The sequence below is a fragment of the Miniopterus schreibersii genome (assembly GCF_964146895.1).
Source record: "Miniopterus schreibersii genome assembly, chromosome: 10".
In the NCBI taxonomy this organism is placed as follows: Eukaryota; Metazoa; Chordata; class Mammalia; order Chiroptera; family Miniopteridae; genus Miniopterus; species Miniopterus schreibersii.
The window spans coordinates 46623357-46695445 of NC_138110.1; the positions used below are offsets into that span (position 1 = coordinate 46623357).

General features: G+C 43.9%; 1 long non-coding RNA gene and 1 pseudogene across 2 annotated transcripts; one reads left to right on the forward strand and one right to left on the reverse strand.

Moving 5' to 3' along the window:
• Nucleotides 1-12789: 12789 nt before the first annotated feature.
• On the reverse strand, nt 12790-18336 carry LOC308563042. Its single transcript, XR_013999733.1, has 3 exons — nt 18205-18336; nt 16375-16529; nt 12790-15295 (listed from the first exon to the last, which is right to left on the reverse strand). It is a non-coding gene; the product is annotated as an uncharacterized lncRNA (long non-coding RNA).
• Nucleotides 18337-23357: 5021 nt separating this feature from the next.
• LOC308562304 (mitotic spindle assembly checkpoint protein MAD2A pseudogene) lies at nt 23358-23997 on the forward strand (annotated as a pseudogene). The gene has a single exon. The product of its transcript is annotated as a mitotic spindle assembly checkpoint protein MAD2A pseudogene (transcript).
• The last annotated feature ends 48092 nt before the right edge of the window (nt 23998-72089 follow it).

Here is a 72089-nt window from a genome sequence, read left to right on the forward strand (position 1 = left end):
ATGAAGACCTGGAGGCTCATGGGGGAAACAGAGGTAGGAGGGCCAGATTTGGAGTAAACATATGAAAATGTTAATAAGTATTTTTTGAAAACAGTGAAATTAGGTAATATAGACAGCATGTTCATTCTCATCTATTCAGGCACACTATCCAAATAGTCATTCTTTATACCTCTGTATCTACAAAAAAGCAAAATGATTCCACCTGAAACCCTGAAGAAGAAAATCAGGCCCTCAGGAGCATTCTTGAAGTACGTATGGGGTGTCCCCTGCCTCCCCCACCAGGCAGTAGTCTCAACAGGCAAAAGCAAAGGTACAAGGGCCCGCTTCCTGACCTTGAGAAACTCTCAACTAGAAGAAGCCCAGGACCCTGGCAAGGAGTGCAGGGCACACATGTGAGACAGCAGAGGCAGGCATGATGTGTTCTACCAGGAGGTGATGGTTTGTAAACGAGGTGACTTCTAAAGTTTGTAAACGAGGTGACTTCTAAAGGTTGGTAAGCAAACTTAAACTGCCAATACCTGTTATCACCCCTTGAAGCTAAACATATTCCCTCCTCCAGAGAAAGTTTTTATCTCATTGTTTCTCTGTTGATCATTCAGATAGCTCATACTCTGATCTCCAGAACCTACTTCTTTTACAGGTTCTATCATATTTAATAGGATGACTTCAATATCTATTTCCTCTCCTAAACTGTGGAGGCCAAGGCCATGTATTTATCATCTGTTCCTAGCACTAAGTAGGCACCAGATACTTAGCAGGTGCTCAATAAATGTCTGATGCATACCAACTGACTAGATGTGGTAACATGTCGGTTATAGCCTTTAAAGGTTTCTAGTGTCAGTTTTTGTAGTCTCACATTAAGAGAAGATGACTTTGATGAGGTAACTTTATGGGATATTCTTATCAAGTACAGTGATCCAGGAATCCCAGAAGACACCTGATTGGGAAGAGAAATCTTACTAGCTATTCCAGGCACCACATGGAGAGTAGTGTGGAAAGAAGTTCCTCCCTTTCAGTGTCCCAGCAAAGGAACCAGAAAATAAATCATAGGAATTACCCTGGGGATGACAAGTTTCACCGGGAAAAGGAAATATTTAAGGGCATCATACTAGCGATTTTCAGATGTTTGAATGGCAACCATGTAAGCGAGAGGGTAGGTTTGTTCTAGGTTGCTCCATCTTGCAGAACAAGGACCAATGGTGATGAAGATGTGGGTGTAATGTGAGGAATAACTATTGGAAAGCTCCTCTAACAGGGAAGGAGGTTGCCTCTAACGCACACCATTCTCCCCATGACCAGGAGGGGCCTTGCCCATGTCAGGGGGCCATTTTTCAGGACGTTGGAGTGGTCACTCCACTTACAGAGCCGGGTAGATCAGACGTGTTCTCTCCTCTTCTAGCTCTGGGATTTTTGGTTCGACAATTTGGGAGAAGTGAAATACTGAGCAAAGACAATCAATGTAAGAAAATTATCTTTGGGAATTTTGCTATCCACAAATGATATTAAATCTCCACCCTCCAATTTTAAACTGTGCTTTGTTGCTCAAGACAGAACCAATCTGTGAATAAGACTTTTTCACAAAATGAGCTTTCTACTTCCTAAGCCTATTTGAGCTCTGACCCCCAATCCAGGAGATGGCTTGTCATTGTAGCTCTTATTATTATTTTGGTGGAGGGGTCAGAATTAGTAATAGGAGAGTATCCCTTTTGGGCCCATTTTCAATTATCTGAAGATTTAACAGGCTTTTGGAAGGAGGACCCTGCTCGTCTTTGCTGCCCTGCGACCTCCTGAGTTAGTCTCTTTTATCTTTCTGGATGTCCCACATCCCAGCATGCCACACTGCACTGGCTAAATAAACCCCTAAATCTAGCTTTTGTGTCTTGCTAATCCTTTTATTTCCTAAATCTTATTTAATCCGAAAGGCTTTCTTTCATCTCTTTAACTGTCCACTGGGTCACCCTCCCATCCTATCAGTAGTCCTTGCAAACCCTGGATAGAGCAGAAAAGCTTCCCAGAGTCTCCCTGATTCTCATTAGATTCCAGAGGACCAAGCGACACCTGCTAAGTGGCACATTGGAGAAAAGCCCCGCCCCGTGGGGCCTGCCACAGTCAGTGGAAGTCCTGTGCATGGCCCAGGCTGCCCACGAAACAGCCACTCTCCTCTGAGACGGTCCAGGGTTACCGAGGGAGAAAGAAGGGCAACGCTTCTGACCTTGGAAGCATGGGACCACGGGCCACGGACAAAATTAAAGTGGGCTCAAAGGAACACAAAATGGCCAATTCATGCTAAATGAATGTTGTATTTGTCTAACTTAAATAAAGATGAGCTTTGGGTTTGAGGCAAAAAAATACCAATTAATGTTAAAGGGAGCCAACAGGCAAATCCATATATATTCATATAAAACGAACATTTCCATTTCCGCTCCTTCTAGATGCTCATTTGGAAAAGAGATATAATAGAATTATTAAAACACTAATCATCACATTTATAATTTTTATTACCAAAGTTCTTTTGCTGACCTTTGTTTGATAGTCTTACTCCCTTTTGTATGGCCCAGCTTTCCCAGTTCTGACCTCCTGTACTCTCTTCTGTTAGAGATTAGCACTCACCGGTCTGCTCTTGGATCAATTAACTGCTTTCATGAGAGTAGCTGAACATCTGGGAACTCAAAGTTGGGAGTGTTGAGAGTCTCACCCAACTTTAACTTAGGCTTGTACCACCTGTCTGGCCTTACACTATGCCATGGCAGCTCCCAGTGCTTCAATTTTCTCCCATGTAAACTGGGAAATTATATTGACATTGCAGGATGGGGCAAGGGTTAGACGAGATAAAAAGCGTAAAGCAGCTGAAGAGAGTGACACACAGGTGGTGAAAAACAAATGTTGGTTTCCACTGTCTACAAAGTTTTGCGAGGATTCATGAGCTAACCCCTGTGGAAGAGAGCAGCACTCCCTACAGACAGAAGCAAGACAGGTGACGTTTGCATATGCATTGTTCACTCAACTGGGTTGCAAACTATGGAATTACAAGGGTGTTAGTAAGGTGTCCCCTACCCCTGCCTTAAAATTATATATATATATATTAATGTGTAAGTGGAGGAAAAGAATATCTCCAGGGCCATGTCATTAGCAGCTGGATTTTAGTTTAATTACCAACGTATGGACCGATCTAAGGAAAGACTCTTGCACCAGATGAGCCAATAGGATGGAGAAAATGGGAAAGATGGAGAGGCAGGTTGGCACAAGTGGCCCAGCTCTGCAGGAAGGGAGACGCAGCCTCTGGAAGATGTATGCTCTCCAGTCAGCTGCAGCAGAGTTTCATCTGGCCCCACCATTACCTGGTCACAACATGCTTCAAGGCAACCCACTTCTTTCTTAAACCCACTATCAACAAGCAACCTTCCGACCACCCATTCTCTCTCCCAGGCACCTTGGAAAGTGCACCCTGGATGACAGTCCAGTCCATGGGGAGTTCTTCTTCATAGTAAATTAATACTTTGCTGGTCCAGGCCATCTATTAGTCCCGCTTGAGGTGGATCAGTGTGAGTCCACTATGGAGTCTGAACTTTGCTGGGGGTGCTGGTTCTATGCCTGCCAGGCAGAGGGCCAGAACCAGATGACTGTAGTTCACCACAGTGATGCCACAGGTGGAGCCCTTCAAGTAATGCCATACCTCTGTCTGTAAGGCGTGTTCTTTGGTCTTTAGTCAAAGCACTTCGGAAATGGAGAGTTTGTTTAGGTTTCTTTGTATTTCCTATAAAGGGTGCAACACAGTGCTTGACATAAACAAGGAGATAAAAAGTTCATGATATAGAATGACTGGCATAGAGATGCAGGGGAGTTGCAGCTTTCTAGTGTTTTCATCCTGGATGGTCTTGCCCTCTGAAGTCTGATGTCAGCTGAAAAATTCTTTTTTTAATTTAATTTAATTATTTATTTAATTTAATTTATTTATTTTTACTTTATCTTTATTGTTGAGGCCATTAAAGATGTCCCCCGTTGAACCCTACTGATCCCCTCCATCCCATATCCATCCCACCCCCAGGCCCTCCCCACACCAATGTCCACATCCATGGGCCATGTCCATAAACATACAAGTTCCCTGATTAATCTCTCCCCACACCCTGTGTGCTGGCCCTGTGCCCAAAGGACCCACCCAGTGCTTTCTTTCTGGGCACACACCACATCAAGTGTGCACATCACATGCCCAGAGGGTGAGAATGCAGAGAGGGCCAGAAACTTAGCAAGGCTCCCCAGCCCAAACTCCAAGGGAGAGTCATTATGTAAGTGTCCTCAAAATACCAAAAATAGGCCCGAGACTTTAAGGGCAAAGCACTTCCATTGCCAGCACTATCCAGTCTTGCGAACTAGCCTGGTGCTTAAATGTGAATGACCCTCTTTGAAGAGAAAAACACTGCTTTGCCTCTTTACAGTTGGCTTAAACCTACTTTGTTAACTTTTACAGTGTGACTTAAATATCTACAGAGACCAAATTATGTAGAGTCCTTACACTCTTAATCCTAAAGTCTGGAGGTGATAAGATTAAGGTTTCTAATACTACGCAAAATGAGGGCTCAAAATAAAAGTGAAGTATAATTATAGAGACATAAGACTGCATTTTTTGTACTTGAGTTTATATGATTCTGAAAAACAAACCCAAATGGTACCTTCAAATATATATATAGCTTTCAAAATTCTAAACCATTTCAGGTACCAACCATAGTAGTATGAGTGTCATTTGTTAGGAAACGCTGATTTGATGAAAATAAAAGCAGTTTTTGTCCACAGAAAAAACAAAAACACCCCTGGTGGAAAAAAACACATTTACCTAAACTCTCTGGGTTTCTTAAGCTATGAAAATATTCTCGGGCACCATATTTCTCTTCCGTGAAGTTTTTAAGAGTCTATTTTCATTTCAGTGTTAATCCAGAAAAATCACTTGTATTAGAGATTTTTTTTGCTGGTTTAATCTTAAGTCTCTACATGATAAGGGAGGGACAAAGCCTTCCAGGAGGGGCGGGTGGGGAGAGTTCTGAACCATCTCAGTCGACCTGGGAGAGGAGCCACCAGGCTGAACGCTCCGCCCTCTGCCAGGCCTGCTGGTGCCCCCTGGGAAGATGCCCACCACAGGCTTGCAGAGAACCCTGCTCTGGGCCTACAGGGCTCTGACCGCCTGAGGGGAACCTCGGGAAAGGCACAGCTGCCTCCAGGCTCATCTCCATCCGTCCATGGAAACCTGTGTTTTACTGAAATCATCAACAGATAAATTATAAGCACATTTTTCCTAGGGCTAGTTCTTACCATTAATATCTGGCCCCAAACTTGCACAACATAGCACCACAAATATATCAGAGTTCAAGTCCTTTGTGACTGTCAGCCACTCAGGAGAGTCTTGTTTCCTTCTCTCATTGCCCCTCCATCCCCCACAGTCTTTCCCAGCTGACGATCCTAACAGTAGTGGTGGGAAATGGAGAGGTAGTGGAAGGCAGGGCTTCTCTATTGATAAGGTCCCAGGGTTTCCTGGGGTTTCTGCTGGTTAGTCCTCAAAAAAGCAACATGAGCATTTAGGAAATCACAAACTCTGAGATGGAGCAGGGTCCAAATCCTGGCTTCATCTCTTGGACAAAATACTATTTCTCTCCTACCTCTGTCTCCATCTCTGTGAAGTGGAGGTAAGGGGACTTTTGAGGCAGTGAGAAAGTGCCCACATGTTCCTTGGCAGGCAGTCGGCTCTAGGTAAATGTCATTTTCAATTCCCAGAATTAATTTATTTCTGTTTAATGATTACAGCTGCTCAGGCCTCTCACAGGATGTTTAGAACAAGTTTTATTCCATACCCTGTCTCCTAGCCCTTGCCACCTAAGTGCAGACAGCATTGTCACACCTCATGTGCCAGGAAGTAGGAAGAATATTGATGGGACAAGATCAACCGGAGCCAGAGCGAGGCCCCCAAATTGTTAATACTGGAACAAGTGGGCACACCAGGGTGGGGGCCCACAAGGGAAGGCCAGGCGGCGAGGAGCAGGTTGAGAGGGAAGGTGTGCAGACGAGCAAGAAGAACGAACGTGCGGGAAAGGCTTCTGTTGACCCAAATGTCTGCCTTCCCACTTGAATGTCCGCATCCTCACATTTTATGGGGCGTTTGGAATCTGACTGTGATGACAGATGTCCGAGAAAATAAAGTGTATTTGGCACATATTAAAGGCCAAGCACTTTGCATACATCACTGCTGGCCCTCCCCACACCCCCGAAAGGTGTTCTCAGATGCGGATACTCAAGTTCAGTCTTGTGTGAAGGGCATGCCAGGAGGTGGCACATGGGGAATTTGAAATCAGGGCTGGGGACAGCAGAGACGCTGCTCACACCGTGGCACCATGCTGTCTCTTGGCACGAGAGACAGTCTCATCTCTCTTCCCTATTTCAAGTTTCTTGGTCTTCACTGAATTCCTATTCCGTGTCCCACATCTCCCGGGAGGCTCTTGAGAGACCAGTTAAGATGTAAAGTAAGCAGCCAGAGGGGCCATTTCCAAGGTGAACTTTTTAGGAACTGTTCACACCCATGGGAGTTCATACCAGAGGATTCCTGCTCTGTGACATCCTGCTCAAGACTTGGGACCATGTTGGGGCAGAACCAGCCCCCCACAGCTGGAGGGTCCTTGCCACACCCTCATGTTATACGTAATGAAGCTGAGGTCCCCGTTTGGAAAAGGTTTTCCTTTCAGCCCAGCTTTCCGAGGAGCTGGCCATTTGTTCAGTGCCTGGAGTTTAACTCCTTCTTCCCTTTCTTAGGCTGTGCAGGAGGTGGTGGCCTGGGTGACCTGGTGACCGAGGACAGGGCCCCGCCTGTGCTTATGAGGAAGCCCAGCACAATTCCCAGCCTTCTGAAGGAAACAAGGAAGAAGAATAATACAGAAAATGCCAAGAAAACCAGCCCTGTAAGCCAGGGAGCCTGGGGCCATTGCTCATCCCCACAGGTCACGTCAGTGCCAGGTAGTTAGAAAGACCCTTGTGGCAGTTGCCGTGGCTCTGGGAAGGCCCAGAGAGGCAGGGCGCAGGGCCAAGAAGTTGCCAAAAGCTGCTTTCATGCCGTGGCGTTTCTCAGGATCACATCTGTCTGTATCTTGGGGACATGAAGACAAACGATGACACAGCTGGTTGATGATGTCTGGGGACAAGGGAGCTCTTGGTACAGGAGCTCAGCGCTGCTGAGGACTACTCTTCACACCTGCCCGGTAACAGGGGAAGGGCCTGGTCCATGCCAGCTCTGCGATAACACACGTTACCAGTGATCCCCGACCTTCCTCACTAACATGGGGGGACATCCGGACAGATGAAATGTACAAGAGTCACCCCAACCAGATGGACCTGGACAGGGGCTGCAGAGGGAGCCCGGGTACAAGCCACAAAGGAGATGCTTCAGTGCCCACCCAGTCTGGTCCTATCTGCTGTCCTTAAATCTTCTCTCCCTTCTCTGCACTCCAGGCTGCCGCCTCCAGGCAGCCCCTCTTCCTTCTCAGGTCCCACTTTGTCAATTCCACACCCTCCACTGTCCCGCCTATCCTTGCTCGAACTCCCATTGCCCACCTACCCTGGCACCCAGGGTGTCCCCATTCCCCCTGTGGCACCCATGCAATTCCCTGCCGTGAGCTGCCATTTATAAGTTCAAAGTCCTAAACTCTGCCCACCAACTCAGCATGTGCGCATAGGAAACGATCTCCTCCCACACCCCCTCCTCCGTGTTTTCTGTCCAAGCAAATGCCCCACCCCACACTCAGTCATTTCAGCAAGAGCCTGAGGGCTGTGCTTTCTCATGCCCCCCCCCCCCCCACATCCAGCAAGTGGCCCAGCCCCCTGGGTTTCTCTCTCTGAGCCTCTCTTGAGGAGCTGGGCTTCCTCTCCATTCCCGCTCTCACCTCCCCTGCCTGAACTGCTCCAGTGGCATGCTTCAGGGGACAGTGGTGTGCTTCAGGGGACAATGCCATTGCCTCTGCTGAATGGCCTTCCTCCTCTCCTCCGGGCACAGGATCCTTCCCCCTTCATCTCTGTGTCCTTGGAGAAGGCTGACTTACATCTCCAAACCCCACGCTGGCCTCCTGTGTCCCTTCTGGACTAGACCTGGACACCTCGGGCCGTGAAGATCTGCTTACACTGCTGTCTCCCATGAACTAGGGTCTTCCCGAGAGCAGTCACACCCAGCTGCCCTAGCCGAGCAGACGTGTCCGTGTGCTCACTCCGTTTGGATGGAAGAGCGGGTGATGGGGGAAGGGGTGTCTTTTGCTGGAATAGGACAGGGCATGAAAGTGAACATGACAGCTCACACACCAAAGTCATTTCTATAATTAGGAGTTTTGTAATTTCCTGTTCATCTGGGAACATTCTGAGCACATGGTTCCCGCCAGATGCTCTTCCAGGCCCTGCTGGAGACATATCCTGCCCTCGTGGAACTTAGACTTTAGTGACAAATAATTAAGTTAAACTATGTCAAAAAATGACAAGCCAAGAGGGCTGCGCACCGGGGGGAGAGGGGAGATGGGCTGTCGCTGGGGTGGCCTGGGAAGGGGCTGCTGAGCAGTGTCTGAAGGACGTCAGGACCGCAGGCCCATCTTCAGGGGCTCCTCCAGGTAAGGAGCACATGTGAGATGCTGGTGCTTGTGTGCCTGCGGAGTTCCTAGAGCAGCAAGTTACAGAAAAAGGGCCACTTGTCATTGAAGCTGTGAGGGGGAAAATGGAAGCAAAAATGAACCATTCAACCTGCTTCTCGGAAAAATAAAATGTTTGGAAGGGGGAGGGAACGGCGAGGAGAAGACAAGGGAGACACTAACTCTCGGGGTGACCACTGGGGAGCTGCAATTCCCCTTCCTCTTACCCTCATTACTGGGCAGCTGGCATCCCGGGCTCAGGTGACCACATCACTAGGGATTTCGCTGGAGCCCGGCCTCGTCTTCCGCCCGCGCTGCCCGGCGGGCAGCTGCTCAATCGCTGTCTGTGTGCATCCGCAGGGGCCTGGACAAGGGGCCTCAGAGAAGGACTTGGCCACTAGCCCCGCTGTGGCAAAAAGAATTCGAAGCGGGGGGGAGGGGGAATTATTTCCAGTAAGGGAAGAAAGTGGCTAAAATAGTGAGCGTGCAGAGGGAGGCTGCCCTCCTGGAAGCAGCTGAGGCGGGGCGCGCGTGCGGGGCCTGGGCCGCTCACCTCTTGCCCTCGGGGAACGCCGTGTGCAGCCAGCCTCCGAGGCGAGAGCACTGAGAGCTGCTTGTCCCGCTGCACAGGCTCAGCGAGCCGCGTGGCCGGGGCCAGGCCCCAGGCTTCCTCTGCGTGTGTGGCTGGTGCAGGATGCACAGGCTGGGAAACAGGCTGGGCCGGCGGGCAGAGATGACAGGGACCCAGCCGTGCCGGCACCGGAGATGACCACCCTCTCACCCCTGCCCAGCCGCTTTTATTGCCCCTGCTCACTCTCTGCTCCTGGATGCTCACCCACGTCTTTTTTTAAACATTCAGGATGAAACTCCCCAAGCCTATCTGTCCCCCACAATTTAATGTAAGTGCATTTAATCAGATTCTTTCCTCGGGGCTCCCCACCACTGAGACACTGGGGATTTTTACAGCATGGAGGAGAAAGAAAGGGACATTTTCAAGCTAGGGAGGGGAGGGGGCCCTAAGTGAAATGCTTGCAGGGGGGATGTGTGCTTCCCAGGGGTGCTCAAGGCCAGGCTGAGAACCCAGCCCTACAAGTTAGGGTCCATGACTTCCCCAGACCCCGGCAGCAGTGCAGGCTTTGGGGGGGTACTGCCGGCTCCCAGCCCCACCCCACCCCATGAGGAATGAGGCATCTCCGGTAGCCTCCATTTTTTGATCTGTAAATGGAAGTGCCAGGAGTACCTTTCTCAAAGGGCTACTTTAAGACTCAAAGAAATGATCCCTGAAAAACGCTGATGCTGGGCCCTAGGGAAGCCCTGGGGAGGATCGGGGCAGCACAGCAATAAGAGGGGGCCTGTCTCAACTGCCTGCAAGGTGGCTAGGGGACCCCAGCCCTGGAGGTGGGCCCAGGTGGCAGGCTGGACCTCTGCCCTCTGGGAACCTGAGAATATGCACAGTGAGGTTGCTGGTGATGCCCTCCTCCTGCGGCATCAGCAAGCAAGGGCTTCCTCATGGCACCCCCTCAGCTGCCTGCCTGACCTCCGCTTTGGTCATGGGTCCTTCTGACCGGGAGCAGAGAAGTCTCGCTTCCAAAAGAGCAAGGACTCCTTTTGAAACACATACGTGCAATTTCGAAACGTTAAGCTTTAAATAAATGAATGTGGGGTTACTTCATCGAAGCTAAGATGCTGTCATCTCCCGTGGGCATGAAAGACATACCCATATACTATGTTTTGAAAAGAGTGGAAATATGCTGCTAATTAAATTGTAACATGCGATTCATAGGTAGTTGCACCCTGAATTCAAGGATGTCAGAATATTGGGGAGGGAGTGTATATGAGTTAGAAAGCATGCTGTATCATGTCGGCTAAGTTAGAGTGTCCATCTTACGTTACCAGTAATAGTATAGACAGTCAAAAAATTTTGAAAATGTATAAATCACTTAAATTAAAAACTTTTCCTCCAGTAAATTCTTCTGTGGATATGAGAACTTCTCCACCTATCAGGTTTTATCAGTAGCGGTGGGAGTAGCACAATTGCACGGAAACATGCGGCATTTCTTCCCGGAAAGAACAGTCTGGGCGGCAGGGATGACCGTGTTCTTTAGTCTCAGGCTGGAGGCTTGGCAACTGGCCGTGACAGTGAAGTCAAGACCTTCAGAGGTGAGTTGAGGCCTGGAGCTCCAGAGGGCTCTGCCAGTCTGGCCACCTATCAGCACCAGCTGTCGTAGGCTGGGCAGGGGGACCCCATTTGCAGTCACTGGGCAGGTGACTGAACGCCAGTCCATTTCTTTCAACCCCTTAGCTGGCAGCATGGATCAGCAACTTAGGTAGATGGAAGGCTGACTAAACCTAAGCATGATTAGAGTCAGTGACCAGAAGGTGGAAGACCCCAGAATCCTTTGTGTTTTCCAGACCTTATGAATTTTAGGATATTTACAGAACATACACACACCACACAAACTCACACATTCATATTTGCACAAATATTTACACACTCTTGCACATATATTTAACACCTCCATATATACAAATCAGACACACACAAGTCACAGTCACACTCAAGTGCCTGCCTTTACAACCCCATGATGTCTGAAGATAGGAGCCTGTCAGCATAGGAATCATCCTGAAGCCTCTTAGTTTTCAATACCTCAAGGAGAATAAATTGTATCTGCTTTACAGGAAACTTATTTTCTATTGAAAAAGAAGGAAATCCTTGCTGATGGTCTAAGTTGTTGATGGGCTGTGGAAACTATGGGAGCTGGAAAGAATCTTTGGAATTGCAATCCCCCCCCCCCCACCCCGCACACACACACCTCACTCACGAATTTGCAATCTGAGACTGCCTTTAGATTTCTTTCTCTTGATAAAGAAGCAATTGTTTTTTTCCTGGGTGCACAAGCCTAAAAGCAGGGTAGAAGTTACCAAATTATCAATTCCAGTTCAAGTTATTTCCCCCTTTAACCATAATGTTACAAGAAACTGACACTGAAATATAAATCATATTTTAAGGAATGTCCAAGTTCACAGTTTTCCCTTTAACAAGCAACTTATGTTTACCTGTTTTCTGCATTTGCACCTGGGAATAAAATATTTCTCTCCAAGACCAAGCCTGAGACAAGTTAAGCCCTTGAAGCTGTGTTCCTGGTGAGAAAGGCCCCAGAATGACCCAGGGTAGAGCCAGGCTGGAGCTCAGGGAGGCCATCCTGGAAAAGTAAACCTCGGGTAGAAAGCGGATCCGGCCTCAGCACAGCCAAGGGTAGGAAAAGCACGATAAAGTAGGTTTGCGGTCTCATGGTGAGGCCACTAGGTTTTTACACATGTTTGTGTTTATCCATGTTGATAAAATCTCAGTCCCTGGGGCCCCCCAAATCTTTGGGGTCTGAGCTTGTGGTGGGGGCAGGAGGGAAGGCAGGATTATAGGGCGGAGTTCTGGCTAAGGGACAGGCAGCTTTTCCTGACAGCGATCTAGAAACTCAAGATTGCCAAACTGCAGCCACTTGGTCAACCTGTGCCTTCTCCAGAAAAGGAGGGTCCTGTGGGGAAGTGGCCTGTGGCCATGTGTCTCTCCGTCTGTAGTGCCCCTGGCCTCTCACCTCTGCTCTTCTGTGCACACTAGAAGCACCTGGGGGGAAGAGCTCAAGATAAACTCCCAGAGGTTGCCTCTTGAACTTTTGATTCAGTTCATCTCACATTTTTAATAAATGCTATGCATACTTCTGATATCATTTGTCTAGTTCCTAAGTTTGAAATATTTCCTGACTTGTAAGGGACTCCTCAAGGGAACAAAAAAAGAAGGCAGAGACTCTAAAACAGTCAGTGTTTCTCTTTGTAAGTAAATCTGAACAGGCAAGCTGATGTATCTAACCACAGGTCTCAGTTCCTAATGATCTCCCTCTCCACCCACCGCTAGCTAATGCATCTGTATTACAGTCATTGATCTTTTATATTACTTACCTATATGTTTAAAGTGGGTTTCGTTCAAGAAAAGATTTTACAGCCTTTTACAAACTGTATCATATATAAGCTGAAATAAAATTATTAATAAAGGATTGGAAAAAAAAGTACGACAAAGGCAAAGCTGCTAAACTTGAAAAAAGAAATGTTCTTTATTAAGTAGAAACATTTCAACCTAAGGCTAATACTTCATTACTTCAAAAAAGGGAGATTAGATGTACTCTTTATAATCATTTCTTGGCATCATCAATATGATCTAAATGTTCTAAAAACTTAAAACAAAACAAGTTTTGATAGAGAACTAACATGTTAGTGCAGAAAGTTGGAAAATAATGATAAGTTTAAATGCTTGAAGACAGTCGACTTTAATATTTAGGTGTGCTTCTTTCACTTTGGAGACATATATGAACATGCATATGCATATCCGTAACGATAAATTGAATATGTCATAGTTGGGGTTATGCTACAATACGTTTTTTTCTACTTTATGTAAAATGTCCAGAATAGGCAAATTTATAGGGGAAAAAAGTAGATTAGTGGTTGCCTAGGACTGGGGAGTGGGCAGGCGAGGTGAGAGTGGCTGGGAAGGGACTGTTAATAGGTAGAAAGTCTCTTGTTAGGGTGATAAAAATGTTCTAAAATTATTGTGATGATTGAGCAACTCCGTAAATTTATTAAAAACCATTGAATTGTGCACTTTAATTGGGTGGACTTTATGGTGTGTGAATTATATATCAATAAAACTGTTAAAAATATTTCAGTTAGCTACATATAAAGATTTCACAAAATACATTCCCTATTTTCTTCCATCGCTTTATATTAAAATGAATATCAATTTGTGTTAGTTTGTATGTAAATTGTGAGCTTATAAAGGTGATCCCTTTGTTCTAGTTTGAAAGCTTTACAAAGTATTTAAACAAAACGATATATGTACTTCCAGAAAAAAAGCCATATTCTGAATGAACAGACATAGTAACAACAGGTAAGGACTCAATCATTCATTCAGTAACCTTTGGGTGTCTGCCATTTGCCACCCCCTGTCGCTGCTGAGCATCCAGCCCCGAGCGGGAAAGCCTGAGGCCCGGCTGCCACCCGAGGATCATTGTCTCAGGGGCCATAGCGAGTGGCCGTTTGTCCCTCCAGCTTCTCTTCTACCAACCGCTAAAGTAATTTGTTAGATAAACTACAAAAGGTACATTTGAAAAGAAATGCTAGGGGCAGGTATAGATTCATAGCATTTCCAAACGTTAGAGGTCCATAGCAGTTTTTATAAGTTGATCATTTTAAGGACATGGGAATTGACCCACAGGAGTTCAGGGATCTGATCGAGGAAGTGAGTATGCAGCGAAATGAAACTTCTAAAACCACAAACTCATGGATACAACACAGAAACAAAAATCATTTTTCTCTCTTGAGGCATATTTATAAGGCAGATTTTCTGGGAAAGTCCCAATTATAGGTGCTTTTATTCTTTTCCAAAGGCCGCTTTGTATGTATAAGTATATAGATTTATTTTTATTCCTTTGTTAAGGCTTATAAAAAATAAATTCCTAAGTCAAAAGTGGTGTTTTTTTTTAAAGCATGTTTTTGATTCCTTTGTCAGGCCGTGTTTTGGGTTTATAAAAAACAGTCACCATAGCCATAGTCGTCTCAAAGAGAGTGGGTAGCTGCGGCTTTGGGGTTCCCTGTCCTCTGCACTTGCCAATATCATTAACTTGCTAAACCTGAACTTCTGCTTTACTCAGAAGCTTTAATTACTCCCTGCTTCTCTCAACCCCTTCATTATTACAAGCAATTAAACTGCAGAAGTAACGTCATCTTCTTGACATCTGGAAGATATTACTACTCGTCTCCTTTCTCTCAACCAAACTCCAGTCTGAGGCTGAGCGGGACCTCCAGCACTAATGTCTGGAAGGGGGAGGGGGCGTCCAGCCAGAGTCACCAGGCCACTCCGTCCGTGACTGAGTGGTCACTCAACCTTGGGGCCTCGGTCTCTCACCTGTGAAATGAGCGATTCTGCTATGCCTGTATTTCTCACTCTCAGATACTCAAGCTCAGGGACAGGTGAAGACACAAAAGGCTATGTCTTTTTATTTTTCCTGAAAAGTCATTATTTAGTAGAAACAGAACTATTGTTTCACTAAAGCAATCAGATTTATAAAAAATGGAATATCAAATTTACAAATTATTAAAGCTAAGATAAAAGTTTTTTTTTTTTTAAGTCCTACATTCAGTAAAAACTTCTGGTTAAACACAGAGCCTCCTGGGGGGCAGGGCCCTTGGGCGGGGCACTATGAGAGCACTGTGAGGCTAGCTTGCTTTGAAGTTCTAAAGCCTTAAGAGTCTACAGAAAAGGAGAGGCCTTAAAGAAGGCCTTCATTTCATTAAAGAACAAGCGCCCCCAGAGAGCCTAAAGGCACTAGTGCCCTTTTATTAAACTGAGATCTGAGTTTCCTTCCAAGGAAGAAGCCTCTCCCAGCTGCGGGTGAACAGCTCCTCCGCTCCAGGCTCATTCTCTGCAGCCCAGGCTCTGGGACACCAAGGGGTCTCTGCTTCCAGCTGCTCCCCTGCAACCTCAGGCAGACTGCTCTGCGATGCTGCAGTTGGGAATCCTCCTTTCTGGGCAGCATCCCTCACCATCCTGTGGTCCTTGACTTCTCTGGTCAGGCTGCAGGATGCGGGCTGGAAAGATGAGAGAGGACCTGGAAGGAGGCGGGGAAATAAGGAAAGGTGAAGATAGCAGGCCCAGCCCTACCGACCCAGGACAGACCCCACTGGGAAGAGCATGAAAAGGACCCCACATCCGTCAGCATGCCATCCCCCAAGTCGGTCTCCAAAGGGAGGTGTCCACACCAGCTCTGCTCTGGATGTTTGCCTGGTGCTGTAAATCCTGGAGGTGACTTGAAGGTTACACTCCAAGTTCTTCATTTGTGTTGTCTTTTCTTTCATTTTGCACTTCAGTCTCTGCATGGCTTGTTTGCTCCTACACATTGCTGTGATGATAGTACATATTATTTTCCCCCTATTTTTCATAAGGCTTTTTTCTTGTATTGATGGCAAATGTTTGTGAATATTATTTTTAGTCACCGTGTCATATCCCATCATATGTTGTGCTGTGTTTTGTTTTGTTTTTTTCAAAGATGTTCACAATAATTTCTCCCACTCTCCTTTGCAATGAGACTGACACTTCTCTCTTCAAGAAGGGGTAGCTATTTTCCTATTTCCCTCCGATTTGGACTGTCTTGTTACTGGCCCTGGTCAGCAGAATGTGGCAGAAGTGATGCCATGAGACTCGCCCTACACTTCTGTCTCCCCTTTGGCATGCACTGAGAGGGCCATGTGAGGAAGCCTGAGGATGACAGCTAAGACACCTCAGCCTGCGGCCAGCACTGACTACCAGACACCTGAGTGAGGTCACCTTGGACCTTTCAGCTCATCCAACCCTCCAGCTGAACAGAGACACATGAGTGAATCCAGGTGACACAAGGCTGAGAAGCCACCCAGGCAACCCACAGAATTGTGAGAAATAGTAAATAGCTGTTATTTTAAGCCACTTCATTTTGGGGGTGCTTTTTAGTACAGTAAAGGCTAACTGAAACTAATGGGAATTGTGACTTTGACAAATTTGCAATCCCACCCTAGGAATGCACCCTAGGAAGATTTTGCCACTAGCAGTCAACTGAGCACAGGGATTTACCTGAGAGTGGCAAATTGGGCAAAGAGTCTTAACAATAGGAAGAGAAGGTTATGAGACACGAGCTCTCGTGGTAGAGTTACTTACAAATGATTGTCTCACCACAGAATGAGAAGGCCCAAAGCTTGCAGACGTTAAACAATACAGGTAGTGTTCAAGGAGTTGTCACTAGACAGACATGAATCTGACTCCTGTCTCTGGCACAGTTCGTGATTGATCTCTTAATCTCGCAATCTGCTTATCTATAAGATAAAGACAACAATATCAAACTGTAGTATTGTTGTGAGGGTTAAATGAGAGAGTATATATAAAATACCTAGCCTAGTTCCTGGAAAGGGCACTCACTCTATAAATGATAGCTACTAAGCACCTTACCAGGGTCACATGGGGAGAAGAATTGGCATTGTCCCTTTCCTTGTTTGACTCCAAAGTTCATGCTTTTTCTACTATATTTCTCCTTTTAGCTCTAATACTCAGCCTGGAAAACAGTAAAGAACACGTTTTATTTCATGTGTCTGCTCGTATTCATTTATTTAAGAAATTTTAGTTGAGTACCTACCAAGAATCAGGTATCAACCTTTACTCCAGGATAATGTGACTAGGCAACAGGAGAGGAAGGTCTGTCGGAGGAGACATGTTAATAGCACAGATGACTCTAATTGGAAACCATAACCAGGACTGGGGAGAGTAGACCATGTCCCAGGAAGGCGAGGAGTAGGCGCAGTTGACCTAGACTAGGCACAGAACTGATCAAGGGAAGGTTCCTGAGGAAGTGGCATCTGAGCTGATATTTCAAGGATAAATAGGAGATAACTAGGTAAAGAGAGTATGTTGGGACCATCAGGGACTATTCTAGTCAGAGGGACAGCAAGTTCAAAGATCTTAAAGCCAAAGGGACTATGGGACTTTGGGGGAGCTGGAAGAAAGATAATGTTGTCAGGGGACAGAGAGTAAAGATGAGTCTGGTCTAAGGAGAGACTGGAGAGAAAACGGGGTCAGATCCCATAGGGCTTTGGGAACCATTTTAAAGACTTCGATCTTCATCTTACAAAGAGGGGAGCCACTGAAGAATTTTAAGTGAGAGAGTGATGTAAACAAACTGAAGGGGTGATCTTGGTTCTTCAAGAAACAGCAGAATGATTATTAGTGTTGTTGGCCACGATCTTAGGAGATGGGAAGTACCAGAGACTCATACCAAGGCTAGTTCACTCTGTTCTGATATGTAACAGGCACAGAATAAGAATTTGTTGAACAAATAAATGAATAAGTAGCTTATTCTTCAGTGGTAAGCTTCCAAGCACCTTGATGGGCAAGCCAGGAAGGGATCTGGAAGGTGTGGGAGCTCTGAGCCTGACTTCTCAAATTATATCAATAAGGGCAATTTATGCAGCCAGTGGTTAGAGAAGAACCTGGCATGTCAGAGGCAGTAAGAGAAATGGGGGTACCTGGAGGCCAGAGTCCCCAAAACTCTACTAAAAAGGAAGCAGCGAGCTTTCCTTTGCTTGAATTTCTGCTTTCCTCTAGTCTCTTTACTGTAAATCGTCAGTGAAGTCTTCTTTGAACATGTTTATAAAGTGCTTGTAGATTCTGAGATGAAAGTCATCATGAAGACACAGGAAGTGGCTGCTTCTCCTCGAGGTTTGAGGTGCTCCTTTGATTCTCTCTCCAGCCCTTTCCCAATCTTCTTTAGGGGGGAAGTATCTCGTTTTGGTGCCAATTCTCCTAAACACAGGTTCCTGCCGGGAAATAAACACAGCTCATCCTACTACATATTTTTATAGATTCAGCTGTGTAATTCAAGATCAGTCATTTAGAAGCAGCCCCACTCGGTGCCACATAGCTTTAAACCCAGCCAGTGTGAAATGAGTCACCCTATAAGAGCAGGTTGGACTGAAGGCTAAGTCAGAAGGCACTTACATTCCTCTCAGAAATCTATTCTTTCGATAATGAAAGGGATGCAAAGTTTCAAGTCGCCAGCTATGATGTTCTGAAATGTATTCTTGAAATAGAAAAGACTCTGGGAAAATGCACCCAGGGGTTCAAAGATGTAAGTGTAGGGCCAGGAGGACTATGAAATCGCCTCTTCTGGGATGAGAAGGGGCCAAGTTGCATTCTCCTTTACTTGGTAACTTAGCCTAAAAGAAAAAGAAAAAAAAAGGGGGGGGGTATTTCAGCATCAGGCATATGGTTGGCATTCACCAAGTGTTTATTAATAATAATGACTTATGTATGCCAAACCCCCTTTAGAGCAAATTGTTCCAGATCCAAATTCCACAATGAGCCAAGGATTTCAATGCCCTGGCAGGGAGCTCGAAGGATTTGGAACAATTCACACACAGTGCAACTCCTGCTCACACCACAGTGCGTTCTCTTCCACCCACTCAGCCCCACCTCCACCCATCCCCACATCTAGCGGGGTGGCCCACTGGAGCCCTCCACCACATCTCTTTAGTTAGAAAAGGGGTGTCACTTTTTTCACCTATACCAGGCTGTCCCCATTTCCTTCACAAGATAAACTAGGTCCTGAGTTCTTCCTCCTGAGAGCGTAAACAAAGATGGCCTTCATGACAGGAAAAACAATGCAGCAGCTCCCCGGCAGCAAGGTGGTGGTGGGAAGGCTGGGCTGGTTCGTGTCTGTTCTTCTCTGCTCAGGGCCTTGGGGCCATCCCCTGATTATCTTGGTGAGTGTCCAGGACTTGAAATAACATACACCCAACACAGTGTTCCAAGTGTGCAGATGAGCAAACCGAGGCCACAGGTCTCTCCACCTTTATGTCTTTCAAAGATAAACACAAGATGACGCGCTTCGAGAGGAGGAGCCGCATTCACCACGGATAAAACTCTGGACTCAGCACAGAACTGGGGCTCCAACTGCCCCCTACTCCTGCCTTGAACTGTATGATTCACCTTTTAGCCCAAGAGGAGTGGGATAAGATCTTTATTGTCACTTGGCTTGCCAGACAATAGTGGATTTGCCAGGTTTAGTGCATATCTTCCCCCCAATTGCATTTGCCTTTGCAAACACACACAGCTCTTCACACATCCTTACTCTAAGCCATTTTCATTGCCAACATTTGCCAGAGTGCGAGGAGCCACGGCAGATTTGTCCACAGGTACAATAGAGAGTTTGTTTTGTTTTTCTAATTGTTATTTGAATTTACTTTCAATAACAGTAATTTTACTGAGCTCTGTTGTGTATTAACATACATGGGAGAAATATATTAGTAACAGCCAAGGAAAAAGGAATTTCATTTTTTACAGATGTGGCTCAGTTTCTTGCCAGTTAGAGCATGGCTCCTTCTCCTCAATATCAGTCAACAAATTTCAACAAATTAGTCCCCTCGTGTGGATTGGACACTCTGATATAACCCTGAAGACAATAGAGATGCAGTCATAGAGCTTACCATCAGTTTCAGAGCAGATACAGCCAAATAAAATATAAATACAGTGCAATGGCATTTTTCTGTTTCTTGATCTGATGTTGGATACATAAGTGTGTCCAATCAGTAAATATTCAATAACCTGTACACTTATTTCTCTGTATATGTGTGCATACACACATATGTTTATATATACACACTCCTATATCTTCATCAAAAAGCTAACAACACTTTTCAAATCTAATAACTAACTGTAACACATTATTGTATACCAGGGAAATAGACATTTTCCTAGGTTCTGCAGATAATTCCCCTAAAACAACCTGCCACGGGGCAGGGCATTCTGAACAAACACAGAAAGCAGAAAATGGACAAGACGAAGAACTTTATATGCAGCTAAAATGACCATCTATTATACTGGTGAATGTAAAAAAAAATAAAAGGCACGGATTCTCTAAGTAATGTTTCGGGGTGTTTCAGAGATTCTAGTGGATCGAATGGTCTTAAAGGGACTGCCTGAAATACAGAATGGGGAGGGCGTGTCTGATGCTGGGCAGAGAGCTCTGCTCACCAAGACGAGGGGTTGGGGGTGCTGGCCTTTAACAAAGAGACAGAGATTTCTCCAGTAAGACTGGGTTTATTAGGGAACAACAAAGAATTGCAGTTTTGGATCTGCAGCCTAATGGTGAACCACTTGCAAGTCCCAGAAACAAAAAAGAGGAGAGGGAGCTGGGAGCTATTACCAAGCTCTTCCTCTTGGGCCCCGTGATCAACAGCGGGTGCGAGAGCTCCCTTCCTGGCCTCCCCACTTCATTCTGATTGAGGTTTCTGTTTGTTAAATTGTGCCTCGAGCATCTTATCTCACACAGACGCCGGCCTAGGAGATGACCTAGCAAAGCACTGGGCGCCCTGCCACGGTCCGGGGCAAGCGCAGGGCCCGGGACTCAGGCACGGCCCCGAGCAGAGCGGTGGGGTGTCAGGGGGGCTGGTGAAGGCTCCCGTGCTGCCTGCGGGAGCTCTTCTCTCCTTAAGACGGGAGCCCCGCCAGAGATTTCGGAGTAAGGCGTGTCCGGCTGCCATGTGCCGGCGACAAAGACAAGTGGAGGGGTTGCCAAGGTTGAAGTCTAGGAGCTGAGGAAGTGGGGGAGATGATGGAGGCAAACCAAACGGAGATTACGGGGTGGTGGCCAACCCCAAGTTCACCCCGGGAGGCTCAGGCTGCTGCGTCCAGCCAAGGTGGAGTAGCAGCGCTGGAGCTTACACTCCCACCAAAACAAACAAACAACCCAAAACCTAACACTGAGCAAAGCATTTGAAATGGCAGTTTTCAAACAGTGCCCAAGAGGCAGCACTAGGAGTGAGACTGACTACACAATCAGACCACGGCCAGGCTACACATAAAAATCGAACTCTGACCCACAACCTGCAGCCACCGGCCCAGGCCAACCTACTATGTGCAGTAACCAGCCCCCAGGAAGTGAGACCACCAGCCAAGGAGGTCAACCTACTATGTGCAGTAACCAGCCCCCGGGAAGTGAGACCTCTATTGTTTGGCAAACTGTCCAGGAAGCCAAACAATAACCCCTGTAACTATCAGCCCCAAATGGCCAAGACTGGAGTAATAAATGACAGCTTCCCTGATTTTTGTCCCCACCTCCAACTTAAAACCAACCAGAGAAAGCCAAATTGTATACCCCTAACCAATGCCCCAATTCTGGTTAGCCTTTCTTCAGTTTCTCTGCACCAACAGCCTCCAGGCAGGGGATTGCTTGTTCTCGTTTGGGGGGTCTTTATTTATTTTCAAATAGGGGAATGATGGGGTGAGTCCCGTGGCCACCCCAGCTTACTGCCTGTGGAGAATTTTCAGGCCACAGCACAGGGAGGGCACTGGAGTGGCACAGAAAGAGCATGAGTCTGGGGAGTACAGGCTGGCTGGTGCTGATGAAGCAAAATCTTGGAGAGGGGAGAGCTATACAGAGAGAGAACATTCGGGGTTCAGGATCAGCCCTTTAGCACTGCAGGCAGCTGGAGCTAAGTGCCTGGGGAAATCGGAAAGGCTGGATGGAGGATGCCTCCGTTACCCTGGCCAGAGGAATCTGGAGTTTTTATCAACCCTTCCCGCACCAGGGCTGAAGGCTGCTTCTTAAACATCAACTCTCCAGTGTTTGTGACTTGCTCTCCTCCCAGGATAGAAAATGGGCTGAGAGCGTCGCAGCTGGAATATGGATAAGGCGCTGATAATAACTGAGTTACTTCTCCAATTCTAATTTGCTAAGAGTTACTTTTTTTCATGAACTGGCAATGAACTTTATTAAAAGTCTTTTATACATCTATTGATATGATCATGTTTTCTTTTCACTTTTATTCTACTGAAGTAGTGTTTCATTTTCAAAGGTTAAGTCATCCCTGCTTCCTAAAATAAACCCAACTTGTTTCTGATAGGTTATACTTTTTATATATTGCTGATCGTCACTATGTACTTCAAAATATACTATACCTCATAAAGTATATATGATTTAAAGTATTTGCTCACATTTTATGTAGGGCTTTTGCATCTTTACTTATGAGGGTAACTGACCTGAAATTTTCTTTCTAGTGTTTTTGTTAGATTTTGTTATTAGTTATTCTGGACTTACAAAATGAGCTAGGAGGTAGGCCAATATTTTCTATTTTTTGGAAAAGTGTATGTGAAATGGTAAGAAGAATCTGCCAGTAAATCCTTCTGGTTCTGGAGATTTGGGGAATGTGTTTAATTACAAATTTGAGTTTTTTCCTAAAAATAGTACTATTCTGGTTTTCTATTTCTTCTAGCATCTGCTTTTGGCAAGTTGTATTTATCTAAATCAAAAAATATGTGTAGAGTGCAGGTTGGAAAAATATCAAAGATAGCCAAATTTAATTATTATTGCATATATCTGAGTGACATGTTGATGGGCTAGTAATGTTTGGGAGAGTAAAATAATAAAGACCCATGTAATTAATAAACTATTATATATTTATTTCATAAAATTTATTTTCTTGGCTTTCTTTCAATGGAGTCACTAGTTATGCTTCCATAATTAAAATTTTTACATAATTTGTGTTCTGTTGCCACTAATGCCAAATGAAGCAAACTTTCTTTAGTCATTGTAGTTATTGCATTGCCTTTAATTAGTCCCAATTTGGAGAAACTACTCTGCCAAAAGAATAGCAACCGGAATGTCAGTAAGAATATTAAAGATATTTTTATATTCAGTAATGAACCATAAAATTGACATATTATGATGCATACATCTTAATGGGTTGGGATAAATTGTCTTTATCACAGAAAATCTTATGAAATATTTTATCTTATATAAATTAATATCATTTATATTGTGATTTTTCACCATTTATATCTACACAGTATTTCAGCTTTTCTTCTTCCAAATTTAAAATTTTGGGATTATTATGAAGAAAGTTGAAAATAGTAGGTATATATCTCAATTGATTTAAACCTCTTTAATTAAGATTATTCTGTAGCTTGACGTTTAATGGACAGAATATAGTCTCTATAGAAACTGGGGTGGGGATTCTCTGTATCTGAATCTTTTCCTTTTTAGTTATGTGAACATTTTCATTTAAAAAATTCTTTTATGAGGCGACGGCGTGCCACGTGTTACTCTTGAAAGCAGTGGCTGCGGAGGTCTGTGGCTGCCGTGTGCGGTGGGCATGTGCCACGTCTGTGGGCCTGGCCTGGCGCCGCAGCTCTCGGGGAGCAAGGCATCGCCCGGCGGGGGAGAACCGAGACCATGGCCCGAGTTCTCATTTGGCATCAACAGCATTTTATACTTCAGGGTGACATATGTCCATCTGAAACCTTTCCTCGAGTGCAGAAAAATGGACTCACCTTGCTTGTAGCTACTGATCCTGAGCTCATGAAATACCTAAATAACGGGGCGGAACAACTGAAAGACTGGTTGTAAAGTGTTCAGGGCAGAAACTGGTTGTAGTCGTCTCAAATACTGAAAGTGGTGAGGCCCTTGAAAGATGGCAGCTTGATACTGAGTGTGACAAGACTGTCAAAGATGACAGTACACCCGGAGAAAAGTCCCAGAAAGCTATTCAAGTTGAAATCTGCTCGGTGATCAGACAGATCACAGCTACAGTGACATTTCGGCCGCTGTTGGAAGTTTCTTGTTCATTTGATCTACTGATTTATACAGACAAAGGTTTGGTTGTACCTGAAAAGTGGAAAGAGTCCGGACCACAGTTCATTACCAATTCTGAGCAAGTTTGTCTGCGTTCCTTCCCTAGTGCAATTGGCAGAGTAAACAGCATCATGACCTACAAAATCCCTGTCCATGGCTAGAGATGAGACAAGAACAATAATGGAATTCTCAAGTGTGTTTCCTGAAACCAAGTCAACTATAGTTCATGTTTTATTTCATTGATTAATTTTTAGATGGGGAAAAGATAACATTATTCTTTACTGAACTGTGCATAATCGTTCTATTTTTTTGGTACTTGTTTGACTTTCCATAGGGTTGACATAATTTATTGCCCACTGTTCAAAAAGGAACCAGCAAACTACATTAGCACTGTAATGTCAATTCCTTTGAAGGTGGTAACTGTAGATGGAAAAACTTTTACTATAAAGCTAACTGCCTCCCTCAATCAGACCTTTTTGGCCAAGTAACTTGACTCAGAATATAGGTAAATATAAAACACAGCAAAAGAAGTCTGAATATTCAGAATCTTTGTTTAGGTCCTAAAGTAACTGATAATCCACAACAAAAAAATATTGCTATCAGGTTCTTTTGCCACTTATTTTATTTGTATAGTTTCGATATTGAAAAAAACTCCAAATATTTGATTTTAATGTCTATAAATTATACCTAGAAAATTATTGCCATTTCTACATTTTTTAAATTCTATGAGACAGAACTATTAAATATGTCTTTTCGTGTTTTATAAAATCAAGCTTTAAATGACTGATAAAGTTAAAGTGTATGTTTTTTTAAAAACTATCTTATAGTTTGTTGGACTGCTACTCTTATTGTAAATTTTATATGCAATTTCTTTTTCTCAACATTTTATCATGAATATCTGCAGAGACAAAAAGTTGATTTCAGTAGAAACCTATATACCCGCCATCTAATCTCTACCTTTAACATTTTACTGTTATTGCTTTATCACATATCTATCCATCTACACTCTTTAAAAATTTTTTTTAAATATGTTTTTATTGATTTCAGAGAGGGGAAGGGAGAGAGAAAGATAGAAACATCAATGATGGGAGAGAATCATCCATTGGCTGCCGCCTGCATGCCCCTGACTGGGGATCGAGCCCACAACCCAGGCATGTGCCCTGACCAGGAATCGAACCATGACTTCTTGGTTCATGGGTCGATGCTCAACCACTGAGCTACACTGGCTGGTCCAAACAAATTAATTTTTATTTTCTCTTACCTAATTTCTTCCATTTCTAAAATCCTCCCCAACATTTCAAATCAATATCCTTCTCTAAGATCAGCAGCAGCACAAGCCACAGATCTTCATGACATTTTGAAATAATTGCCTTTTATGTCAATAGCATAAGGCAAAAGATATGGACAAGTATTTTCATGGAGCTTGAACAGTGTTAGTCACTAGAGTGACTGTTTGAATTAGTAATTTCACTTTTGTGCATTTCTGACATTCAGGGGACTCAAAAGTGTGAGGGTCCAGGGTAGATGAGTTCTTTCAAAGTCTGTGGGTTATACTTATCATGAAAATACTACCTAACTATATAGCCTCATAATATATGGAGTGACAACTGATATGACCAGAATGAGATGTACATAACTCAACACTTTTAGTTGGAGTTTTTGATACACTCCAATTAGGTCTCTTATATTATGCTGATTAAGAGTAAGAAAAGATATAGAAGATCTCAATAACACAATTAGTAATCTAAACCTAATAGATATATACCAAACTTGACCGTATTATAAAGCTCATGAACACCAGGGAAGAAAAAATAACCATTAACAGGAAGAAACATGGTCAGTAAATAAAACTTGATCACACAAACAAAAATAAGAAAAAGAGGAAGTAATAAGATAGGAGAAATAATATCCATAAATTAATATGTAACAAATAAAAATTATTACAATAAACCTAAAAAAAATGAAAATTTCCTATTGCAAACCAAGTATTTACAGTGTTTATTAAAACAACACGACGCAGACAGATGCTGAAAATTAGAAAATGATTTAAAGTAACAAAGAGGGCTTTAAAATAAAGGAATAAGCAAGGAGATATATAAATGCAAAAGAAGAGCAGGAGTGGCACTATTCCTTTTAAATTCTTGAACAATTTTATAAGAGCTGTTTTAAAGTCCATGTTTGCTAATTTCACATGGAGGTCATCCTGGAGTCAGTATTTATTTACTTTTTTCTTGGCTATAAGTCACATTTTTTGTTTCTTTGTATGTCTAGTAAAATTTTACATGTTAAAACTCTGGATTTAGTTATATTCCTTTGAGAAGTGTCAAGTGTTGTGCTAGCAGGTCTCCAAACTGTCTCTTACGTGGTGTCCAGCAGCTGAAATATCTCAAGTCTTTCCACTTCCAGCTGCTTTGTTTGCCAGGTCTCTTGAAATCCCCCCCCCCCCCCACACATGGTTTAATAGTTCAAAGAGTTTATTATATGGGAAGAGTCTATATGCAGATTTATGAGCTCACTCTCTCTGCAGTGTCTTTTCATCTGGAATTTTCCAGTTATCTGGTCAGACCTGAACTCTGACTTCTGACTCCTTGAACTTATATAACACTGTCTGTCCTTGGGGAGTGCCATCAGGCAAAAAGGCCCAAACATTTAAATTTCACTGTGGTAAACAGAGTTCTAAGATGATCACCCCCAGTGCACATGCCCTAGATAATCTCCTCCTTTTGAGTGTGGGGAATAGTTGTAAATATGATGATATTTCACTTTCATAATTAGGTTAAGTATGTGGTAAAGATAAAAAGGATTTCTCAGATGCAATTAAGGTTCCTATTAGCTAACATTAAATTAATAAGGAGATTATCATAGGTTGGCCTGACCTAATCAGGTGAGCCCTTAAAAGAATTCAGAGATCTAAGAAACAGCAGATGTTTTTCTATTGGTCTTAAAGAAGCATCCTTCAAGTTGTGTGGAAGGCCACATGTTGGGACACAGTGGGCAGCCTCTCGGACCTGAACATTTCAGTCCTACAGCTGCAAACAACTGACTTGTGCCAACAACCCATGACCTGGAAGAGGACCCAGGGCCTTAGACAAGATTTTAGCTCTGGCTCTCACTTTGATTGCAGCCTGGTGGGACCCTAACAGAGGACCCAGCTAACATGTCCCCAGATGCCTCACCTACAGAAACTATGACATACTAAATTAATATTGCTATAAACCACTAAATTTGTGGTGATTTATTACGCAGCAGTAGAAAATGAATACTCTGTTCAGTTCTTATCTCTCAAGGGTCAACTTTCCTTCAGTCTCTGGCTGGTTTTGGTAGCTCTCCAGTGGCTTCTAGTTATGACTGCTTTTTTGTGGGGGGGGCAGCATTTTGTGCAGATTTTATAAATGTTATCTGTAGGAGCATTCATCTGGCCAAACTTCTAGTTATTACTAGAACACAAAACTCTCCACCATTCAATGAGTTCACATTTACCTAGGCTACTTAGAATGAATCTCTTTTTCAATAATAAAGTTCTTACTGGGGAAAAAAGTAAAACTAAGTAAGTTGTTTTTAGCCTTATTAACCTTGAGAGTATAAAAGAATTGGAGCTCCAACAGGCCTCTCGGAAAGGAACAGAGACGGTCCAGAAGAATTTGACCCATGCCCTAATTCTGCCTTAATGCTGATCCTGGAAATTTGGTTTTTCTCCAAGAGAATGAACAGCCAGCTTTGGTGAGAGTTGCAATCTGCTCGCCGAAGACTTCCCTCCTTACTCTTTTTCTCCTACTTTCCATAAACCCTCCCTTGGGAACTGTGTTAGCGGGGACACAAATCAGAGTGTCCTATGAAATGGCAGTGGCTGTTTCAGTGAAGCACTTAGGAAACTTGGTTTCCCAACAACTCCTTAGGAATAAACAAGTCGAATGTAATTTTTATTTGTGATATCCTATTGTTTTGTAGGAGAAGAATCATAACTTGCCAATGTTTTAACTGGCTAAGGGAACGAATGAGACCAGTCCACATAAATCGGCCCTCAGGGGGTTTATGGGCACACATGTGCAGCGTGTGTGAGACCCTGGAGAAAACGTGCAGCGGGAGGAGAGGGTCCATCTGAAGCGGGCGGAAGATTCCCGAAGACTTGTCCGTGTTTGGCTTCATGTTATTATTTGCGTGCACTCTCTGGCATCTGCTAGGAAGCTTCTCCCCCAATCTCTTCCAATCGTGCAGAACTTAATGAGTTTTCAAAGGGAAAATGACTTCTATTTTGGCATGTGGAGCATTTGTTTATAGCTGGGCTTGCACAAAAGAATCTGGAATTATTTAATCACAATTTTCACATTGCTAAATAACAGATGGTCTGCAAAATAATATCTCTTTTGCAACTGAAAAAATGGTTGAATTTTAAATGCCTAATGTGGAAGGAGTCTCATGTTTTATTAAAAGTTTTTCATGGGACACCAAACTGCTAAGGCCAGGCAAATACCCCAAAGATCTCAAAGATCTATTTAAAAACCAGGAAGTCCTCTCCCTTGACTTGGGGTGGTTCCACCCCTGTGAATCGCTGTTTTTGTGATATGTAAGAACAGTAATGTGCTGGCGAGGTCCTCAGGCCAGAGCTCATCACTGCGTTTCTCCAAAACAACTGAGTAATCGCAACAAGAACAATTTCATTTTAATTCTGTGGACATGCTGCACCTAATGTCCTAACAGAAAACAAGAGAAGACAGAGGAGGGGACAGCTGGGAGAGGAGAGGGAGGGAGAGGAAGGGAGAGAAGAACACAGAACAGAACAGGCCACCCTGGCTTGTTTTCCTGGAACAGCTAGCTCACCTCTCTGGTGGGGGTGCTACTTCCAACAACAACTTTTCTGTGTAGACATTGTTTGATGTGCTCTGTCTGTCAGACTCTCGGTGCCAGCAGGAAGCCCTGAGCTGTGTGTCTACTGGGGACCTTGCCTGCTTCCTTAGGAAGAAGTGGACAGCAGGGTGGCGGGGCTCTGAGACCGGGCTGCTGGAAGGGTGTTAGGGACCGACTGGAGGAGGTGCCCTAGTGCTAGTGGGAGTACCTGTGAGATACAGGAGACGGGCCTCAGAGGTGAGAAGCCTCTTTCTGGCTTCAAGATGAGCTGGTTCTCTGCCTCAGCAGCTTGAGGGGTAGGACTGACGGAAGAGAGGAGAGAGGAGGGAGAGGAGGGAGAGGATCAGTCCTCTGGAAGACTGAGGAAGGGCCAGCTCATTTTCTGTCCTCAGAGTGAGGAGAACAGATTAGGATGAGTTGATGTTTTTGGACTAGGAACTTTTTAAGGGCTTAGCAGTTAACTAGTAGGCTGGATTTTTCCCTTTACAGAAGAAAGATAGAGGCAATACTCACTTAAGAGCCTCGAATTATTGGCAGCAGGCAGGAGGCCCATTGGGGCTCTTATGCTAAAGCAGTTCAGGTACCAGAAGGAAAAGAGCACGAGGTTGTTTTCAATGTCCTTCCAGGACTGTCAGGACCTCCACTTTCCAGGAGAAATGTGTATGGAATCAGTCCTGCTCAAACTACCCAGAATTTGAGGCTCAATTTGACCTTTGTACCTCCTGTGCCCCCAGAAGTTTTTTTAATAGTAACTTATCAACTTATATTCTTAGTGTCTGAAAGGCTTTCCTGTCCACTGCTTCATTGTGTTGATATCATGTTATCTTTAAAATTCCTTTTTTTCAGAACACATTTATAAAGTTATTACCACATGGAAAAGAGTTGAGAAGCATCCGAGTGTCAGTAGGGGAATGCTGGGAGGTACCCAGTGGTACTTCCAAACAGGAAAAAGAAAAAGGAAAGGGGAAAAATGTATGGAAAGGAAGAAAGGAAAGAAGGGAGGGAGGAAAGAAGGAAGGGAGGGAGGGAGGGAGGAAGGAAGGAGGGAGGGAGGGAGGGAGGGAGGGAGGGAGGGAGGGAGGGAGGGAGGGAGGGAGGGAGGGAGGGAGAAAAAGTCCCTAAAATGTCTTCTCAGTTAGTTCATTAAATAGAAAGGATGCGTTGTTCTAGCTTGCATCAGCCCTGTGAGCTGAAGTGAGATGGGCTAATTTTGTTCCCGTTTTACAGATGAGGCAAAAGGGTCCTAGAGCAGAAAAGTGAGCTACCTGAAGTGAGTTCCTTAGTGATACAGCTGGGCCAAAGCCTAGGCCTGCACCCCGGAGCTGCTTCCACTCTATTGGGGGTGTTCCCAGACAAAATGACCCGAGCCGGGCAGAAAAGGCGGGTGAAGTCATCTCACCGTGGGGCGCGCTGAGGAAAGGGCATCGTGGACCTCCAAGTCAGGAACCGCGAAGAAAGCCATTTGCCTCTGCGCGTCGGTGTTGGGGCTATGGCTTCAGACTCACTGAAACTGCAGTGATGCGCCAAAGGCAACTTTTAGTTCAGGGCTGGTCTCGTCACCCCCAGCCCTGTGGCGTTCATCATGTGGGTGTCTAAGGAGAAAGAGTGAGAGAGAGGTTGCTGACTCACACTACGTAGCCTCCCAGTTGCTCACTTTCTTGGCTTATATCCTTTCTTCTTTGTCTCTCCCTCAGGCCATGTTCAGTGGCTCCTGGCCAGGGTCTCAGGGCCAGGTCCCCTCTCACACTCATCCCTGGCTGGGGCCCCTCCACACCCACACCCAGCGCCGTGGCTCCCTGCAGCTCCGCAGCATCGGCTCCTGGGGCCAGCGCCCTGCTCCCCGGGCAGGTGGGGCTCACGCACACTTGTCCCATTAAGCTCTGCCACAGCCCTTTCCCTTTCTCCATCTGCAAGCACAGGAAGGTTAAATAGGATTGGCTCAGTTTATCGTCCCTTGTTATCAACTGGTAAACAAACACAAAAGGCTTGACTTGGCATAGTAAGAATTTCAACTATTAGCTCCGATGGCGGTTTGGGGATTATCTGTGGATTTCCTGTATTTGTTCTCTTTCCTCCTTTGCTGTGGCTAATCCAAATTTGATGGGAAGCGAAGCATAAACCTATTCCAGAAACCTCACAGAATACTTTGTGATGTGAAATCCCAGCCTGCTCATGGGTTTATTTTTGTCACTTTTCGTCTTCATGGCCCAAGTCTGCGCTCCTCCAGCTCTGTGCATTGTGCTGTTGTGTTTCCTGAGGCCAAATCCAAGTGGCTTTTGACCCAACAAGGTTCTTCCAGGCCCAGGGCTCAGTTAGCTCCACCCAGGCCTCCCAGAGCAAGATGACTCCAGGTGTGGGGATGCTCCTGCCACAGACCCCTGCTCCCCACCTACACACACTTCTGTTAGCGCCCATGGCCTGCACGGCCCCTGAAGAAGAAATAGTGATCTTAGTGGTCATGTCCTTTTGGGATTTGGGAGGCTGGGATTGAAGCTTGTCACCGTGGGAAGGGATGAGTCACCCCTCCAGCAGCTTCTCCCCCACACCCCCGCCACTACCCCTGGGGCACATCATTAAGAGCTGCACCACCTCCTGCCCCGATGCCCTCAAATTCTTTACAACTTCAGTTTAAAAATACATCCCTTTAGAAAAATGTTTGCATGGAAGCAAAAGATAAATCCCACTTCCAAATTTTTCTTAAACTTTTCAAATCCAGAAGGTTGCTATGACTTTTCTGAGCATGATCCTGACAAAGCTTTCCTTAGTACCTATGTCAAATCATTTACAACAAAGCTTTTCTATTAAATACGTCTTTTAACCCTTCAAGCTCTGTGTGAATTACTATTATTCTTATTTGAATTTTTGTTTTAAATTATCGGGAAGATAAAGGCAAGCTTTAACAGATAAGAAAAGACATTTTATTAGAAATTAGAAAGTTAGATCTATGTCCTTCAAGAATAAAACTCTATGCCTGCACTAATTCCACTGTATATTTGAGGGCTGATTTAATTTAACGAGCGAAGAAAGACAGAGATAAAAAGGACTTATTTCTCTCCTAACAAATGAAAATTGACTGTGGATAAAATAAACCAGATGATCAGTTAAACTTTAGAGTTCGGGGGGGAAGTCAGCTGAGCGTGGGTGTGTGTCCAGCCCCGTGTTAAGGCTCCAGGCTCGGGAAATAACCTCTTTTTTTATTTCTTTTTATTTGAGGCTCTCAGATTTTAAGGTTGAAAGTTAAGTTATACAACTGATTTTTGAAAGCAACTTTTCCAGAGGCTAAAAAATGTTTTAAGGAAAGTCATGAGATTTTCGAGCTACAAATTTGCCCTCTAACATTTATTTAAAATCCCTGAAGATGCCATTCATGGACTTACAGTAACTGCAGCCTGTGAGGGTGTCTGTGAGTGTGTGTGAGGTATAAATGCAGGCACATCTCAGTTCATGTCCGAAATAAATAAATGCACTTACAACAGTTTTCGAGTAGACAATTTTGTGTGTGTGTGATCAGATAAAATGAAGTTATTTGAGAAAAATTTAGGCAGCAGTAAAGATTCTAGTGGACAGTGAAGAATTTACAATAGAAAGATCCCAATTACACATTAGTTAATCCAATTTATGAAACTCAAGTCTCCACAGTGCTTGAAATGCTAGTTAGTGGTCCTTCATCTGCTGGCCTTGCCGGTTTAGTTCGGCACTTTAGTTAATTCCACTCATTCTTTAGAGGCCAGTTGGAGCTGTGCTTTAAAGAAGGAACACTATAGATTTTAATTTGGGCCTATTAAGACTCCCTGGCATGCCATGTAAACATTTCGGGGACTCTGTTCATTCCACACATTACACTGATCAATTGAACAGGAACTGCTTCACTTGTCACAGCTGGGTCCCAATATCTTGACACAAGATCCCAAGGAAGGACCCAGCACATTTTCTGTAACTTGTAGAAACAAATGAGATCACTGCTTATTATTTTCTGCCTCTCCATTCCCAAATACCAGGACATCGGGCCATTTAATCCAGCAGTGGGAAAACTGTTGCATTGCTTGAGGGGACAGGCACTGGACCACACAGTTAAAGAGGAAATTAAGCTCACTGCTGTTTCTCTGAATGGAAAAATCAGAACTGACATCAAGATTTCAACAAACATTAGCAGTCAGTTAGAGCTGAGTCTAGTTCTTAGACCAGATGGACCCTAGTTTCAGATGTGCCACACCAATTGTAGCTGCCCTTCAATCTAGCAGAAGATAAAAAAGAAATTAACTCTCAATGATATTAAACTGGAATATAGCTTAGTTAGAAAAAGGAGATTATTATGAATTTTAAATATAACTGTATATTTCTATGAAACAGAAATATATAGACCTCCGATCTTAAACTTCTTTCAAAGGGGCGCCTTATCAAATGCAGAAGCAGAAATGCTTACAGTTTGAATATACTCTGTTGACAAAGAGACTATGGCCTATTTGCTTTTTTTTATTTAAGAGAAATGTGGAATCTTTAGCTCCCAGCTTGACAGTCAGTTACAAAAAGCAGAAGGCACCTTACCATTTCCTTAGGAAGGTATTATCACTGAACTCTAGTGTCAAAATATATATATATATATATATATATATATATATATATATATATATATGCCTTATGAATCGGCCACCACCCATCACAGACTCATAGGATCTTAGCATGAACAAGAACTTAGAGGTAATTTATTCTCCAGTGAAACTCCTGTCACCACATTTCAGTTACCTTCTGGATGGCAAATTCCAACAGGCAGTTTTTGGTCCTGACTTTTATTTTATTATTTATTTATTTATTTATTTATTTATTTATTTATTTATTTATTTATTTATTTATTTTTTGTTCAACATGTTACAGAGGTCCCTTTTTCTCCCCAATGACCCATTTCACCCCGACCCACCCTCCTTCCCAGTCTCTCACCACACTATTGTCCGTGTCCTTGGGTTGTGCATATAAGTATATAAATTCATTGGTTACTCTCTCCCCCTCCACCCACCCTTCCCCCTCCATCCCTCTGACATTCATCAGTCTGGTCCTTGCATCCATGCCATTGAATCATTTCTGTTCATCAGTTTATTAAATTCTTTAGATTCCACATATAAGTGAGATCAGGTGATGTTTGTCTTTCTCTGCCTGGCTTATTTCGCTTAGCATAAGATTCTCCAGGTCCATCCATACTGTCCAAAGGGTAGGTGATCCTTCTTCTTTACAGTTGCGTAGTATTCCATGGTGTAAATGCCCCACAGCTTTTTTATTCACTCATCTACTGATGAGCACTTGGGCTTTGTGAAACTAGCTCCTGACTTTTTAACATCGTTTACAATATTCGACACTCCTGGATATCCCTTGATATCCCTTATTTGACATTCTGCCCTCTCTTGACTCCCCTGGACCGGCTCTTGCCTGGAGCCCTGTTCCTTCCTTGCTCACGGCTCCCCAGCCCACGTCAAGGCCTTCTCTTGCTGGGCCCATACCAGATGTTGGGGTTTATCATGGCTTCTTCTGTAACCTTCTTTTCTCGCACCATCCAGTTTTCCTGGGTGATTCCATCCGTCCCCGTGGTTTCTGCTGCCGCCTGAAGCTGGCTGCTCTCTCCCGGCTTTGACAAGGGTTACCAGGGCTCGTGGGGTGTCCCTTCCTGGATGTGTCCGAAGGATTTCAAACCAAACACGCCAAACTGAACATCTCTTCCTCCACGACCCAGCTTCCCACTTGTCCCCTTCCAGACAACATCAGGTGCCCCCCACTTACCGGAAACCTGGTAAGTGGGGGGCACCTCTTCGCCTAACTGACCTGCAAGTCCCATAACTGCTTTTCCTTATGTGGACAGCAAACCTCCTGCCTCTTCTCTGGCTCCACTATCTTCATATAAACAGTCACCTTTCCTCCGCTGGACTATTTGAGTAGCTTTCTAAGTGACCTTCCTGGCTTTCTCATTCCTCTCAAGCCATCGTCTCTTCCACTGCCTGAGGAATCTTTGTGAGATGCAGATAAGTCCCCATGAAGTCTTTCTATAGCCCTCCAGGACTTGTAAGATCATTTCCAAGCATTAGATCTTCCACTGTCTGGAACTTGTCCCAAACTGACCAGCATGTCGAGAATATTCCATCAGGCCCGCTCAGTAGACCAAAGCTGTTTGACGGACCCCGTAGGGCTGGCCCTGCACTGCCTACGGTGTGCAGAGGAAAACTGCACAGGCCAGCAGTGTGGCTGCCAGAAGCTGAAACCAAAGAGGGCCCAAAAGAAAAGGTAAACATGCATTTCTTTATGACTTCGCTCGTTGAGATAAAATCGTATCTGTTTTATGACTAATCAAACATTCTTGAATGACAAAGAGCAAGAATGTATGACCTTTTATCTCACACGTTGATTGCATATCATACTTTATAACTCCTTCCGCTTTTTGTTTCCAACAGCTTAGGCAGACCCAGTAATGCTGCCAAATCTGGCTTTAAGAGGTGGTGGCCGCCGTCCTGAAGGAGTGGCATGCGTCGGCTTTGAAAGGTCCTGGAGAAGGGAGCGGTGGGCGTGCGGAGCACCTGCAGCAGTGGCCACAGGCTACCGTAGCAGGGGCGCTGAGGGGCTGGTGTGCTGCTACACCCTGGGTCGGAGGCCAGCCCGGCGGGTGTCATGAGTTCACGCCAGCCACCTTCAGTGTGGTGACAGCCTCCCTGACTGGTGAGTGCTGTTGCAATTTGAGCTATGGACCCATGGTGGATTTAATAGAATTTTTACTTACATACACATGGGCTTTTAGAGTTTTTAAAATGCTTTTCACAAATTGATTAGAACTCATCCTACAAGGAAGGAAACCAAGTCTCAGGAATCAAAATATCTTGTCCAAATTCACACGGCTAACAAATGGATGCTCAAGGACATAGGATCTAGGGTTTCTGTATCCTGCTTTATTACACACGCAGGTGCTCGATTTAACCGTATCACACACGGGAGAGAGGAACTTAGACAATGAACAATTTGATGTGTGTTTCATGCTTTGTTAATGGGAAGTAAGGGGCCAAGAGGAGGATCATCACACCCAGGTCTGCTGGTCCTGGCCCTGGTGGCACAGGGATGGGCATGGCGGAAATGGCCCGGAGGAGACGTGCACTTTTACTAGGTGGGGAACCCTTTGGACAAGCCAGGTAGGAGAAGCCAGTGCTTTTGTTCTGAGAAGGCTGTGGACATGCCATTCACAGTTAGAGAGGGCACCTGGCTTGTCTCCTGGGTGAAACTCTGCTATGGGGCATGATAGCATGTGACACAAGTGCACTGGATCAGCCTCTCTTGTGGTAATCAAATAATCATGGCATGGCATTAGACCCCACCAGCATCAGAACTTCATAAACATAGCACAAAGGCCCGTGAGGGGAACTGTCTTCTAATAGTTTGCTTTTCACTCATGATTTTAAACAGTCCACGCTGGCTCCTTTTATCTTGTCATGACTATTTATTTTTCTGTTGTGTTCTGGTGGAAGAGCCTAAGGCAGAATGTGATCCAGAGGGAGCCGGTGGCAGGCAAGGGCTTCCCGGAACAGCCAAGGCCAAAGGGGACTGCCTTTTCCCAGGAGAGCGAGGAGCACAGTGGACAGTTAGGGCACTGTTTCTGGAGCCAGAAAAAGCAGCATTTGAGTTGTGGCTCCCATTACAGAGTAAACTTTTACAAGTTGCTTATCCTCTCGAAGTCTCAGTTTCCTTATCTGCAGTGTAGAGGTAATAACAGTACCTTGTGTACCTACCGCATATTTATAGTGTCTTCCATGGTGTGCTATTGCTTCACTAAAGTCTATCTTCAACACACACACACACACACACACACACACAAATGCACAATCACACATGCATACACATGCATGCACACTCTCAGTCAATCTAGTTGATTCCAAGAGAAGTATAAATAAAGTTGTCAGTAGTTTCTCTGCTGTGGCTAATACTGTTCCAAGTTGGACATTTTCTTGATGTTTATCTCTTTTTTATATAAGAGACTATTAAGTGGCAGTAAGGAAGGTAACCAAAGAAACATTCCAATTCTAGATTTTTTTGCCTCCCAGTCAGTTGCAAAATTTTATAGGCTTGAATCAAGCCCTGCTATTGACAGTAGAGGTTGGCGAGCTCTGGCCTGCTGCCTAGTTTTTACAGACTATTAGCTAAGAATGGTTTTTACCTTTCTAAATGGTTGGGAGAAAATCAAAAGAATATTACCTTGTGACACGTGAAAATTATATAACATTCAATTTCATGTACATAAATATGTGTTTATTGGTGAACAATCACTCATTTAGTGTTATCTATAGCTACTTTCCTGTTACAACAGCAGGGATGAGCTGTTGTGACAGAGAAGGCCACAAGCCTGCAAAGCCTAATATATTTACTATCTGCTGCTTAACAGAAAAGGCTTGCCAGCCCCTGATGTATGTGGTTAAGCCACTTAATCATTTTAGGTCTCAGTTTTCTCTTCTGTAGAATGGAGACAATGATTCCCAACTCACAGGAACATACTGAGGATTGGATGAGATCTGTGTAACCTGTAATACAGTCACTGGTACATAATGGCCATGAAATGAATCTTGGTCCTTCCTCTTCGCTCTGTCCCACCCCCTTCAACCTAGACACAGATGAAACATATCTATATTTATGGGGCGATATGCCAGTCTCCCCTGGCTGTGAAGAGTAGGCTGAATGTGGCATTACTGTCATGTTTATACATTCTGCTAGTTTCTGGAAGCACAAATGTGGAGGCAGGCTCCACATCTCCATCGTAGGCCCTTTTTCCCCCAGCATATCAGTTGTTTATTCCCACAATAACACCACACAATAAACAACCCCAAAGCATCAGTGGCACCTAATAATATACATTTATTTAACTCCTGAGTCTGGGCCATTCCACAGATCTGAGTGGTTCCCTCACATTTCTGGGGCTTGGGTAGCTTTTGGCTGCCCTAGTGTGGCCTCAGCTAGACAAAGTGGTGCTACATAGCTTTGATCATGTGTCTTTCAGCCACCAGCAGGCTAGCACTGGCATGTTCTCATGACAATTGCAAAGGTGCAAGAGCAATTAAGCCCAATTGCCCAAGTGCCTTTCGAGCATTTCATCTGTCCCACTGGTCAAGAGAAGTGACGAGGCCAAGCTCAGAATCCACTGGTAAATAGACTCCACCTCTTGGTGGGAGAAGCTGCAAAGTCACATGGGAAACGGTGTGAATAGATTGACAAACTGACTGAACACTAATGCAATGGATCCACTACTCATAGGGGCTCCTGGACCAGAGCTTTTCTGCTCTCTTCCCCTCCTCCCAGTTACTACTTATTTTCAAAACAGGTTCTAAAACCCATTCATAAACAAAAATAGGTTTCAAAAGGAGTAACAAAAATTTAAAATACTATACTTATTGGTGATATTTAAATTTTAACTGGGAACAAATTTTGAGTTGAACACACTGTACTCTAATGGTGGAATTTCAGGCAGGCAGAGAGAGGCAGTAGTTGGTAGAATTGTGGGAGAAGAGAACCTGCCTTCCCATTTCCTTTGGGGGTATACAACTTAGGTGGTCCCCTACTTGGCCAGCTGGCAGCAAGAGTGGAAATGGAAGCTATTTACTCGGGGAACTCTGACCGCATGACTATTAAAATCTCTTGGAAACCCTGACAGCGCTCTGCTCGATACCATTAAGAAGGCTTGAGCGCCCTTGCCAGCTGGTGGGCCTGGGAGTGACCCTCTTCCCCCACCTATTCCCACTTTAGAATTCTGCCAAAAAAAACATTTGCCCTCCAATTGTCCTAGAATTCATAGAAAACTCCCCAGACTTTCAATTCGCTGATTGTTTAAAAAGGATCTTTTCGTGTGGCTGTAATTCTGATTTGGGAAACATCGTTCAAGCTGATTCGTTCGTTTCTCTGTAACGTTTCCTTTTCTGCGTATGTTCTGCATCTGTTTGGGTAGCATTGCCATTGTGTTTTGCATGTTCACATCCAATAGCGGGAACAGAAACCATTGGCTTTGGGAATCCTGTGCACATGACGGGGAAACCCTGTGCACATTCTTAAATAATCCTCTCACTCACGCGGCTGAGAGGCCCCCCGGATCTAGCTGGTGCTTTTCCCGTTGCACCCGAGCATTCAGAGTCTCCCTTTGTTGTCCGCTGGAACCCAGTGCACTTTCATTGGGCAGCTGGCACGGTTGGCATGTCCTGCACCATTGATCCAGGAGTTAGTAAGGTGCGGATTTGTCCTCTAGAAACACAGTCCACTGAGTATTGCCAAAAAAAGAGACTTTTTTAGACAATTCTCTCCTACGTGGCCAAGAGTTCCCCACCTCTCTGGTGTTTAGAGACATTTATCCAACTGAAACCATAGTCTTGCTTCCATCAGGACTGTAAGGAAACTGAAAAGGTATCCATTCCTTCTCCTGGATCCCTGGGGAAGATGAAGGCTTTTGATCTTCTCAGGTCCCATCGTAAAGGGCTCGCTAGTGCTCTCTCTCCGGCCCTCCCTCCTCCTTACACACCTAGTTTCCTTCCCTGTTTCTTCAGAGAGCATGAAAACGTCCAAACTCAGCCAGAGATCAGCCTCAGCCCAGCAGGTGGACAGTCACTGAGCTCAGGCGCTGGGTCCAGGCGCCCATAACACGCTCTTGTCTCAGATCAGAGCGGGTGGGGGAGACGCCGCGCTCCTCAGTAAGTAGCAGTGCTATGCAAGTACCTACGGTCCTGTAAGGACATCGATGAAGGAGCAGTGGATGCTGGCCGAGAATTTAGGACTTAACGACATTCCACAAAGCCTTTAGAAGCAGCTTTGATTGTTTCCTTTCCTTCAAGCCACTCAAACATGCAAGCATTTATATAAACATCAGTATTCTTCCCAGTGATTCTGTGGGAATTCTAAAATGTGCATCTATTTAGTCTAGGATGAAATACTGGTTATAAGATGAAAAAAATTAAACATGCATTCCTCAGCGCTCGGACCTCAACCACAGACTGAACTAACAAAGAGAGTCATTAAATCACTGTGTGCTTAAAATAACAAATTTGAAAGAAAAATGTTCCAAGACATTAAACTTCAAAATCATCTCTGATTGTAATCCCTTCTTCCCTCGTTGTCAGCTGGGCCTCCCTAAAACATCCAGGGAGAGACTAGCAGGGGGTCCCGGGAGGAAACACATAGGCCGAATGATCCAGTCGGGTGCCCGGTGTCCCCATAGGATGAAACATTCTTAACAAATAGCTGTGTGTGGACATCAGAGTCCAGAATCAGCTTCAAAACCCGCAGAAGATTCTGAGGTAGTGGAGCAGCAGATATTAGCGGGTTCACTTGGGCTAGTGAGTAGGAATTCTTCTGTGGAACCAGGGGGACAGATCGGGTGTCTTTTCTCAAAGGGCCAGGCAGTCCTTGGGGCAGGGTTTCTCTGTCCTGAAAAGGGACATGTGAGTATCAAAGTCACCTGGAAGCCCTTTGTGAAGGTATCTTCTCCTCCCCTGTCCCGGCCTGCTCCCTCCCCTCGCTGGGGGCCTCTGCCCACGGCAAGGCCAGCTGGGGCCTCCACACTACCTGAGCAGGAGAAGCGACAGTGACTAAATCACATAGAATTTCAAACTACACGTCTCTACCCCAACTACTGATTGATCACAACCAGAGAATGAGATACATGTTCATAATCTTATAATAATACCACCAAGTTCAAACACAATTACTCTCTGACTTTAATTGGTGGCCAGGTACTGAAATCTATCGGAGGAAATCCAAAACGGTGAGAAGATGAAGGTGATTGCAAGGTGGGGGGGTGTCCTTGGCTCTGGACCAGCCTAAACCCCAGGGCAGGGTGGGCATGCAGGATGGTGAAAAAACTAGAAAGCAGGTCTTGAGGGGAATGCGTAAAGATCTAGATATTTACTGCAGGCAACACAGCAAAGGGGAGATGACAGCATTTCCTTCAGATGTTTGAAGCACTATTGTTTGGAGGAGGAAAGAGCTTTGTTTTGTTTGGCTCCAGAAGACAGAATTAGAGCAGATAGGAAGCGCTTACAAGGATCCAGGCTTTGCATCAGTAGAAAAAGAACATTCTGACAGAGTTGTTTAGAAAAGCAATGATCGTTCCCTGAGGAGGAAGGGATCATGTCTTTGAAGTTGTTCAGGGAAGAGCTGGAGAAGCACCTGTCAGGGATGCTGGAGGAGATACTCCCCCACCCCGAATCCGACCTGGGATGGGGAGGTGAACCAGAGGCCGCTGGGGTTCTTCCTAAGAGGCGAATGCATTGTTTAGAAGTCAGCCATAAACTGCCAGGGCTGCTTTCCCGCAGATCCTCATGGGTAGAGGAGGGGAGAGGAGGTTGATTCATCTGTTTTTCTGCAGGGTGAGTCCTTTCTGAGTTGGCAAACGGGGATGCTGTAAACATTTTCCTGCTCTGTCCCATATTTGTACAAACAAATGTGTTTTTACTGAAACTAATGTAAATATGTGCTTACTAATGAATGCACTGGCCCCAAGCACTGACTAACCAAGCAGACCTCTTTTTTCAACCCAAATATCTAAACCCAGTTGTTTTAAACATTAACCAATTAAAAAAAGAATCTGCATTTGTCTTAATTGTTAACTACAGAAATGACTGATAACAGATCCGAAGCCATAGCACCTTCCAGATAAGCAGGGAGGTAGATGCAACCAAAAGCTTAATGAACACACAGTATAGATGGAGCCCAGCACTGACTGGAAGACTCCCATGGCACAATCACACAGCACAAAGCATGGAGGGCTCACCACTCGGCCCTCTAAGGAGCACAAGAATGCTCAGAGGGCTGGGTCATTGTTACCCCAACAGGCACACCAGCCTAACTACCCAGGAACCCAAGGGTAGTTAAGAAGGTCATTTTTACAAAATGATACCTCCATCTCCAAAAGAAAATAGAGTGAAAGACCATTTGCCCAACAGGGCTGAATACTAGAAGTATCCACACATTAGGACCATTCTACAGGGCTTTAAAAATGAGCAATGATTCTAAAATTTGCACCAGCATAATAATGGAAGAATAATATGCCATGATTCATGGCTCATGGTGACGGCATAACACGCAGGTTAAAAACAACAAGTCCATGACGCCCTGGTATCTCCATCTAAGTGCAGTAATAGAGACCTGGTAGATGCATCATAACAGAGCAGAAGTGACTCCATCAAAGACTGTTTCATGTGCTGAGAATTTCATGCATTTCATCCCAAAATGATCATTTCCTACTGAGCTGATAAGGCTCCAGATTCACACAGAAAAATGGAAATTTGAAATGGGAAGTTGTAGCAAGAGCAAATGGATGATATTGGCAGATCTGTTCTAAAAAGAAGTTCAGTCATTTTCCACAAACGTGGAACAGATCTTTACAACAACAGAGCCTGATGATAGTGATCTTGCCCTATCCCTCCCAGTTCATCACAAGACTTCCCAGGAAATAATATTTCCGTACATCTTCTGTTATTGCATGATGTTTTGGAGCCACATTTCAGGAAATAAGTGAGGATTAAAAATGATAATTTTCAGAGTGGAAATCTACACATTAACCTTGTTTGTTGACTGGATGTACACCAGCGTAAAGAGAACTCTTGACTGGAAGGCAGTAAATGTGAGTTTAAGTTTAGGCTCCCCCGATTTCCTGGGCGAGGGCACCTACTCAACTTCCCCAGGGGTCTGTTAAGTGAGAGAGCAGCATCTAGCCTATCCACCCTGCAGAGTCGAATGAATCAAAGCCGCATGAGCTCGAAAGCACGAGAGCTTGTGGTGAACAGAAAGAGGGCTGGACTCCTGCTGCTCGCCACTTGCTCAAGTCCTGACACTTAAATGAAACTTGGGTTTTCCAGTTTGAAAAATGAAGATTATAATCCGTCACTTTTAGGATTAAATACAATCATTTTTAGATGCTTACAGCAGGGTGATTTGAAAATGGAAGGTGCTGAACACCAACAACATAGTAGCTAACATTTATTAAGCACTGAATAAATTCCTGGCACCCTGCTAAGTGCTTTATATACATTCTGCCGTTTAATGTTCATGACAACCCTGGGAGTAGGTAGTCTTATTAACCCCACATCCTATATGAGGACATCAAGTACTAGAATAGCTTTGTAACTCGTTAAATGTTACACTGTTATTTCACTTTTTAAAGAAACACCCAGACGTTCTTCATCCAATTGAGGAGAGCTACTCGAGGAGCTAGTGACCGTATTCTAACAGTTTACTTCTGATCCTTTTTGGGGAATATCATTACAGCTAGGATATTAACCACAAAAGAAAATCGGTCTTATTACTTGATGCTTATTTCTTGAGGGTTTTGTGTGTGTGTGTGTGTGTGCCCAAAATGCTATTACCCAGATTGCTCACCTACCTTTACCATTAGCCTTAGCTCAGAGTCATTTTATTTTCTACCACAAATCTAGACACAACTAAGAAAGATTTGCCAGCATTTTAGATACTCGACAGAGCCTACCTTAGAATCTAAAGATTTCTACTCAAGAAAAGTTCTGAACAATGGAAGAAGCATAAGATTTAAGGTGATTTTGGTTCAAAATATTTTATTTATTCTCTTAAAATTGCCCATAAAATTCCTCAGCATTGGGGCCTCCTATTTCCTCTGCACGGTGCTCTCAGTGACTCCTCCTCAGGGAGTGGGTGTCTTGTCTCCCCTTCCATTTGGGGTTCTTGGCATGAGTCATTTCAAACCACAGCGGGAAGCTTTTCCGTTGAGCAGCGTGGACGTTCTCAAGTTGAATGCTGCACTTTCCCAGCATGCTCCACTGATCGGTAGCTTTCACGTAGATTTCTGTTACACCCTTCATACTCCCTTAAGGTGCCTGTTCTCAGCCATCCTTAATTTCAGTATGTATTTGCTTTCATATGCCTATGCCCCCTTGGATCAACATTTACTATTTTATTCATGTATTTCCCTTTGTCAGTTTCTTATCATTTCCATTTTAAATGATATAGATCATCTCACCATGATTCCAAGTGCAGTCAAATATTTAGCTTTGAGGAAACTCTTTCCTGAAGGTACGTAGAATGATCATTTTCTGGTTAGACACTTGAGTCTCAGAGAGGTTAAATCATTGCCCTGGTACACAGCTTCTAAATTGCAGACCCAGGGTAAGCCCCTTCCATGGCCTGAGGAAGAGCCCCAGCACATTGGTATTGATAATTTTGTCAATTTTAGAAGGTCCCACAAACTTGGACTGCGTACATGTGCAAAGTCATCATAGGCGAGCTATGATGCATCTTCTCTACCACAGTGATACTTCCCCTTTGCATGGGGGTTTTTTGTTTACCAAGCTCTTTCAGTCGTGTTACCCGGTTTGACCCTCCTACCAACTCTGCAAAGTAGATTTAACAGTCAGAGTCCTAGGAGAATATTAGAAGGGGCCCAAATGGTTCAGTGTTTTAGAGCCAGGTTTGGAATTATTCAGACAACTGTGGGTTCTTCATCTTGCTTGACCTCCCTCCCATAGTAAGGCTTGAGCCTTACTATTCTCGTAAAGAAAATAAAGATGCCAGTGGCACCTAGCACAGGGCCTGTGTAGAGTCACTGAGACATGGCTCAGAGATTCTAAGTAAATTTTCTAGGCCACCCAGCTATTGAATGGCAATTCTTCTGAACAGTAGCCAGTGTCCTTTCCACAGCACCCTGCTCTCTCACCTGTCATGGCCACTCTTTTAGGATGAGGAAGTGGAGATATGGAGGAGTAAGTGACTTGCTTAGGTCACAAGCAAGCAGGTTTACCCTAGTGAACATGCAGGAGAGGTAGTGTCGGGTGTGGCATCATACAGTTCCCAGGGCAGTCTCTCTGGGCTTAAATCACAGCTCAGCTGTTATTATAAGAAGTGTGACCTTGGATGAGTTACCCCTTCCACCTCAACTTCCTCACATAGGGACAATAAAAATGCTCACCCCAAAGAATTTGGAGTATTAAATGAGTTACTGCTCATAGGACAGTTATAACAGAATCTGGCATACACCAGCACCCAGTAAACGTTAGCTATTATTATTAATCAAAGTTTCACATATGCCAGAGGGCAGCTGTTGGCTCTATGGAATGGCTTTTACCACCCAAAGAGTGACAAGGACCTGAGGTCTGCCCACAAGGAGGCTTTATCCGAATCTGCCTCAATGCCACAGATAAAATATACTTCAGAGCAAAGAAAATTACAAAGTAGAGATTAGAACATTATATATAATGATGAAAAGATCAATTCACCAAGACATAGCAATCCTAAATGTTTATACACCAAACAACAGAGCCACAAATCACATGAAACGAAAACTTATAGAACTGAAAGGAGAAATAGGTATATCTACAATTATAGGTGGAGGTTTCAATATCTCTCTCTCAACAACTGTTAGAACAACTAGACAGAAAATCAGAAAGAATATAGACAAACTCAGCAATACCATTAATTGACAGATTGTAATCAGCATTTATAGAACACTTCACCATTTCAGAATACATTGTCAACTGCTCACACAACATCTACCATATCCTGAGCCATAAAATAAACTTTATAAAAATTAAATAACTGAAATAATACAGAGTGTGTTCTCTAACCACAATAAGATCACTACAAATCAATAACAGAAACAAAACAGTAAAATCTTCAAACATTTGGAAACTAAATAACATGCTTCTAAACAATCCATGGTCAAAGGAGAATTCTCAAGGAAAAATCTTTTTCAATTAACCAAAGAACTAATATGCATATGCATAGCCCATGGACACAGAAAATAATGTGATGAAGCCCTAGGGTGATGTAGGGGCTGGGTGGAGAGGGGCAAAGGGGGAGAAAATGGGGGACATCTGCAATACTGTCAACAATAATAAAAATAAAATACATAGAATTAAATGAAAAAAAAAATCACAATATTTGTGGGACACAGCTAAAGCAGTGCTGAGAGGGAAATTTATAGCACTAAAATGTTTGCATTAGAAAATAACAATTCACCAATAGTTTTTGGAGTATCTTCCCAAAGTGAACATAAGTGGTACTTCAAGTTTGTACATTTCTCATTTTGTCAAACTCCAAATATTCAAGAGATATTATTCTTTCAAATGATCCTGCTCAATAATTTCTTTGTTTGAATTTAGGAAGCTTTTCCCTTAGGGTTGATCATGGCTGAACAAGCAATATGTTGGTTTTAGCAGAATGTTCTGGATCATAAGCAAGTAAAGATGTAAGAGATTGCTTTCTACTTGGTGATTTGTTGAGACATTTAATGAGTTATCAACTCAGAGTATCATATCCACTGCTAAACCTTGCCAGTGATAGAATGTAAAAGTGACTGATTGAGGAAGTACTTAACCCAGTAACGTGATGCATATGAATTGAGAGTGAGACAGCTTTATCATAATGTTGCTATCCTCTATCTGAGGGATGAGTTTCAAGGGTATTTGCAATCTCATAGGCCAGAGATTATCAGTAAGGTTGTATATTTGCTTTTCTTTCCCATCTAAACCTAGAAGGAAGGAATGAGAAGTTTCATTTGATATGGCGGTCACAACACATTACTAGTCCAGCTGAGAGGGCAATCTCTGACTTTGGGGTCTGTTTTGCAATTGGTTCAGACCTGATATTTATCAAGAGCCTATTGTTTTTCAGGAATGCTTCTAAATGTCTCTCAATAAATGACAAGTGTTATTACTGCTATAGTTAATGTTGCTATTAAAGATGACCAGCATGTGGGGAAAACTTCTGGCCATGTAATTAGACCAACTGAATGGGGGAAATGAGGGAAGGAGAGAGGAACTTGCCTAGAATCACACATGAGTTAGGGTCTCAGGATGATGATAAAAATATACAGTGGTATCTCGGTTTTCGAATGTAATCTGCTCCGGAAGACCGTTCGAGTTCTGAAACGTTTGAAAACCGAGGGATCAACAGCCAACAGCTGGGCCTCAGGATCTTGCACTCAGTGGAATCCGTGTCGCATGTTCAACTTTCAAGGCGTGTTCGAAAACCAAAGCCTTTACCTCTGGGTTTACAGCGTTCGTAAACCGAAATGTTCGTCAATGGAGACATTCGAAAACCGAGGCACCACTGTACCTATAATGGTTGCTCCAATGGTGAAATAAAATGTGTAAAGTGCACTTTTAATGAATTTACAGCTTTAAATGAATATAATGAATAAAATTTAGAACATGTCTCAAAAAAGCACAGTAAATGGAAAACATATATACAATAGAAATAAGTATAAATATAGCCAGTAATGACATTAACTATAACTTAATTTAACACACATGTTAAAAAAGAGATTGAATCTTAAAATCCATCTACATGTTGATTATGTGAACGAAAAGAAATAGATTTTGAAAATACGATGCTGAGTTTAAAAAATGAAGTTTACTATGTTACCATTTATATATAAATTAAAAACACAGAACAATATTATATATTGTTTATGAATATATATGTAATTGAAATGTAAACAATTTAAACTGAGGAACACTCAAAAAATGTGTGAAAATGGTTCTCTGAGGAGGAGGTGAATGAGTCTGTGCATGGGCGTCAAAGCTGGATGCAACTCTATCATCTTCTACATGCTTCATTTTAATAATATTTAGAACAAAAAAATCACTAAATGTTAACTTTTTTGTCTTTTATAGTGAGTATTTGGGTGTTTGCACATGTTTCTGTTTAAAACAATAAGCAAGGAAAGAAGACCTTTAGAATGAAGCAAGCAGGCACTGGTGCACCACTGAGGACAGGGGGGTGCCAGGTTCAATGGGGAGATGGCCCCAGTAAAGTTGGGAGTTAGGAGGGTGGCCTTTCCGATTCTCTCCTAAAAATGGGCATAAATTTGTCCTTTTATTGCTCTGGATATTAATAAAATTCTGTTGTACAAAAGAGTACTGCGTTCATTAGAAATAAAATGTATGCAAGAAAAACGTAGAGTCAGAGTCTTGTCTAGTTTAAAATTTCATTCCAAGGTCTAACACCTTCTACAGTAAAACTGTGTGATTCAGACAAAAATCCCTCACCTCTGTGGAAACTTTGGAAATTCAGTAACCATTCTGAAGTTGTTTTGTCATCTTAAAAACAGCATTATTGATTGTCGAGTTATATGAGAACCAAGTGACATATTTGCAGAATCTTCTGCATTCTCTAAACTAATAAATGTGTAGGTTACTATTTTGTGTTTACTAAGAGTTAAGAAGTACACAGTGATGGAATAGCCAAGTCTCTGATTTCCTTTTCATCTGATCATTTGAGATTATGGCCTTGAAGAAAGTTATAAAGTGCAGGAAACTGGTATTTGTTTGGTTAGTACAGAGAACCTAAAGTTAACAAAGGAATAGTTCCTAATAAGCCACTGGTATTTCTGTGTTCCTAAGAAAATGCATTTGGAAAACCATATGTAAATGAGAACTCACTGAAGCTGCTTCTTGCATCTAGCCAACTTTTCCTGGTTGAATGATTTTTTAGAATCACATTAAAGCCTATTCATTATTTTGATATTGAAGGCCAACTTCTCACAGACTCATCCACCCAGGGAGTCTTCACCATCAGCTATGAAAGCCAGGGGGACTTGGAGCACTGAGAATTGCTGAGAATTGAAGTAATTATCTCTGGCAAAACATGAGTGTGAACACCATCTGTCTGCTTAGGGTGAGAGAGGGTAATGAAGAACGCTGAGTGAAGATGCAACCCTGGGATGGGAGAGCAACTGAGCAACCAGCTTCTGCTATGTGGGTCTTTTGACACACAGACACAGACACACACTATCACACACGGACACAGACACAAACATACACCTGTTCACACACATCAGAATGTTTCAAGTTTACACAGAACTATCCAAATTGCCTTGTGTGTTTCTGCTTGGGCATTTGTTCTCATAATTTGGTTCAATAAAATCAACTACTATGATGCTAGATTCTCAATAAAGGAAACCTGTTCATTTTCACTAATAGATTTGAATGTCACAATGTCACATGTAAATGTATTTTACATGAGAAAGTCAAGCTCATAAAGTATTTTCACTTGCTCTGAAACAGGGACCAGAGGTTTCTTCCCCCTCTGTCAGAAGCATAATATATAAATATGTGAGTTTCAGAAAAGATTAAAGGACCTCCTCTCCTCCCCCACATCCTGTTCATAGTAAGCCGTCAATATGCATTTCTCATTTGGGCTACTCATGCTAATAAGGAGCAGATAGCACAGAAATAATTTAAAGCAATAAATAGCCAATTCAAAAACAATTTACATTTAGGTTTGAAATATATTAAACAACACTAATTTCATTTCTTAGTGACATGCTGTGAATATCTATGACAATAGGAAGATATTGATGAATTTTGGAGCCCATAGGACCTGTGGTCTTGTCCTACAGAAATGGTCCATTCTCAAACAAGTCATGGACCAGCCCAGCAAGGCAAAGATGTAGAGCTGAGAATGCCATTTCCCTAAGCAGTACATTAGCAATCACCCATTAATGAGTTAAAAAGTGGAGACGATGCAAACAAGGAAAGAAAAAAATACACCTTAAACCTAAGAAGAAATGTTTAATCTCACTCATAATAAAGGAAATTCTAGATAAAAGTGCAGTATGATACAATTTCTAATCTAATAGTTTGACAAAAAAAGTTTTAATTTTGATAAAACAACTACGTTTAGACTGTGGGAAAAAGGACATTTTCCTATAGAATTGGCAGGTGTGTAAAAATGTAAAACAACTGGTGATGGCTATTTTGAAATATCTAGCAAATTATAAATATCTTCATCCTTTGATCCAGAAATTCCACTTCCAAAAATGTATCCTACATATATATTGGTACATAGGGGAAATAACATACGTACAGAGTTATCTCAGACATTGTAACTGCAAAAGAGTGTAAACACCCCAGGTGTCCTTTAGGAGGGAATTGGTGCATTCACCAATTATCTGAAATATATTATGGTGCATATATAAAATGTAACATGATGTATCTGCAAAAAGCATAAGGAAGCTCTGTATGAACTGAGGGAAATATCTACAAGATATATTGTTATGTTAGGTACAGACCTCATAGGTGACATTTCCAAAGGAGGGGATATATATTTGTATTTGCAGATGCAAACATAAAGAAAACCTCTGAGAAGATATACAAGAAACCAATAATTATGGTTACTTGTTTCCTCGTTCTAATTTGGTAGGGGAGAAAACTGGGTGGGAATGTGCTGGGAGGTAGATAATGTATTTTTATATTTTCGGATTTGTAAAACATGTTAATTTATTATCTAATAAAAGTTAAACAAATACACTTTCAAATACTGAAGTAGATTTGCCATTTGAGGGGCTAATTCCAAACACAGGAAATTGTTGCCCGGTGTGATGTACGGAGCCTTCATCTGGGCTCATGGGGAAAAACTGTCCTGATCAATTGAAGGTATCCACACTGGTGGGGGAGCAGAGGGGAGAGAGGTCAGGGAAGAGGGGTGGGGAGGGGACATAGCATTTGCTTTCATGATGAGGACTCCTTTTAGGCTGAAACAGCTCTTGAAATAATAAGTTAAATAAATTTATTACTGTCTTTCCTTTTATTTGAACAAAAATGACCCATTTGTTAAGACAAAATGGTATTATTAAATCATAGTGTCCTATGAGTTGAGAAACAAGTATCCAACAATTCGTTTAATTCACCAGTTGTCATGACAAGACCAAAGAGAGCTGAAGAACCCTGGATTCCCATTTTAGCGCAACCGTGGCGACCTGCTGTCCTGTTGGAAATTGAAAACTGAAACCATCGCAGTTCTTAGTTCCTTTCATGAGAAGTGGAGTCAGCCGTGTGGGCCTTGCTCACCCTCACAGGACGTGGTGGGTGGGCTGGGGGCCACCGTGACCCAGGCGTCACCTCCCAAACCAGCAGTGCCGCAGGTGTACGGGCCTGGCTGCCTGCTCTGTGCTCCCTTACCGCCTTCAGGGCCCCTCGGGTGTGGCGATCAGAGGACGTCGGTGCCCTCAGTCTCAAGGGAAGGCGAAGCTCCCAGCTTCCCGCTCTTTCTGACAACGGTCAGCTTTCTGCAGGTCTCCAGACCATGAGGACAGCGAAGCAATGGGCGATGGCATTCAGAAGCACATCTACAGTGACTCCTGGGGCAGAGAGCTCAGGCCCATCTAAGACGCAAAGAAAATCGGCTCCCCAGAAGGCGTTGTTGTAGACTTCGCACGCATGGACTCATCTGCCACACTGCTCTAGGTTTCGGGGTGGGGTGGGGGTGCCTCAGTCAGCCTTGGTCTTTTCAGCAGACGCTATTCATAATGCAGAAGCAGCCGCCCCACAGCCCTCGAAGCAAGTTTCTAAACACCATGATCAGGCACGTGAGTCCCCTGTGCCTCGTTGGTGGTGCTTCTCAGACATCACGAGATGGCCTTGGAGACGTCAAAGTTGACAAGGTATGTAGAGAGGTGTACCCTTGTATCCTGATACATGCATTAAAACAGGGTTAGCTCCAGAGAGGTTCGAGGCTCTCTGAATGTCTCTCCAATGCCACTGGTAGGATTTAACACCTTCCTGATATACAAACTACACTCCTACCCGTAAACACAAAGGGGAGTAGGAACGACTAGATCCTAGCCAACCAGTTAGCAAGGATTTACTTGAGTGAAATGAATCCTTCACACATTCTTCAAAGGAACCGATGTGTTTAGAGAGAACGGATGATGGATGGCCTCAGACCGCACCTGGAGACCCCGGCATCCTTCCTGTCTCTCAGGTGAACTCACCCTTCCCCTCTGCACCGCAGGCCTTGGGCATCGAGAAGGACAGCACCCACTGCTCCTCTCAAGGAGATCTAACCCTTGAAGCATCCCGAGGGCATGTCATTATGTAGCCTGCGCTCTGAAAAGGCTGGGGGCATGTCAGAAACGTTACTGTGATATTTCCACACTGAGAAAGTTTTGCCATCATGAGGAAAAAAAAGTTCCTTCGTTTTAGCATTACGTCTTCCTCCGGTGATGGGGTCACTGGGTGCACAATTTTGATTTTCAGATTAAAAGGTCCTGATGCTTTTGTGACGGGCTGAGTAATCCTTTGCCACACAGACCCATTGTCCCACTTGAACTCACCATAAATGAAGGATAAGCTCCTTCCATGAGCTCCTTAATTTCCGCAAAGGCTGAGAAACTCCCTGGCAACCCGGGTCCCGCTTTGCATCCATGCGGGGGGATTTGCGCAGCCAGTCCCCACCCCCACCCCAGCCCCTGCACACAAAAAGGCTTCTATTTTTTCAGGGATTACATGGAGGGCAGAGAAAAGAGCAGCCGAAACACGTGACTCAGGGAGTAGTGTGAATAGCTGGGCCCGGGCTGAGCGCTTAAATGAGCCTGTGACTAATTTATTGCATGGGTTTCCTTTCCTAAGGCTTTGAAGGAGCTGGTTGCCCTCCACCCATCAAAATCATAACAACATTACATATCCTTGAAATGCTCAGAGTGCTGTTCACCCAAGGAACTCAAAAGCACTGTGACTCATTAGAAATAAGATAAAATGAAATAAAATAAAAAAATAAATAAATAAAATAAAATAAAATGGTATACTCAAAGAAATCTTATCCCTAAAGCCCACTGCCTTAAATTAAAGTTTTGGATAAGGTATGTTTCAGAATATCACCTCATTCTGGCCTTTAGAGCAGCGTCCAGGCTAATGCTCTGCTCTGCACTCAGCCCTCCCGGCCGCCTGGCTCATCCAGCAGGGAGTGGGAAGGCACGGCCCACATCTCTGCCCCAGCTTTGTACCTAGAGGTCCACCACTACGTCTCCAGGCCTTTCTGCTGAGCACAGAAGCCCTGAGCAGGGTCAGAAGCCCAGCCTTGTTTCTCATCAATGGATTTGATCAGAGCCAATTCCTTCCTCTGTTCCCAGAGGTTCAGTGCAACTGGAGAGAAGGGAACCCTAAGAGGATTAGATGTCCGGGGAGGAGAGATGCTGAAATCAAACGGCAGGAGGTGGAGAGAGGAAAAGGGTGCAGGGCGTCACATACGGCGAAGGAAGCACGTTGTTCTGCTTTAATCTCGTCTCTGATTCTAGTGGCAAATTAGGAAAACGAAGAAGCCGAGTTTCCGCTTTGGTTCTAAAGCTGCACACAGTCACCAGAACCTGCTAACGCCTTTTGCTCGCAAGTGTGATAACTAGGAAAAAACGGTTTAAAGACATGTCAGGCTTCCAAAGTACCTCACAATACAATTTTATTTAAGGGGACCATCACTTTTCAAATGGGCATCGTTATGGCTTGAAATAAAATTAAACTCTACAATCTCACACCAGAGTTGCAATTAGAGTTAGAATCAGTTAAACAAAGACTGCTTATATCTGGGATGTGTGGTCATCCCGTGGCATCGTCTAGCTCAGAAACAAATTTCAATTATAAGGAGATTTATCATTTATTAAAGAAAAATAAATGTGGAAGCTAAAGACGATCGAATTTGTATGGCGAAATGCCTAACACGTAGTTATCAAGCGTGCTGTTTCCTGCGATTCTCCACGTCCGTAAACACTCTCCTCTGTCATTTTTGTGACTATACTTTTGATCAAAATGAAAGTTCCAACAGCACGATAGAAACAGTGCACAGTATTATTTTTTTAAGTAGGAGACTTGAATGAAACTTGACGACATGGTGGTGGGACTTCGCACACACTCCTGATCATTTGACTCGTTCGAACCGCATCCCGTGGTTGGAATGTGGACTCTGGGAATCAGCGCGTGGACCGAGAGTCCCGGTCACGTGAGAAACGGGGCCGGAGGGCCCCCGGGCTCTCAGATGGCTCAGTTCTCCTGACAGCCGCCTGCATCTGGAAAACATTAAATAGCCTCATCCTTTATGGGGATCCATTATGTTCTCTCAAATTCATTATCAATTATCAGCTGATGGTGAAGAATGTTTTAAATCAAAACGAAGAGGAAATAATTAACGATGAAGTGAGGGATCTAAAATGAAAGCTGAGTTCTGGTGATGGTGACAAGGAGACAAGTGTTGTGTGTCTCTTTAAATGCAATGGCTTTCAGGGGGCTTTTTAAATCGGCAGAAGATAAGAAACTTGGCTCAGTCGTATGTGAGAAGCAAGGCCAAGGTCTAAGCTGATGTATATCTTAAACGGCACTCAGAAAGTTGTGGCATGGCCACAAAGCCAGGTTTTTGGCATATTGTTATCTACAAAGGGAAAACTTAAATGAGAACACCATCTCTGAAAATGAGACCCCCCCCCCGCCCCCAAAGCAGTTTGGGCCCTCAAGGAGAATCTTTCCCACAGACACTGCCCGTGGCACCCAACTTCCTTACAGACCATGACCTAAGAACTGAGACCCTGTCCTTCACTGAAGGCCTGACCTCAGACCCACCCACCACCCCGGAACAGCTGTGCACCTTCTACAATGTAGCTATTCCTCCTGTGAATCCACTCTGGTTTCTGAAGACCTTAGAGACTGGTGCTCAGAGTCCTACACTGAGCTGTAAGACTGGTCCCTGTGCTGGGAGGACTGGCCCTGCCTCAGCCTCAGCCTCGGCCTTAGCCTCAGCCCCAGCCTCAGCCTCAGCCTGCAGAAACAGAGGTGCATCCACTGGAAGGTGCACGCCCTGAGACTTCAGACCCTCTACCTGCATTAATAGACAGGTATGCACATAATTACATGTGGGCCCTGGGGGTGGGGAGAGAAAGTCAGCATGTTCCCCTCTTCAACTGGTCAGGAGGGCAAGACAAAATAGCTTCCATCTTTCATGCCAATAAATAAATGAGAGAGAGAGAAAGAGAGAGAGAGTGCTTGCGGGAGCCCTGAGCTCATTATTAAGAGGTCTTTCTTCTCCAGCCAGCTTCAGAGAACCATCTGTTGATGTGTCCAGGAAATGCTGGCGGGGAGCTGACAAAGGAGCCCAGAGGTGCTGGCGGTCTGGCACCTGTGTAAATGTCTGTCGCAGCTAGAGTGACTGACCCCATAATCACCTCGACCTTGTTCAAGCAAAAGCTCCCCATCAACCTGAGCTTGATTTTAGCCGTATGTCTGCTCCTCCCCCTCCCCAGGGGGAAGCCAGTTGAAGCTCCCAGCTCCATGCAGCCCCACAGCCCATCCTGGGAGCTTCTGCTCCGCCCCTGAGCTGGGGGAACACCCCGCTCAGTCCTGACATCAAGAACTTTACTTGGAAATACCCCAGCTGGGTGCTTTCTTCCGACTCATCAGCACTTTCAGCCAGCTTGCTCCGGAGCCTGGAATCCATTGTTTGTAAAGTAAATTCAGAGTCCGGGTTTACGCACTGGGAGGAAAGGCGTTTTTCAGGCGTGTCTGAACTCCGGTGTTCCTGGCATACTCCCTTTCAACATCCCCACCTGCCCTCCATCCCCTTTCCTGCTCGCTCAGTCACGGGTGATGTGATGTGTCATTTTCAACACATGTGAGGAGAAACTGATATGTGCTGAACTGATGCGAGAAAACTTTCATTAAGTCAATCAATTAACAGGCATATATAAGTGCTCACAAAAAACATATAACAGTGTGACCTTTTGGCTTTTAGCTTTCCTGAAATCCAAGATCAAAACTCTGTTTTATGGATAACATAACCTTTATTGAGGAAAAAGTGCTTCTACCATGCAGACTGGTCTTTAGAGTCCAAAGTTCCATAATGTTATTTAAATAAGTATACAAAGAAATACATTTTGCAAAGTAAAAATATCACCCCTCAAGCACATACTAACAATATCACTAACAATAAAGGAAATTTGAATTTTAGCAATTCTAAGGTATCATTATGGTCACTATAAACCTAAACAAAAATCTAAGAATGATAAAACCTAGTATCAGTAGGATTTGAGTAAACCATTCTATTCTTTGTGGCAATATTAATTGTTTCAATATTTCTGATACTATATATATTAAGAGTAAGCTCACCATTCAGACTTAGCCCTTACCATTCCAAATAACCTCCCCCAGAAATAACCTAAGAAAAAATTAAATGACTTGTACAAAATTAGAGGAAAATTAAAAGCAACTCCATTACCATCCAAACTGTTTGAATGAAGGTAATGTCCTAGAGCTTTCAAAAGAATGAGAGAGTGAAGGTTCAGGCACAAGGATGGTCATATGATGGTATGTCCAGGTGAGATAAAGAACTGAAGCAGGGGAGATGTCTATTTGCCAAAGGAGCTGTACATACCCAAACAGGCCCCTCAGGCTGTTGGAAATAATGCCTGGCCCTTCAGTGCCCAAGGTGGGAAGGACTCACAGTCCAGGTAGGGGTTAAGAACACGGGCTTGGGAGCCAGCACCTAGGTCCCACTTCCCAGCTGTGTGATCGTGGGCGATGACTTTCGTGCCTTAGCTTTTCTCATCTGTAAAATTGCAAGCATGATAGTGCCTGCCTCCTACTATCTTGTGAGGATTAAATATCTGTGAAGCTCCTAAGAAATTTCCGAGTTTATATTATGTGCTTGTTCAATAATGTTCATGTAATAAATAAGCAATATTAAGGTAAACACAATAGACTTTTCCAAGTCTCCCCTTGCTGGCTGGGAACTGCAGGCAGCTTCTTGGAGCTGAAAGTGGTCACCAGCCAACAACTAGCCTCAAAGGAGAGACCTCAGTTCTACAACTGCAAGGGACTGGATTCCACCATCAGATGAATGAGCTTGGAAGCTCCATATGAGAACCATGGTGCCGCTGATACCCTGACAACAGACCTGCGAGACCCTGAGCAGAGGGACCAGTCAAGCCATGCCCCGACTGCTGGTCTACAGAAGTGTGAGCTAATAAATGGGTTTTGTTTTAAGTCATTACATTTGTTGTGATTTGTTACACAGCAACAGCTAACTCATACAAAGGGCAAAAAGGTCTCAGCCTCATAAACAGATGTGACCTCTGAGTTCCTTTGAGGGTGAAAGTAGGTCGCTCATCTCCTCCATGTCTGTTTCGTCGGTGTAAGTGGGGAAACTAGTGGCACTGGCCTCACAGGATCACTGTGAATGTTAATAAGGACAAGAGTATAAAGAGCTCAGGGGTCTGGAGCACAGGGAGTGTTTGGTGAATATCACCACCCCTTAGCAGCAGGAGTAGTATGAACAAAGCGCTCTGACCCACGGGTGCATCACTGAAATGCGGTTACAGTGGCTGTTCTAAGGAGCATCTGCAAAGTGGAGCAGAATCTCTTGCCTGGTGGGACATTTCAGTCTACCCTCGTCCTAGAGCCCTTGGCAATAGCTTGTCTCAGCCACTCATCGTCCTAGGGTCTATGCGTGCATCTGAGAGCTGTACAGTGTCTGAGCTGAGAAAGGGCTTAAAGGCCGAGGGCAGCCCTCAGGCCTCACGGTGGAGTTGAGGAAGCCTAGACCAGAGGATGGAAGTGCCTCCGACATTTGCCAATAGTTATTGTTTCCTCTCATACATGCCCACGGCCTCATAAGAAGCAGCTGTTCCACCTCTCCCCTGGACACAATTTAGTGTGTCCTTCTAAAAGCATGATGCAGACCCCGGTCTCCGGGTACACAGAAGTAGAAGAGCAGCAAGCCAAATGGAGGACGCAGTTGCTTGCACAAGGGTCCTCTTTGCTATCCCTCCATTGCTGCTCCCCTCCCGTCCATCCCAATAGTGGCTTGGCCCAGCTCCTCCCTATCTTGCCCATTGACATGATGGATTCAAAATCACAAACCGTGTAATACGTCCTCTGCAAAGACAGCGTTACATGGGCAGAAGGAAGAAAAGCCACTGGCAGCCTGGCAACCCCATCTGTGAGGCAGAGAACTTGCCAACCTCCTGTAGCTCCTGAAAGCTGAAATCAAGACCGAGCAGGCCCGTGCCAGCGTCCCGTCCTCTCTGTTCAGACTTGGCGATATCACGTAGCTCGCATAATTCCCCATCCTTGTGCCTGCCGGGCATGGCTGTGTGGGATGGGCACCCTTGCCTAATGATCCTGGCTGAATGCAGTAGCTCGTTCATGTGGGTGCCCCTTTTGCCCCTGGGCTAACATGAAAGGTGGCCGTTGAAAGTGGCTGCTGGAACTGAGCAAACAAGTATGAGATGGCAATCCTCTCAGTCCAGTCTCAACCCTGGTAACTCCCATATCACATCTGTCTCTCTAATTTATAGAAAAGGCTGAGGAATATTTCCTTTGCCTTTATTTCAGGGTGGCAGTTAGATTTTGCTGGTGACGGACGGGATCCCCACTGAAATTATCTCCCAACCCTAAAAGGGTGGGGCGGCCCGCACACAGCTCGTGAGAGCACATGGTAGTCCTGAGTTCAGAACTTCCCATTGATCCTCTTATGGGTCACCATTCTGGGGAAAATCAGGCCCATGTGCTTACAGTGCTCTGCCCTCCTTCACCAAGTCAAGAATGTCTTCGTTTCCCTTCTGTCACCAACAACAGCTCTGGTTGGAGCAAAGCTGAATGATAGGAGGTATCTTGTGTCAAAGGACTTTTCTTTCAATGAGATTTATCTCTGAGCCTTGCCTCTTTCAGAGGCAGCCTGCATGCCTGCAGTAAGTTCTGGTCCTTAGGGATCTTTCATCAGAAATCTCCAGAACATTCTGTACACTATCATGCTTAATGGAACTGTGGCTTGGCAAACATTAAAATACCCATTTTTCAAATAGGGAAGTAGTTTCTTTGAAGTTAATGGCATTCAGAAGCACTCAGAAGCAACTTGGAAATGGCACCAAAGCAATTATTTTAAGCACAAATGGCTGTTTTGATCTCGGGAGTTACCTGGGCAGGCTTGGTCGGCAGCTGTGCGCACATGAATCATTACTGCCGGCCATCCGTGGCTCCTCCATGGCAGTTGCTCTGTGCTCCAACTTGATTTTTTCCGGGGGTGGAAATGTTCCTGCCCATGGGTTAAGCAGCTGTATACTCGACATTCTCAAGTGTCCCTCAGAGGCGCTCAGCTTCCAATACCAGGTAGTTTGAATTATCCTAAGGCAATCAGTCGGCTTTGGCTTTCCCTTCTCAGAGAAGAACCCAGGTGATGCCCGCAGGAGACAAGCAGAACTTCACCACTCCGCCCAGAAAGGAAAGCTGGGCTTCTGACTGCCTGGAGTTGAGAGCAGTTGCCTTCCCTGTTGCTTAAAGCACTTCTTTTTAAAATTTTTTAAAGAATATTAATTTTTCAAGAGAGAAGAAGGGAAAGGGAGAAACATCGACGTGAGAGCACAACACTGACCTTGCTGCCTCCTGCGTGCCCCCCACCCCCACCCCACAAGTCACACCCTCCTTCGCCCTGGTTTACGAAGGCCTACACGCTGTGACCGGCCACATCTCCCCCGGTCCTGGGCTCCTCTGGCCTGGGAGGCCCCAGCACAGAGGCGTCTTCTTTTTCCTTTGAACCGGCCGAGCATACTCTCCCCTTAGAGCTTTAACTCCCCATTCCCTTGGCCTAAGAATGCTCCTCCCCTGATTTTATTTAAACAACACTAACGTAGAAAGGGATACATGACAACAATTTACAAATAGCAACGTACGTTCCCTATCTTCACGCAGTTGCTCTTCCTGCTTCTCCCATCTCACCTAGTGGGTCAGCCCGTCAGGGAGGCCTTTCTCTGCCACCCCTGTGTAGTGACCTGGTGGCCGCTCCCTGTTTCCATTCTTTGCCTTGCTCTTGCCACTACATGGCGTTTCCTTTCTTAGTTCATTATTGTCTCCTCCCCACTGGAATGTAAGCTCCATGAAAACAGACCAGCGGTGTCCTTAGAGTTTAAGACAGTCCTGGAGGTGTAAGCTCGATGACTCTTTTGAAGAACAAATGAGCACAAAGGACACTATGCATATTTCCCCCCAATTTTCAGTGCCCATAGTGCTCTCAACGCAGGCACAGTGATTTATCCACAACCTTGTAAGAATGTGACGCTCTCCTGGTCACAGATAGGAATGAACTTTCCAAACTCAATTGCATAATATAAATGACCATTTGAACCCCCAAATGGAAAATATGTTCCAAGGACATGATCAGAAGGACCATGTTTTTGCCTTCAGGTCTTAACACAAGCATCCTACTCCTTAGGGTCTCCTACTGGGTACCCTACTCCTTTGACATTTAAAAAACAAAACATGCTTCCATGAAAAAAATATACATTCCATTCTGTATGTCACTCATCTTTAGGGACCTAAAGGTACTTTGTTCTGAAATATATTGGTAACTAAGGAACAAGCCAAATTTCATGTCTTAAATTATTATTGTAGATATAATCAGGACAGGAAGGAAACTTGGGATTGTCACTCGAGATCAAAGATTTTTTTAAACTCTTTTTTCTTAACCAAGACCCACAGAAAGAATTGAATTTTATATCATAACCTGGTATTCATACAAAGATGTCACTGAAATTAATGATTCACAGACAATCTGCACCCTTACTATATATAATACTCTCCTATATTTTTGTTCTGTTCTCTTCTACTCTTTTACATTTTTCAAAAGTCTGTCCCTAACTCACTAAGTTGATTTCACAACCCACTAATGGTTTATAACCTACAGTTTGAAAACACTGATTTGAGTACTACCCTTTTTTCTTGCCAAGAAGAAAGCACAGCCCAGAAGTTGTGAACGGCCCAGGGTTCAATAGCTAGTGCAGAGCCGGGATAGAGCCCAGCATCGGACTTACAGTTCCTCTCTGAACACCTGCCTCACCTCTCCCGTGTGACTCTCTGATCACCAGGGGAGAAATTCATTAGCTAAAGCAGCACTTTTCAAACTTTGTCATCTCGTGGCACACATAAACTAGTCAGTAAAATTCTGCGGCACACCAAAAAATATATATTTTGCTGATCTGACCAAATAATAGCTATACTTTTGACTCAGTCACATCAGATGGCTGTTGTTCTGTTGGCTGTTGTCATTTTTAAATTTGATTATCTAAGGGAAAAGAAGTCAGTGCCCCTGACTAAATAGTCAGGTACTGCCTGTTTTAAAAATTCTTGCAGCACACTGGTTGAAAATCTCTGAGTTATAGTGTTGTCTTTTGGAGCCTATGAATTTCAAGCAGTGCTCAACAATTAGCAGTTCGTAGGCAAGGTCCAGTTGTTGACCCCACATATATGATGTCATTTCCTCTCCAGCGTGATCAGTCCATTTGCTGATCCAGAAGGACCCTCAGAGTTAATGACACTTCTGAAAGGCAGACCCTGAGCGTGGCAGAGTGTGCATACAGTATAGAATACTGAGCCCAGAGGGATAGTTACAATGAAAAACAGTGTGTCTTTTTACCTTTTTCTCAAAGATGATGACCTGCAGATCTAAGATCTTATACACAGAGGAAAGGCATTTTATGAGATGATAATCCCAGAAGAGAATTCCAAGGTCAAAGTTAAATGGCTAGATACACACTAGGATTAATATACTCATTAGTTCTTAATACGAGGTAAGCCCTAGAATTCAAAAGGGAATGCTTTAGACGTTCAGAGAAGGCATCTGAACCAATAACATGTGATATTTATTCTAGGTTTAAGGGAAGAAAAAGAAATACCAGACTTGACGTGTGCACTCTTGGTGGGTGGTTTGAGAAAGAGCACTCAGGTCCCCAGGAGGACAGATGTTGCCGCTGATTTACTCAGTAAGTCAGTCCTGAGCTATGTAAGAGCTACACCTACGTCTGGGGAAACTTTGTATATAGTATTTGAACAGTAAATACAAAGTACAAGCAGCTGGGAGTTGCAATACTCCCAAAAGAAAAGTCAGCCAGGAAAGACAGGCAGCATGAAAATCCCAAACGAACAAACAGAACGAATTAGGCTCAGACAACGATGGCCATCAGTTCACCTGGGTCACTCAGAGGTGCCTTTCTACTTTTGTCCTTGGCTACGGTGCTCTCCCAGGGCCCAGACTCAGGGTTGGAGAGCATGCTCGCCCTGACTCAGGAAGCATGGCCTGGAGTTCCAGCTCTTCAGCCCACGAGCTATGTCACCCACTATCTGAGCCTTCCTCCCACACAGCACCTGAGGCACTGCACCTGAGCTGGAGTGGGTGGGATCCGAACGCCAAGTCTGGGTGTGGCAGTTCGGGTACAACTTGCCTCTGGGCTCTGATGCTTAGACACAAGGGAACCAGGCAAGAGAAAACACCTCACGTGAAAAACAAAATCCAGAGGGAGACAATTCTGCCCAAGGAGGAGTAGGACAGACTAAAGAAGCCAGGCGTGGGGGCAATCAGATAGGAGGGGTAAAACCTGGAAGAATTCCTTGAGCCATGAGAATGCTTGGATGTTGCCAGCCTTCTGCAGGATAGGATGGATAGGATAGGATAGGATAGGATAGGATAGGATAGGATAGGATAGGATAGGATAGGATAGGGTAGGGTAGGGTAGGGTAGGGTAGGGTAGGATAGGATAGGATGGATAGGATAGGATAGGATAGGATAGGATAGGATAGGATAGGATAGGATAGGATAGGATAGGATAGGATGGATAGGATAGGATAAGGTAGGATAGGATAGGATAGGATGGATAGGATAGGATAGGATAGGATGGATAGGATAGGATAGGATAGGATAGGATAGGATAGGATAGGATAGGATGGATAGGATAGGATAAGGTAGGATAGGATAGGATAGGATGGATAGGATAGGATAGGATAGGATGGATAGGATAGGATAGGATAGGATAGGATAGGATAGGATAGGATAGGATAGGATGGATAGGATAGGATAAGGTAGGATAGGATAGGATAGGATGGATAGGATAGGATAGGATAGGATAGGGTAGGGTAGGGTAGGATAGGATAGGATGGATAGGGTAGGGTAGGGTAGGGTAGGATAGGATGGATAGGATAGGATAGGGTAGGGTAGGGTAGGGTAGGATAGGATAGGATGGATAGGATAGGATAGGGTAGGGTAGGGTAGGGTAGGGTAGGGTAGGGTAGGATAGGATGGATAGGATAGGATAGGATAGGATAGGATAGGATAGGATAGGATAGGATAGGATAGGATGGATAGGATAGGATAGGATAGGATAGGATGGATAGGATAGGATGGATAGGATAGGATGGATAGGATAGGATAGGATAGGATAGGATAGGATAGGATAGGATAGGATAGGATAGGATGGATAGGATAGGATAGGATAGGATAGGATAGGATAGGATAGGATAGGATAGGGCAGGATAGGATAGGATAGAGTAGGGCAGGATAATATTATATGTAGTGGGCCTGGATTGTCCTGTATATGAGCACTGGGTTATGGTGTAAAATGCATCTTCTGCTGGGAGGTTGGGTGAGGAAAATGGGCATTGGTCACCCACTACAGCGTGCTTGAGAAGCTTCTTGGGTATGCAGTTCCACTGAATGGGTTCCGGCTAATTGCGTGTCCCTACAAAGTGACCAAGTTTCCCCAAGCAGAGCACTCCCTGTAGCCTCAGAGGTTGGGGCTTTTGTTTGATGACAGAGACATCACCTCCTGTACCTCAAAGGGCACTTTTTGAGGTTGGCCTGGCCTGAAGAAAACATGATCAGTCCCCTGTCTATGCCCATGTCCCCGCCTCACTTCCCACAGGGCTGCTTTTTCTCACATGGGAGCCAGGACTGGGGACTTGGGCAATAAAGCCCAGGAACAGATGATGCCTGGGCCCTGTGACGCAGTCACGGACAGGACAGTGAGCCAGTAAGTAAGTGCCTTTTCTCTCTCCATCATTCTAAACCTCTATCAATCGCTATACCTCTCACAGACCGGTAAATTTTGTAATACGTGTTAAATCAAGTTGTATAGACAGGGGCCCTACAAAAAATATTTGCCTGAGCCCTGCAAACCCTGAAGCCAGCCTTAGTGAGGCGACGGACTCCCTGATCTTGGCCTTAGTTTTATCTTTAATCTTCTGCTTTGGTGGCCTCCTTCCAATTGTGTCCATAGTGCAGCAGAGTGCCCAACATACAGCCAGTCCCCGACATACAGCCAGCCAGGCCCCAGCAAATATGTTCTGGAAGAAAGAGAGAACTGGTGACACTAGCAATGCCTCTGATGTTTTATTTCTCATCTCAACAGCAGCATGTTGATAAAGGAATTATCCTAAGCAGTGAAATAAAAGTACTTCCAGAAGGAGATGAATTGGAAGGTCAGGTTTAGATAAAAGTAAGGTTCTCAGCCTGAAGCTGCTCAGAGATGACACCGTGAGGCAGTGTGGGGGCCGGAGGGTGGGCAGAGGGACACAAGAGCCTTTGACCTCCGTTGAATGGCCAATTTCACTACAGATTAGGAAACACACGGGAGCCCCAGGGACAGACACATTGGCTAAGGGACGTGTTCTCGAATGGGAAACCCACAAAGGATCATACAAGTTCAGAGATCATAACAGTTCCAGAAAAGACAGAACACTTGGAAAGCCGTGTGCACTTCATTAGTAAGTGAATTTACTGATTTGTTGCAGTTTTATGTCACTGGAAGGAGGTATCTTGGCAGGATTTTCATGTTCAGATCACTCGCTGCCGCTGCTTTTGATTTGCCCTCCCTTAGTGGGGACCTCCACCAGACTCCCGACACGGGGCCCCGGTGCTCGCCAGCACGCAGCAGCGCCGAGCGAGGCGGCCAACCAAAGGAGTGCATCTGACACTTCTCTGATCGCTTGACTTTTTGAAATCTGGGTTGAATATAAAGTTTGGGAGCAAAGTGCTTTTTTTTTTAAAAAAAAAAAAATGTTTTATTGATTTAGAGAGAAAGAGGGAGAGAGGACAGAGAGAGAGAAACATCCATGAGAGAGAAAGGTCATCGATCGGCTGCCTCCTGCTCGCCCCCTGCTGGGGATCGAGCCCACAACCTGGGCACGTGCCCTGACCGGGAATCGAACTGCCACCTCCTGCCTGGTTCATGGGTCGATGCTCAACCATGGAGCCACACGGGCCGGGCAGAGATCAAAATATTCTTTATAAGCAGGGACCTAACCAGCATCAGTTAAATTGCTGAAACGGTTGTTCTGGCTAAAAATCTGCATTTATAAACATGTGTGGTAACAAAATACATGACTGGAGCCACTGTCATATCCCTCCTTGCAGCCTGACAGCTTTTCTGATAACCCATCCGCCCTTGTCTAAAACCTAATAAACACTTAGCTTCTCAGAATTAAAGAACTGAATATCTTTCATTAGACATAAATTCTTTCCAACTTTGAAAAATGGTGATGCAGACTATGGCATTTTCCAGACTGGGAAATGGCGACAGAAGGCCTTTCCAGAGTTTTCCAGCCCCTGCTCATGGGGGCCATAAACACCCATTGCGCCTGGCCCCTGGGGCAGACACCATTCAGGATACCTTCGCTTGCCAGGACCATTACAATCTACGGCTGTGCATTCCCTGAGGGTTTTCCTCGCAGTGACCAAGAGGGTGAGCTGGTTTACATTTTTGTTGGATGAATTAATGTGTGAATTAAGGCTGCCACGGGCACCCCTCGGCCCTCTAGAGGATGGACTCTATGAACACCTACTCTCGCATGGCCTACAAGGTACACTCAGAAAGGACACAGATAGGAGCACGTGAGGAAGATGAAACTGCCCCAGCCTTTAGCAGGAACTACTTTCGGAGATTCCTGGGAGAAAGAGCTTATCCCTCTGCCCCTGTCCTTCCTCCTCCACGTGACACCATTGGGATCCAGGCTGCCCAGGTCTCTCCTATCATTTCCATGAGAGGCAGCAAGATGCTCTCTGAAGCCAGGGCTGCCAGAGAATTATGTTTCCCCCAAAGAAATCCATCCAGCGATGTAGAAGAGTCGTGATGACAACTAGACAAGAGGCATCCACAGCAACACAAGTATCCCAAATGAGTGAGAAAGAGTCGTTCTGCAGCCCAAACCATTTCAGCTGCGCCTGGAAATAATGGTTTTGTAAAAGCTAAAGAATTGTGGAATTTTAGAGCTGGAAGAGATTTTCAGATCATCTAGCCCAACATTCAGGCAGCCCAGGGATTTTCTCTACAATATCCCTCCCAGACAGGATGTGATAGCACCTTTGCAAGGATGAGGAATTTCCAGTGGAAGAGGAATCTGGGGCATGACCATAAAAAGCCTTTAAAAAATTAGTAGCTTCCAACCTAAGTGTCCATTAACAGAGGACTGGATAAAAATGTGGTACAGATATACAATGAAATATTACTTGGCCATTAAAGGATGAAATCTTACCAAGTGCCACCTAGAAGGTATGGTGCTAAGTGAAATAAGTTAGACAGAGAAAGACAAATACCATATGATTTCCCTTATATGTGGAATCTAATGAACAAAATAAACAAACACAATAGAAACAGACTCATAGATACAGAGCACAAATTGCTGGTTGTCAAAGGGGAGGGGAGTTGAGGGCTGGGTGAAAAAAGTAAAGGGATTAAGAAATACAAATTAGCAGTTACAGAACAGCCACAGGAATGTGAAGTAAAGCATAGGGAATATAGTTTATAATATTGTAATAACTATGTATGGGTATTAAGCTTATCAGGGATCACTTCATAAGTTATGTAAGTGTCTAACCACTATGCTGTACACCTGAAACTAATATAATATTGAATGTCAACTGTAATTGAAAATTTTTTAAATTAAATTAAGAACTTTTAAAAATTAGTAGCTTGCATTTACTGAGGGCATTCTAGGTGTCATGCACGCATCGGGCTAAGTGCTTTAAGTGCACTCTCAGTCTTCATAACAACCTTACTAGGTAGGAACTACTAATATCCCCCTTTCATAGATAAGGGAACTGAGAGTCAGACATGCTAAATAACTTGTTCTTGGTCACACACCAATAACTGGCACAGCCAGGATTTGAAGCAGGTCTGTCTGGCATCAGAGCTAAACAGGTAACATAAGAAGTCCTTCTTCTATCAGCCCATAGGTCATATAATAATGTGTTGACTTTCTCTTGAGGTCAAGAGAAGCTTTTAAAGGCTTGGAGAGCAAGAATATACCCCCTTCACGAAGATACTTAAGAATGCCAAGAAACCTCCCCAAATGGGATACTCAAAACTGCCTGTCATGCTGCATATATGACACACCAGGGGAGTGTTCTTTCATTTATTTAAGAAATACTCGTAATCTAACTCATTCATAATTGGCTGTAGAGTTTTTTCATCAACATTTCTCCCCTTTTTTGAAAGTTGAGGCCATTTTCACATCTCCAGACTTTTAATGTTTCTTATGTTATTGTAGGATATTGCCAGTGATATTATCAGTAATGATGTCAAAATCTTATCTTCAATTCTTATGTTTTATGAACAGTATTATTAATGAAAAATAAAAGCTCCTAAGGTGGATTTCCTTCTTCCTCAGGCATTTAAGAAATTTCTAATAGATTTTAACACACTATCCATCCTGTCAATGAAAAAGCAGGTAAACTACTCATGTATGAACCATTTCTTTTCAGTTAAAAAATTTTTAAATGTATTCTGCTAAAAATTGTGAGGAAATGTATTGTAGACCAACTTTACTTTGGTCAACTATACTAACACTTAAATTTAAGTCATGGGGCGTTTACATTTAAGTGGGAACCATGGTAATGGAAACCACAGTTTTGGAACCAGTTCAATCCCTCCATCTATACCGTTGGCCTCCCTCTCATCTACAGCATAGTTCAGAATGGTTGATATTTGGAGATTATTTTTAATCCCTGAGTCTTCTTTACAATTTGTAGAACATAGAGGACATCAGTGAACATCTGATATAATCAACTGGGCCACCAAAACTAGCTCAGATGACAGCCCTGGCCAGGTGGCTTAATTGGTAGGAGTGTTGTCCCCTGCACCAAAAAGTTGTGGCTTCGGTTCTTTGCCAAGGCACATACCCAGGTTGTAGGTTCGATCCTGGTCGGGGCACATACAGGAGGCAACCGATCGATGTTTCTCTCTCACATCAATGCTTCTCTCTCTCTTTCTCTCTCTTCCTCCCTCTCTCTCTCTAAAATCAATAAAAACATGTCCTCGGGTGAGGATTTTAAAAAATTATCCAAAAACTAGCTCAGATGAAAAAAGCCTCCTCTGATGAATAGGTAGAGCATAGGGGATTTTTTAGGACAGTGAAACTATCCTGTATGATACAGTGATGGACATATGTCTTCACACCTTTGTCAAAACCCAGAGGATGTACTGAACCCTAATGCAGACCATGGACTTAGTTAGTAATAGTGTCTTGGTGTCGGCTCATCATTGTAACACATGTGGCACACCAATGCAAGATGTTCATAATAGGGGGAACTGGGGCGTGGGCTACAGGGAAACTCTCGGTACTTTTCCCTCAATTTTTTTCTATAAACTTAAAACTGCTAAAAGAAAAAAAGTATTTTAATTAAGAAAAAAGGCTTCTCTTAGCCAGTGTACAAATCTGTGTGTGTGTGTGTGTATGTGAGAGAGAGGGAGAGAGAGAGAGAAGCATTATACAAAAAAAACCCAATTAGTAAGAACACATTATTTAATAAATGGGAGAAATTCAAATGTAACTTAAGGAAAAGAAGAAATTCCCCAAGTGCTTTACACTACAGAATTTTCAAAACACTTGTTAATACACGACTATAGAATGTAACTGTGATCTAGCCAAGAAAAATGTAAAATAACACCGACTCCAACAAGGCAGTAGAGAGGTTAATTAAATCTCATGTCACAAAATAAATTGGCAGTAACATGAGCACAGTGCAGAATTCCATCTACCCAAGGCAGGGATTAACACCTAGAGAGGAGCAGAACTGCAAACCATGAACAGTGAGCGCACGGTGGGCTGGTTGTAAAAGTAAATCCCACCTGATAGTGAGGGTTTGGGGTTCTCCGCTGTCCTAACCCTGACTATGAGAAAGGTTGGGCATATTCTCTGTGGCTTGGGGCAGAACAATTCATATAAGCGCCCTTCCTCCAGGCTGACGCACACCCTTGCTGGGGCCGTAGCTTGGCAGAGTCCAGGCTGGATGTCAACTCTCAAGATGCCCCCTTGCCAATACCCTGGTGCAGGGCACAACCTGCACAACAGTACCTGGCAGCACCTGACTTCTTTACTTGGATAGATTCATCCTGCAAGGGCGTAACCACCCCACCCTCGGTGCCTGCATCCTGGACTCAGATCCCTGGTTGACAAGCAACTGCAATGTTGTCTAGAATTTTTGATCCAGGAAACCCCAGTCCACCTGTGGAGGCAAAACTACCCTTCTTTGTTGAATATAGAAATGTATCAATACACGCATGGGGCTTTAAAAAAATAAATATAGAGATAAAGTAATTTAAACTTATAAGATTAATTATTTGTGTTAAATTTATATATAGAACAGTAAGTTTTATGGGTTAAAGTTGAAGCCTTAAAATTAGGTTTTAACATTTTCAATTTTAATACTTAATATTTAATCAAATATTCATTTTCAGACCAAAAAACCTCATAAAGAATCCTTTCTGTACATAAAATCAATGCTCTAACATAAAAAAGAACTCCATAAAACAACAGGCAAAATAGGGTTAGAAGAAAAATACACAAACTGAAGATTATTGAATTATAGAGCTAAAGAAATAAATTGAGCATGGAAATAATACCATTATAGAACCAATAAATAGATTAAAAACAGCAAGAAACAAAATAGTTAAGGTCAGAAATCAATTGTTAACATAAAAGAATGGCTTCAAATAATCAGAGTAAAGAAAAAGGGAAAAGACAAATCAGTTACAACAAAAAGAGTGTAATAAATAAAAAAGTTAGTGTCCTTAAAGAAAAAAGTCAGCAAATGAAAAACTAGAAGTATTCAAAGGTACATCAAGTAAAGAATGCAGGGAGAAGGGAACCTCAGGACCATGGAGCACAATTTCCAGAAAATTGATACAAAATGATGACTATTGAAACTTACTCTGGTTGTTATTAACCCCTTCAGGCAAAAAACAGAACAAAACACCACACAAAACCACAAGAATTCTTCAGTCATTCAAACAGAGAAGCTTCCAGGCAATATCTGTCTTGTCCACAACAATATTCACAGTCAAAACACATTGGAGCAACGCTGTAAGGGGAAGAAAGCATGATCCCAGAATGTTATACAACCAACCAAGATGTCATTCAAGTACTAAAAGTCTCAAACATGAAAGGACTCGAGAAATACATCACCCTTCAGGCCTCCGTGAAACTCTGTGTATTAATGTAACCACGGGATAAGTGGAGAAACTGAGGACTGATATTTAATGCCAGATGATAGTGAGGCAATGTTTACAAGATCCTAAGGGATATGATATCCAGCCAAGTTTTCCTTTCAAGCATTTAAGAATGAAGTCCAGCCAACAAAGTGATAAATTAAAATAAAGAAACAAGGAATGGAATAGCTCTAGTAAAAGAGCTCATGGTGAGAAAGGAATCATTTACAAAGAGAACTGAGGCTAAACAATCCATGGTTACAAAATAAAATATAAATATTTTAAAACATAAAATCATAATAGAACATAGAAGAGGAGGCAGGAAGAAGAGTAATAGTACTCAAATGTCCCATTTTTTACAATGAGAGTGAATCTACTTTGTGTAAAAGTGAAATGTACTTTAAAACAACTAATGATTCCTAAAACTTACTGTTTTCCTGATTGTTTTCATTAATCATGAAAGAATCTCTTAAGGAAAGAATCTTCTGGGGAGAAAACAAAGCAAAACATTGATCTGAATGCCTGAAATCCCTTTATGTTTACATATGTTTCTGCTAAATTTAAGAAAAACTAAATTTAATTCATTAACAGCATGGTCTCATGTTTATAAGATGATGTTGTAAGTCGGTCAGTTTTTATTTGTGTATGTTCATTGAAAAAATGGAGATTTATTTACATAATGCTAATGCTACTTAATTTTCTGTGATGAGGTTTGGGGTGATTTTTTTATTTCTTTGTATTTTTCTGCATTGCTTGAATTTTCATGATAATTATGAATCACTTTTTAAATGAAGTACAAGAAAATAAATTGACCTCAGGGGTGAAAACTTGGTGGATGGAGAGGGAGAGGGCCATATACACCAATAGTGAATTTAACAGGACGAAACTTAAAGGCAAGCAGAGAAGACACTAGCCTACACCATGATCCGAAAAACACAAAAAGACACCAGTCCATATAAAATTATCACGCCTTTGAATTATCAACTATGGTTATACTGACCTGAATTCACTTATCAAATCCCCTTTGAACCAGCTGGTGGCTGAAAGACGAAGATCCAAAGGCATGGCAGATATACACTGGCAGCCTCGCCTGAGCTAGGAAAAGCAGTACCCAGGGTTAGCAGGTGGCTGGGCGGCTGCAACCCTGCGAGAATGAGAAGGGAAGAAAGCAGAGGTGGCGGGAAGGAGCTAAATTGGCCAAGGAACAGGTATTTGCAATCTAGAGATCCCCAAAGACTGGCTATAGTGCAAAAGACTAGCTATAGCTAGTCTTTCCCCTGTTGAAACTATAGGATATACCCCTTATAAGAATCAAGGCAAAGACACCTAAGAGCCACTAGAAACGGTACGTTCAGGTAGCAGGCAGCTGGTGTCCTTTTGATCAGAGGAAGGGGATAGCTATTTCCACGCTGGTCCCTCCCTGCACACAGCCATGTCCAGGACTCTCACCTGCTTCTGCACTTGGAACTCGCTGACCCCAGCCAGGGGCAGAAGGCCTGCTTGGCGTTTGCACAGCCGTCCTAGAGGCATTGCACCGGGCTCCTGTGAAGCCGGCTGACTCACGCTGAAACCCAGGATTTAGCTCCAATTAGCAGTGATTGTAAGAAGAATGTGTTTCTCACGCAGCCTCGGGACACTCCCACAGTGTCAACACGGTCCACGGAGATTGTGTTGGAAGCACTATGACACAGAGGGCCAAAAACGGAGACGGGATTAATTTCGAGCAATAGAAATTCATTTAAAAGCCCACATTAGTCACTTTAGTGTACACCCAAAGACTGACAGAGGCCCCGCGTGCACACTGCCTCACCGATGAGAAACCTGGCACAAAGACTAGAAAGAACAGGCTGGCACAGGGTGAGATTCGGAGTAAAGCACGAATGAAATACAATGAACTGTGTTTGCCCTCTGCAAAGGGGCTAGATGTCCCCCGTAAAGGAAGCCCAGGGCTAACACGATGTTCTCAGCTCAGCTGCTGGAAACAGCTCCCATTATCTATACAAAAGCTACCCCTACCTCCCAGCTGTAAGGACGCAAAAACACCAGCTAAATGTTATTTGTAAATGAAAGAGGTAGAGTAGTAGGGCAGAAAACGAGCGCTGTCAGGAAATGTTTCATTACAGCCCTTCACTGGTTTACAGTCCAGCCTTGGCCAGTCATTTAAATCTCCAAGGCCCCAGTTTGCTCGCGTGTGAAACGATGCACTGTTTGTCATCAGCATCCACTCAGCCCCAAACCACCGGCCTGGGAGTCGTCCTACAGTCTTCAATGCCTGGATTCTTCGGCGGGTCAGCAAGTCTAGGAGATTCTGTCTCTTAGCATATTTTGCAAGTTTCCTCTCCCCATCACACCGCAAACACTTTGCCTCAGGTCGCGCCGTCTCGC